Genomic DNA, 71,223 nt, shown 5'->3' with positions numbered 1-71,223 from the left:
CGGGACTGGGTCATAATAGTTGGGATTTGGTCCACCGATCACGGGCTCTAAGGTCAATGTTTCTCTAAAAATTTGTAGGGTAAGTACATTGTTACACATCACCGGTCCTATAGATTGTCTCATACAAGTCTATGTAGAATTTTTGATCAGGTGGCGAAGAGAGAGAGGGAGGAGAGAGAATAAGATGGTTGTTTCGCGAGACAACCGCCTCGTAAGCTAAAATTTAGAACTATAAGATCACTTTGTCACCATTATATAAGTTGTTGTTGCCATGCAACTCACAATATTTCTTTTTGCTATGCACAAATTATGGAATTATATATTTACTATGAGACAACTTATAAGACAACCTCTATTATATGTATTGTCTGTTACATCGTCTCAAGATAACGTGGCGATGCATGAGACCGCAGACTAGAACAATATGCCTTTATGGATGACCGTTACCTAAAATTATATTCCCTCTGTTTTAAATTGTAAGTCGTTTTGATAAATTTAGATATATATAGTTTTTGCCATGCATCTCGATATAGTATTTATTTAGATGCATAGCTAAAAGTTATATATCTAGATTTGCTAAAATAATTTACAATTTGAAACGGAGTGAGTAACCAGCAATAAGCACACAACTATAAATTGGTCCTTAAAACTCAATCCGTCAGACTTTAACTTTGAAATATTGTGCGACTTTGAATGTTGATTCATATATTACTGTTCTCTCCAATAATGCGGATTTTCTTGCAAATGCAACAGACAACTCCTCCCAACAGTGGTACGTGGGCATTCGGTACAACCAAATCTCAACGCGCGACATCGTGTGGGTTGCAAACAGAGATGCCCCAATCACCGACCTCGAGTCTTCACAGCTTTCCATATCAAGGGACGGAAACATGGTCCTTCAAGACCATCGCAACTCCCCAATCTGGTCGACAAACGTCACCAACATGGCCTCCTCCGCCGTCCCGATGGTCGGCATCATCCTCGACACCGGCAACCTTGTCCTGGCAGAAGCTTCCAACACCTCCGCCGTGCTGTGGCAGAGCTTCGACCACTTCTCCGACACCTGGCTCCCCGGCGGGAAGCTCGGCCGCAACAAGCTCACCGGCGAGGTGGACCGCCTGGTCGCGTGGAGAGGCTACAAGGACCCGTCGCCGAGCATGTTCTCCCTGGAGCTCGACCCGCGCGGTACAAGCCAATACCTGCTCAACTGGAACAGCAGCAAGCAGTACTGGACCAGCGGCAACTGGAGCACCGCCGACCACATCTTCACCGACGTGCCGGAGATGACGGCTGCCAACCCCTCCCACGGGTTCCCCTACACCTTCGGCTACGTCGACGCCGGGAACGAGAGCTACTTCACCTACCACGTCGAGGACGACGCCGTGGTGGCGCACTTCCGGATGGACGTGGCGGGGCAGGTCAAGTTCCTCATGTGGGTGGAGGGCGCAGGCGAGTGGCAGCAGTTCTGGTCGCAGCCCAAGGCGCAGTGCGACGTCTACGCGCTGTGCGGGCCGTCCGGCGTGTGCGCCGAGAACGCTCTGCAGTCCTGCAGCTGCCCCCGAGGCTTCCGCCGCCGGCGGCCGCTCGAGTGGGCGCAGGGCGACTACACGTCGGGCTGCGCCAGGGACGCCGGCCTGCGATGCGGCTCTCGGGACGTGAACGGCGGCGAGGACAGGTTCTACGCCATGGCCAACGTGAGACTGCCGATCGACGCGCAGAACGTGGTGGCTGCGAGCGCCGGCGACTGCGAGCGCGCGTGCATCGACAGCTGCTCCTGCACGGCGTACTCCTACAACGGGAGCTGCTCGGTGTGGCACGGAGACCTCATCAACCTCCGAGACACGAGCGGCATCGGCACAGCCACCGGAGGCGGCGGCGGCACCATCTCGATCCGCCTGGCCGCGTCCGAGTTCTCTAGCGCGGGCGACCGTACCCGGAGGCTAGTCGTCGGACTCGTCGTCGCGGGGTTCGTCGCTGCAGCTACCATCATCGCTGTGGTTTCGATCGTCGTCATCCGGAGAAGAAGCCGGAGGGCGTTCAAGGCGTCGAGGAGGGTGGCCGAAGGATCCTTGGTGGCGTTCACGTACCGCGATCTGCAACTCGCGACCAAGAACTTCTCGGAGAAGCTCGGCGCCGGTGCCTTCGGCTCGGTGTTCAAAGGGTCGCTGGCCGACGACGCAGCTCAGCCGGTCGCTGTGAAGAAGCTTGAGGGCCGTCTCCAGGGGGAGAAGCAGTTCCGCGCGGAGGTGAGCACGATCGGCACGGTCCAGCACGTCAACCTCATCAGGCTGCTCGGCTTCTGCTCCGAGGGCACGAGGAGGCTGCTCGTCTACGAGCACATGCCCAACGGCTCTCTGGACAGGCACCTGTTCGGGGCCACCAGCAGCCACCTGAGCTGGGAGGCACGGTACCAGGTGGCCCTGGGGATCGCGAGAGGGCTCGACTACCTGCACGGGAAATGCAGGGACTGCATCATCCACTGCGACATCAAGCCCGAGAACATCCTCCTCGACGACGCGCTCGCGCCCAAGGTCGCCGACTTCGGGCTCGCCAAGCTCATGGGCCGCGACTCCAGCCGCGTGCTCACCACCATGAGGGGCACGGCCGGGTACCTCGCGCCGGAATGGGTCGCCGGCACGGCTGTCACGGCCAAGGCCGACGTGTTCAGCTACGGCATGGTGCTGTTCGAGGTCGTGTCGGGCCGGAGGAATGCGAGGCAGCGGCAGGACGGCACGGTGGACTTCTTCCCGTCGACGGCCGCGAGCCTGCTCGTCGGTGGAGGTGATCTGATGGGAGCGGTGGACGGCCGGATCCGCGGCGACGCCGACATGGCCGAGGTGGAGAGGGCGTGCAAGATCGCGTGCTGGTGCGTCCAGGATGACGAGAGGGCGAGGCCGAGCATGGGGACGGTGGTGCAGGTACTTGAGGGGCTACTGGAGATCAGTGTCCCGCCCATCCCGACGTCGTTCAAAATGCTCGCCAATCCATCCAAGAAATACGTTGACTTCTTTACATGTTTGCCGTCAACCTGATCGAGATTTTTCGGTTATCTATACTAGAGTCATGCACCTATGCATTTGCATGAACTATTTAGTGAAAAGGCCCTGTTTGGTTGCCCCATAGATTATAAAATCTAGCTTAAATAATTCTAAGTGATCAACAAGAAGGCTTAAAATTGAGAATATCTTGTACTGTATTTTAAACCTAGCAATTTATGACAATCCAATGCATACAAACATGACATTTATCAGGTGTGTTAAAAAGATTTAGCCAACAAATCATGTGACAAATGAATCGCAAAACTCTTAAAAATATGAACACAATAATAGCAAGACCCAGCGATGATAATACTATTAAAAGCTTAAGCTCATCGCGTTTGCAGAACTGACGAAAGACAGCCAAATAAATTTGCTTTTTTAATGTACTTCACTAGGAATACATAAATCTTGATTCAGGACACGCAACTAGCAAGCCAAGCACAAGATAGTGAGAATGTGAGATACAAATGGAGCGAGATCATCACTTTTGATGACATCCTAAAAGTACTCAAAATCAACATGCGACGAATCAGTGTGACGCGAGCTGGTCTTCCGGCCGGCGCTCTTGGGCGTGCCGCCCGGCGCCGCCGCCGCCGTGCCCACGATGTCGCTGGTGAGCTGGGAGCAGTGGTCGACGGCGGAGTCGGGGATGTAGGGCGGCTGGGCGCTCCTGACGAGCGCCCAGTTGACGCCGTCGAAGAAGGGGTGCTGCTTCACCTCGGCCGCGCCGCGCCGGTACGCGAGCCTGTTCTGCGGCTCCTTGGCCAGCAGGCCGCGGATGAGGTCCCTGGCGGCGGCGCTAACCGCCGGCGCGTCGGGGAACCGCAGCGGCTGCGCGACGACGTTGAAGAGAGTGGCGCGGTTGCCGGAGCCCTTGAACGGCGTGGCGCCGTGCAGGAGCTCGTACAGGAACACGCCGAAGGTCCACCAGTCGACGGCGCTGCCGTGGCCCTCGCCGCGGATGATCTCGGGCGCCAGATACTCGTGCGTGCCCACGAACGACATCGACCGCGCGCCCGTCGGCTCGGCCGTGAACTCCAGCGACGTCGGCGGCGGAGGCTTCTTCTTCCCGTGGCCGCCGCCGCTAGCCACCGGCGGCTCGTCCAGCTTGGCCTTGTCCTTGTCCCCCTTGTTCTTCTTCTTCTTGCTCTTCTTGGCCGGCAGGATGCGCGGGAGCATGCAGACGTGGGCGAGGCCGCCGCCGGTGCCGACACGGCCGGACGGGGAGCGGACGAGCGCCGGGCTGACGGAGCACCGCAGGGAGAGGTCGAAGTCGGAGAGCATGATGTGGCCTTCCTCCCTGACCAGCACGTTTTCGGGTTTCAGGTCCCGGTACACCACGCCCAGCATGTGCAGGTACTCCAGCGCAAGCAGCACTTCGGACGCGTAGAACCTGCACCAAATTTTATATTTTTTAAAAAATGTGGTTATAATTCATCAAATTTTCATCTCTTTCCGAAGATTTCATTGTTTAAAATGTGTAAAAAAATCCATCAAATTCCATTAAAATTACCTGGCCGCGTCCTCTGTGAATCTCTTGTTGGGCTGCTTCTGCCTGAGCGAGTGGAGGTTGCCGCCGCAGCAGTACTCCATGAGGAGGCAGCAGAACTTGTCGGTCTCGAAGTGGGAATAGAGCGTGGGGAGGAAGGGGTGGTTGAGCAGGGCGAGGATCTCGCGCTCCGTCTGCGCGCGGGCCAGCTTGTTCCGGCCGGCGAGGGAGCCCTTGTCCATGACCTTCATGGCGAAGAGCGCGCCGCGGCCGGCGCCCGCGCGGAGCTCGACGAGGTACACGCTGCCGATGTCGCCGTAGCCGAGGCGCCGGAGGAGGCGGAAGTGGCCCAGGCTCAGCGGCGGCTCTGCGGCGCGGACGGCCTCCCACCGGCCGTCCCCGCCGCCGGTGTGCCGCCGCGCGGGCACCGTCGTCGTCGGCACGGCCGGCGCCGCGGCGGCGTGCGCGTCGTCCTCGTCGTGGTTCGCGGCGGCTGACGACGACGAGTTCGATGTCGCCGTAGTCGTGGTGGAAGAAGAGCCGCTTGCCGCCGTGGCGTCGTGGGCGTCGGCGTAGATCGGGTTGAGGCTCTTCCGGAACCCCGACGGCGGCTCGCGCCGGGGAGAGTGGAGCTCCCGCTCGGCGGCCAGCATCCTCGGGCTCGGCAGCTTCGTCGGGTACGCGCCGGCGGCGTCGAAGGTGCCGATCCTGGCGTCCTCCATGATGTTGCCGCTGATGGTGGCAGTAGTCATGCCCTCATTGTACACTATGATCACAAGCAACATCGTTCAGAAAATATACGTCGATCTTCCCTTGGTTAAATATACGTTGATCAGACATCCAGTTTCACCAACAAAGTAAAAGATGTACCTATGACATGCTGAAGAAAAAGATTGAGGTGAGCGAACAAGTGAACAAACGCGGATGCATACAGGCGTCAGGCAGGTGATCGAGCTGCAGAGCGTCACAAATTCACTCGCCGCGCCTTGCAGGAACGAAGAAGGCAACCTGCACAAGGTCTTCGGAGAACCCCAGCTATGGCTCTCAAGTTAAGGACGAGAGGAGCAATCTGACCGGCGTGGCTTGGCGTTCGTGGCAGCCACGCAGCGAGACGCCCATCCGAGACAGATCAGGACGGACGGGACGACGTGCCGGGGGGTGAGGTGAGCCGTTGGTTGTTTGTCGTGCCGGGATGGACATGGGAGATAAGGATCCGAGGAATGTCAACCGCCTGCCGGTCGCTGCCGGGTCGTTGGTGATCGTTCAGTTCCTAACGATGTGCGTACTAGTGTGGGCACTTTCAGTTGTGCCCTGCCGCCTGTCTGGGAACGCCATTGACGCCGCTTTTCCATCGGCAGCTTGAGTTGCTAGGTTTGGCTTCCAAACCTGTTTTGCTTTAAAAAAGTCAAAAGCCAACAAAAAAGCAATTTTCCCACTAAGTTCTAGTAAAAAAGCAGTTTTTGTGTAGTTCAACTTTCACAGAAACTTCATCTCTACATTTTTTGGCTGCAGGAGGTATATTTTGCTCATATTATCTATCTGCCACTGGTAATGAACATATCCCTTCGATTTTTTCTTTCCTCCGCTGATGGGGTATTTAACTATTTACCATCTTTACGGATGACATCTCTTCAAAAACAATTTTTATTTTGGATTCTACATATTTGCCATCCCTTTAAACCGGAGACTACATATTTACCAATTTTAATGACGCGTGTGGTTCGCCACCTCCTCGTGCCAGCGTGTACCGGCAATGTAAAATGACCATGGTACCTACTTACTTTTCTTACTCACACCGATCCTACCGTGCTCTCTCCCTCTATATCCCTATGATTGGTGGGACCCGCTCATCTTCTTCACCTACAGCCTCCTGCTTGAGATCATCCTCCTCGCTCTCCTCACAGCCGCCGCGTCGCCCCCTCTTCGCGCCTGCTCCTCCTCCTCTCCCCCAGCCGCCTCTCCCCCTCTCCGCGCCCTCAGCCGCCGCCTCGCACCCTCGCCGCGAACTCGGCCACCACCTCGCCTCCTCTCCGTGCCCTGCTCCTCTCCCTCTCTATCACACCGCCGGCCTCCCGTGCGGCCCCGACGTGTTCCCCTGCCTCGAGGAGATTGGCCTCTGCAGCGTCGTAATCGACGCCAGGGGCATCGACCACCTGCTCGCATGCTTCTTCGTCCCCAGTCGGCCAGCCACATCCAGATCCGCAGCCGCAGCCTGCAGTGCCTGGTCCTGTGGAGGTCTCTGACGAATGAGCTTGCTGTGGTCGTCACACTGCGCCTCCAGCGCTTGCCGCTTAATCCTGTGGCAGGAGTACCCGTGCATGCCGAACTCTTTCTTCAGCACTAGGGTCAGGATTAGCTACACCACCATGCTCAAGGTGCTCGGCTACCTTGAACTAGCCATCCACCAGCTCCAGATCGGCGGCACGGTAATTGAGGTATCTCTTTCTCCTTTGTTTCTTCCTCCAATGCGTAGTTGCATAACATATCACTCTCCATATGTGACATCAATTTAATTGTTAGCTTGAAATTTAATCCATGGCATCGCGTTCTCAATTGTGTACCCGCGGCGACACCGACGCAGTCCAGGTGGTGGCCCGACTTGTCGGCGGGGAAGTCCACCCGCAACTCGACGCGCAACGTGGCGGTCCGCGCCGCGAGCCAACGCGGGAGCGGGAGCCCAGGTGCCGGCGGCGGCAAGCCTAGGAAGCGAGCGCCGCTCTGGCCTAGGCGGCCGAGGCTCCGTCGACGGGCAAGCCGGCGGTGATGGCGTTTCTCTCCTGCTGCCGTATTCCCCAGCTTGCTTGTCCGTTCTTGCTCATGCTCGTTGATGCAATAAATAAGAGTTTCAGTTTTGAATTAATCCGAAGATAAATCATGACCATGACAAAAATTGTGTACAGAAAATGAACATATCTAAACATGCTGATCAAGTAATTTAAAATAAAATATTGCAGCAGCAAGATCAACCCTAACCAGATCATATTAGGTATGAAAGACACAGTTAGGGATAAAAAACAGTACGTCTCTAGGCTGACCGGAATAACCGGGCAAAGAACATGACGGCAACGATCAACACCTCCGCGTGCTTGACAACGCCGAGTCGCGCCCCACTAACGAGGGGGAAGACGAGCCATGGCGACGAGGGCGTAGAGGACGGCGATGTGGACGCATTTGAGCAGTCACGCAGAGCGCTTCCAAAAAACCTTATTCGCCCTCTCCCAGTGCAGGATCGCTGAGGATGAAGTTCCGGAGACCTGCTCTCCCGATCACCGGTGCACGCCGACGAACGGGATGAAGTAGCATACGCGGCGGCGCATCAGGCAGGTCGAGGCGTATTGTGCATCTTTTGTTGTGTTCTGTTTCTAGCCGGCACCCGAGCGTATTTATAGGAAGGAACCGGTAGGGTTTTTGGCGTCCCAAAAATCAAGTCGGTTACGAATCCTAAAAATTCCGCATGTGAAATCAGTAACAGATTCAAAGTGGCAAAACAAATCTGGAAAAAGGAAGCCACGTTCCTGCAAGGATTGGACCGGATTTTGGCGGACCATTCACGCGCACGTCGCGTGCACGCGCCATTCGCCCGTGCCCGAGCCCGGCGAGGTGAGGCGAGCGAGCGCGCACGTGTGTTCTTCCTTCTTCCTCTCACCCATACTTGCAAGAGCATGGAGAGCATCCAACTATTTAAGTTGGATTTCCTCCACCTCTACTAGCAAGGTGGGACTAACTTGTTGCCATACACCTTTGCACTAATAGGCCTTTGAGATTTTATTGGAATTATTTGGATTTATATGGTGGGCCTTTGCACTATTGGGCCCAAATATTTCAATAATCCCCCACCAGATCTCAAAGTCTTATTATGATTTTGTCTCAACCTACTATTGTTTGATATACCAGTGTTTTAATGGAGGCTGTTAAGTTGAACTTCCATCTGAAACAGCAAGTTACACTCATTTACAACTTGAACAATGGACTAAGCCTTGAATTGCAAGTTTTGTGCAAATGAGTTTCACTTACAGTCAAACTGATACTTGACCTTCAGTAGGCTACTTCGTGGTTGGAGCATATAGGTCATACTCCCTGGTCTCTTCATGAGTTTAATAGAGATCACCCGAATCTCACAGACTGCGACCGTCCAACGGTCGGGCTCACATAGGTGTATCCTTTCACGAACGTTCTGTAGGATAACGTCTTTGCTAATTAAAGCTAACAGAATACATTAAGGTCAATGCCAACCTGCCATGCAGTAATCGAAAGTATTGCATCCTTCTCGAGTGAGTATAAAAGGTTACTCTCATGCTAACCTCTAGCTTGTTCTTCCTAGATCCTAATTTACGGAATCTCCGACCACATAGGTTGGGTTACCACTAGGGAATAGCTTATACAGGTCTCAAACCCATCTCCTTGGATGCATTGTGTATCACATTACGTGACAGCCCTTTGCTGAACGGATCAGCCAGATTTTTCTCAGTGTGGACATAACCCACAGTGATAACTCTGAAGTTTCTCATTTTTCTAACTAATTTTAACCGTCTCTTGATATGTCTTGAAGACTTCATATTGTCCTTTGAACTGTCTACTTTGGCAATCACCGTTTGATTATCACAGTTCATCATTATTGCCGGCAATGGTTTCTCGACAATAGGCAAGTCCATCAAGGGCTCAAGAAGCCAATCGGCTTCCACTGTAGCTGTATCCAGTGCTGTGAGTTCTGCCTCCATAGTAGACCTCGTCAGGATCGTCTGTTTGCATAATCTCCATGAAACAGCAGCACCGCCAAGAGTTTAAACGTATCCACTAGTGGCATATAGCTCATCTAGATCCGATATCCAATTAGCATCACTGTATCCTTCCAGTACTGCAGGAAAACCGGAATAGTAAAACCGGTATTCCATAGTACCCACCAAGTAGTGCATTATGCGCTCAAGCGCACGCCAATGATCATCTCCCGGATTACTAGTAAACTGGCTTAACTTGCTAACAGCAAAAGAGATGTCAGGCCTCGTTGCACTCACAAGATACATGAGTGAGCCAATCATCTATGAATATCTCAATTGGTCTCTGCCAATTCTTCTGTTCTTTTGAAGGATCAAGCTCGGATCATAGGGAGTTGGACTAGATTTGCTATTCTTATAGCCAAACCGTTTCAACATTTTCTCCACATAATGGGATTGTGAAAGAGTAATCCCATTCTATCCCTTGAGCAGCTTGATGTTGAGAATAACATCAGCCTCACCAAGATTTTTCATATCAAAGTTTTGACACAAGAATATCTTGACCTTGTTGATTACATCAAGACTAGTCCCAAAGATCAGTATGTCATCGACATACAAACACAATATAACTCCTTGACCCCCACCATAGCGGTAATACACATATCGATCAGCCTCATTTACACTAAAGCCTGCTGATATTAGTGTCAAGTTGAATTTCTCATGCCATTGTTTAGGTGCTTGCTTCAGGCCATACAAAGATTTATACAACTTGTTCTCATGACCCTCTACTACAAACCCATCAGGCTGTGTCATGTAGATTTCCTCTTCCAGCTCTCCGTTGAGGAAAGCTGTCTTAACATCCATTTGATGGATGAGAAGACCATGCGAGGTAGCTAGGGAGAGTAGAACACGAATAGTGGTCAATCTCGCAACATGTGAGTAAGTATCAAAGAAATCTTCACTTTCTTTCTGGGTGTAACCCTTAGCCACAAGACAAGCCTTGTACTTGTCAATAGTACCATCAGGCTTAAGCTTCTTCTTGAACACCCACTTGCAACCCACATGTTTGCAACCATACGGTCTTTCGACCAACTCCCAAGTTCCATTGAAGACAATGGAGTCTATCTCGCTACGGACAACTTCTTTCCAATCATCCGCATCAGGAGATGAGAATGCCTCAGAGATTATTTTAGGAGAATCATCTATGAGATAAACAGTGAAATCATCACCAAAAGACTTTGCAGTCTTTTGCCTCTTGCTCCTCCTAGGTGCATCACTGTGAATCTCCTCATGATTTGAATCAAGTGTATGTTCATCATGCTCAGAAAATTTAACAGATTCAGGAGTTGTATTCACTGGTTCATTCAGAGGTAATGAAGATATAACATGCGAGTCTTTCATAGGAAAAATATTCTCAAAGAAAGTAGGACTCGAACAGTGAATTTACATATATATCAGGCACTTCAGATTTAACTACTAGAAATCTATAAGCAATGCTATGATGTGCATAACCCAAAAAGATACAATCCACAGTTTTAGGTCCCAACATACGCTTCTTATTGATTGGCACATTCACCTTGGCCAAACAACCCCATGTGCGCAAGTAAGAGAGTGAAGGTTTTCTCCCAATCCACTCCTCGTAAAGAGTCTTTTCCTTATTCTTCATAGGAACTCTATTCAGGACATGCCATGCAATCAATACTGCCTCCCCCCACCATGCCATAGATAATCTAGCAATGTCTAACATGGCGTTAACCAAGTCAGACAACGTGCAATTCTTCCTTTCGGCAACCCCGTTTGATTCGGGTAAATAGGGAGGCGTCCTCTCATGAATGATGCCGTGTTCCGCACAGAATAAGTCAAAATCGTTAGAGAAATATTCACCTCCTCGATCGGACCTAAGTCGTTTGATCTTTTTCTCAAGTTGGGTTTCTACTTCATCCTTATAGATTTTAAAGTGGTTAACAGCCTCATCTTTCGTTTTCAACAAGTACACATAGCAAAATCTAATTGCATCGTCAATCAAGGTCATGAAATATCTTTTTCCACCTTCTGTTAACACGCCATTCATCTCACAGATATTTGAATGGATGAGTTCTAGAGGTGCCAAATGTCTCTCCTCTGCCACCTTGTGAGGTTTTCAAGGTTGCTTAGATTGCACACAACTATGGCACTTAGAACATTTGACTATGGAAAAATTCGGAATTAAACTCATGGTGGAAAGTCGAAACATAGAGCCAAAATTCAGATGACATAAACGCGAGTGCCAAACAGATGCATTGCTCTCATTTATACCGTTAGAAATTAAGTTCACGGACTTATTACAATAATCTGAAACTAAAAAACGGAACAAGACTGCATACTCATAGCCTTTACCGATAAATTATCCATACTTAGACATGACAAATTTATTGGACTCAATCACTACTTTAAAACCATCCCTACACAAAAGGGAGCTATTAACAAGATTCTTGCTGATAGTAGGGACATGCTGCACGTTCTTCAGCTACACGATCTTTCCCGAAGTAAGCTTCAGATCGACCATGCCAACACCATAAACAGTAGCATGCAACCCATTGCCCATCATCACGGTAGAATCCCGAGCGGTCTGGTAAGAAGAAAACAAAATAGCATCAGAACACACATGAACATTTGCACCAGTATCAAGCCACCAACTAGTAGATTGAAATACTAAAACAACCGAAGGTAAAGAATTATACCCACTGGTTTCCACTCCAGCCATGGTGACCGTGTTCACAGTCTTCTGCTCAGATGAAGGCTTGCTTCCTTTGCGGTGTGGGCACTTCTTTGCCCAATAATCGGTAGATCCACATACAAAACAGCCTTAACCTTCCTTGAATTTCTTTTTCTTGAAAGTAGTGGTAGGCTGCGGCTTGGTCTTCTTTCCCTTGCCCTTGCCTTTGCCGTGAGACTTTTGCACCATGTTGGCACTAGTATGGCCCTCAGTAGCCTTAGATCGCCCATCCTTGGCCCGAGCTTTTTCCTCAACATCAAGGGATGCTATCAGATCAGACACTGATATCTCCATCCTCTTATATTTGAGAGTAGTGGCGAAATCCCTCCATGAAGGAGGAAATTTGGCAATGATGCCACCAGCCACAAACTTATCGGGTAGGTTGATCTTGAGGTGCTCAAGCTCCTTGGCCATCCACTGTATCTCATGAGCCTGCTCGACTACAGATTTTCCATCGGTCATCTTGTAGTCATGGTACTGCTCCATGATGTACAACTCAGCGCCAGCATCTGTGCCGCCATAGTCGGCCTCCAGGGCATCTCATAACTTTTTAGCGTCTGCGTGATGGAGGTACACATCCTGTAGACGATCTACAAGTGTACCGATCACAGCGCCCACAAAAAGTGTGTTGGCCTCGATAAAAGCCTTCTCCTGCTCAGGGGTAAGAGGCTCCTCAGGTTTGCCCTTTGACACCCACAGCACGTTCATGGCAGAGAGCCACAGAATCACTCTCGTTTGTCATCTCTTAAAGTGCTCACCAGAGAACTTCTCGGGCCTCAGAGCATCAACAAATCCAGCCATGAAACTGAAATTCCAATAATAAGGTTTTTGGATTGATGGAATAAATAAGAGTTTCAGTTTTAAATTAATCCGAAGATAAATCATGACCATGACAAAAATTGCGTACAAAAAATGAACATATGTAAATATGCTGATCAAGTGATTTAAAATAAAATATTGCAGCAGCCAGATCAACCCTAACCAGATCATACTAGGTATAAAAGGTATAGTTAGGGATAGAAAACCGTACGTCTCTAGGCTGACAGGAATAACCGGGTAAAGAAGATGACGGCGACGATCAGCACCTCCGCGCGCTTGACAACGCCAAGTCGTGCCCCACTACAAAGGAGGAAGATGAGCTGTGGCGACGAGGACGTAGAGGATGGCGATGTGGAAGCGTTCGAGCAGTCGTGCAGATCGCTTCCAAAAAACCTTATTCGTCCTCTCCCAGTGCAGGATCGCTGAGGACGAGATTCTGAAGACCTGCTCTCCCGATCACCGGTGCACGCCGACGAACGGGATGAAGTAGCGTACGCGGCGGCGCATCAGGCAGGTCGAGGCATGTTGTGCATCTTCTGTTGTATTCTGTTTCTAGCCGGCACCCGTGCGTATTTATAGGAAGGAACCGCTAGGGTTTTTGACGTCCCAAAAACCAAGTCGGTTCCGAGTCCTAAAAATTCCGCGCGTAACAGATTCAAAGTGGCAAAAAAAATCTGCAAAAAGAAACCGCGTTCCCGTAAGGATTGGACCGGATTTTGGCGGACCATTCGCACGCACGTCGCGTGCGCGCGCCCTTTGCCCGTGCCCAGCGAGGCGTGGCGAGCGAGCGAGCGAGCGCGTGTGTTCTTCCTTCTTCCTCTCACCCACACTTGCAAGAGCATGGAGAGCATCCAACTATTTAAGTTGGATTTTCTCCACCTCCACTAGCAAGGTGGGACTAACTTGTTGCCATACACCTTTGCACTAATGGACCTTTGAGATTTTATTGGAATTATTTGGATTTACATGGTGGACCTTTGCACTATTTGGCCAAAATATTTCAACACTCGTGTGGTGGGGAGGTGGCGGCGGGTGGTGCGGCGGGAGCGGGGGTCGGGCAAGTGACAGGAAGAAGACGAGGGAGGCGGAAGAAGATGACTGGGTCCCACGAGTTAGAGATAGAAGGAGAGGAGCAATATATACTGTGATAAGGTAGGAGCAGTTGGTGTTTTCACATGCACCTCCACGCTGGCCAGCTGATGTGGCATGCTATATCGACAATTTTAATAAATAATTAGCTTTATATTTAAAGTAGTGGTAAATACGTATAAGTTAAAATAAAAAAATCCCCTTCCTCTCTCTGCGTGGGTGTTTCACGCAAAAAAAATTCGTGACTCTTGGAGTTGCATGGCAGGACTCGGGGTGACAGCGCTAGGATTTACGCTACCCCAGCGCTCCAGCGGCCGCGCCCCTCACCCCACACCGCGTTCCTCGCCTACGTACGTCCGGCGACCTGCCCCTTCTCCAACACCCGGCGCACCCCCTCCTCCTGCCCGTCCCTCTTCGACACCCCTGCGTAGGTGTCCCTCTTCGACACCCCTGCCCGCTCCCTCTCGTTCCGTGCCTCGTCTGTGCCTCTTTTGGTTCCCGGCTCCTGTGCGCCTCCTCTCCGCGGCCCGCAGCGCACCTATCCGGTATGACACGGCGTGCAAGCTCCTCATGCCAGCACCGTTGCAGGGCTGCCACGTCCTTGTTGGCGAGGGGGACCAGAGCGTGTTCCTCGTGTCCACATGCGCGCTCGGCGCTGCCACGGCCGTGTCGCTGGTGTGCGTGAGGGCCAACGGCGCCGTGACGGCAGGGGCGGCCCAGTTCAAATGCAAGCTCTAGATGGAGCTCCTGAGCAACAAGGACAGGTTGGTTCTGATCATGCCGGCTGTGCGCAGCAGTGACATGTCCGGCGGGTTCCCGGCGGCCAACAAGAATCTGCACGACGCGTCTGGCGAGACGCCTGATGTCATGGTAAGGCTGAGTCCAGTGGCGAGGGGAGATATCTCCCCGCCACGTCAGCTCTCACCCTCACTCTCACCCCACTCTCACCCCACCCCTCCAATGCACAAGCTATAGTGGCAGCTCTCACTTCTCTCTCCTCCACGTCAGCTTTTCTTTTCCAGATTTAATTATTTCACTCTCTTTTATTCGCGTACGCAAAATAATTCAATAAACTAATTTTATTCAACTAAAAAAATTACCGATTACATCATAATTAAAAAATAAAATTACATCGCAATTAAAAATAGCAAAAATACATAATAATTAAAAGAAAATTCTAATCCTCCTCCGAATCCTCGTCTAGTCCAAGCTCGTTTTCCACCATCTTGATGGCCTTGAAATGAGTATGTTTTTCTGCTTCGTCCATATCCGCGGTTGATCAGGACTTCATTATGTTCCATTGCTTGAATAGTTTAGCCTTCACTAAGCCACCCCACATGTTCTTCATTGCAAATGCTTTACTTCCTACCGCACTGCTTGATGAGAATTCCTTCCCCTTCTCCTTCCCCTTAGCCTTCTCCTTCCGCTTAGCCGCCTTGGCCCTATCACAGCCTATTGGATGAGTCTCATTGTCTTGCTCGGTGTCTTCTGTTCCGCCGGAGCTGTACTCACCCGAAACTCCGAGGCGGGTTCTCTTGCTACTCACATCGGATCGACTACCAGGACCATGTTTTGCTACCCACTTGGGTTCGTGGCGAACAGCTCTCCACCAATGATGGCGCTTGAATGCTGTCGTCACTTTCGGGTCGTTCTCGTACCTCGGCATTGCCCCCTCCATGACCATTGCATCGTCTGCTCCACTCTGATGTACTCTTTCTTCTTGGATATAGTATCCATTAGCAGGGCCACCTCGCGGTTACACACATTCCAATGATCCTTCAGTTGCTTCGCGGTGCGATGACGGGACGGCTCCGCGGTAGAGTTGAAGGTCTCCGCTATTTGGCCCCAAAAACTCGAACCGGTCTGGTTGTTGCCGGTGATAGAGTCATTCGAGTGATAAACCCAAGCATATACCTAGCCCGAACATATTGTTAGTTATTTGAAAAAAATACGATATTTAAATACATTAACACTAATTAAATTACCAGTTTTTCCTCCTCCGCAATCGTCCAGTCAAGTCTCTTTGGACACTTTGGTTCGGTCGCTCCCACTCCTTCATTTTGAGACTCAACGGGGACGGAGCTTGGAACCGTGGGTGCCGCGTGTGGAGGTGGTGGGTATGGACCATATGGAGGTGGAGCGTATGGAGGTGGAGCATATAGAGGTGGAGCGTACGAAGGTAGTGGGTACGGACCTTCAGTCCCGCTCCTTGTGCCTGGAGGTGGAGCATATGGAGGGGGGGCATATGGAGGTGGTGGGTATGAGTACGGACCGTACGGATAATGATATGGCGGTGGAGGTGCCCCCGGAGCCGGAGGTGCAGCAGGGGGGAATAATGCCCGGGGTAGCGGCGAAGAATTGACATCGGAACGATGATGCATCGCAGAAGGGTCATCTTGGGGAGATGCTTGTGAACCGTCGGACTACAAGAGATCGGTGAAGGTATGAAAATCTAGAGACCAACCGATCATGGTGGAAGAGATTTTGGATTGTAGAGGAGAGAATTGAGCTCAAATGGGGTGTCGAAGGAGTGAAAACCGGGTGGGGTATTTATAGGAGGTTGGAGATGAAATTTGAATTTTTTTGCAATTTTTTTCGAATTTTTTGAAGTTCAAACGGTCAAATAATGGCTAGTTCAACGGATAGTCCGCGTGGACCAATCAAAACGCGCCACGTCACGTCCTCTCGCCCGCGCACGCCGACGCCAGCGCATCGCCTCACTACCCCCGCCTACCGCCCCCGTGCGCCTGCCAACGCGGGGGAGAGCAAGGCGATAGCGCCTGCTCCCGCCTTCTCTCTCCCTCTCGCCCGCCTCTCGCCTCGCTCTCGCCTGGGCCGGGCCGACAGGAGGGCGGTACCGCCCCCCATTGGCACCAGCCTAAGCATTGACAAAGCCTGCGTATTTGGCCAGTTGCCATATATCTTTTATTCTACTATCGTTGTATCTATGTGGACCTATATTAACGGTGGATAAAATTTAAAAATAATTAAATGTTGATTTCAAATATAGTTATTTACATGTGAATAGGTGAATAGCACTAAGTTTTACGATCAATTTACATATAAACAATCTCTGTATTTAGGAGCATTATAGATATTTCATACCAAATCTATAGTTTCACCAAACGATTTTCAACTTTCTTACCGCTCACGGCAGCTTAAATTGGGCAGCACGCGTGATCGCACTAAAGGGGTGCAGACAATCCTACGGGCAAAAGATGTGGTTGATGTCAGATTCGGTGTACGTGACAGAGTAAATATTATTGTTTCATTATTAAACTTTTAATCATCAAAATAGTATCGTGAAAATTGCCTTTGCTCTTGTCCAGCGGATTCCTACAATGAGCAAACGCATATATCATGCCAGTCGTGGCCAAATGTTTGTTTTGCATGGTTTCAACATAGCTATAATGTAGGGCATCATAGCGTTTTTACGATAGATTAAAAAGATAAAAAAATAATGCATGTACTTTTATTTAATATTTTGTTTGGTCATTATTTTGCTGATTTTATGGCCGGCTGCTTTCCAAAACACCCTACGATACCTTATATTTGATACAAATTTTGAACACTCCAGTACCCTATATTTCAAAATGGAGAGAGTAGCTTCTAATCTTCATTAAGCCATTGCTTCTATTCAAGTTATAACTTGTTTACTCACGAGAAATGCATCGCATTGCTGCTTTTCTGTTTTTTGTCTACTCATTAAGCCATTTGCGGTTTTTAATTTTTTCTAATCATTTTTATTTTTTAGAAAATAATTTATACGAGCGGGTGATCCCCTCGCCCATCCCTACAAATACCAGAGGCGGGTTAGGGCATGACCCATTCCAACCCGCTCCTTCAAACAGCTATTTTTAGCTACGAGAAGAAGGAGCGGGTACCACACTTGCTCTTAGAAATATATTTTTACCGACCTCTAAAAATCCTTTTGGTAGTAGTACAGGGATTTTATTTTCTTTAATGTAAAACGTTTACATCCATGAATACAGGAGGGGAGCCAAGCCACACATGTCGACCCCGCTCCAAATAGATAAGCATGTTTAGCAAGATAATGAGCCTCTCTATTAAAATCCCTACCTTCATGTGTGGCTTGGCTCCAGTCCTTTGTTTTTTGTTCATGCAGTTTCTTATGATGATTCCAAAAGATAGCATTGTGCATGAGACTTCTATCTTGCACGGCTCCACGTAGGACCGCAGCTCATGAGTTATACTAGATCGACCCAAACGGTTTGGGCCAGTATGAGCTGAGCTGCACAGCAAAATTTTGCATGGGCCAAATTCGGTCGGCGGAATTCCACAGCTCTTTTGCAGCAGTTTGGACGAAGGCCCACTTCAAAGCCCAAGCTTCTTCGTGAAATTTGTTTTGTGATTTTGGATTATCTTGGGCTAATCAAAGCCATTGCAACCGGCTTTTAAATTTTAGCCTAAATAATCTAAGAATCGGATTTTTATCTTATACAATTTTACTAAGTTGGATTGTGAAGAAGCACTAGGATCATGATCTGTTACCACCCCTACGTGCATACATCCCCTCCAGGAGCGTCTATTCATCGCACGTGCAACTAGTCGTTGTATCATCGCACATGTCCGCTGGTGATAATAATATTCTAGTATAAAATAAAATATTTCAAAATAAGATGAAATTATTTGGGAATATTGTTATCTCCAATCTTTTATTTTATTTTAGAATATTTTATTTTATTCTCAAATATTATTATCTCCAGCGGATATATACGATGTATAAATAGACATCCCGTCCCCTCCCCCCAACCATCACCACCAGTCCCCGTATTGGAGCTCAAAATCAGGGCACATGTGGTCTGAATAAAAACATCCAACCCAATCGCTACAGAGATGGTGAATTCAAACAAATGCGTAAAATCGTGGGAGATGTTCAGTCTACCTTAGAGAAGGAAGCGGGTTAAAACTCGGTGAATAATGATTTAACAGAGTGGATTTTTTGCAACCGGCGGCACGTGCACCCCCGGTGCTTATCCGTCCGATGAATACTACATGGTGGGGATTCTTCTGCAAAAGCTAACGGCGATGCCGCTCGTGGACAACCCTGACTCACGGTATGGTTGTTGGTGCTGCCCTATGTGATTAATTGGGACCCACACTGGGGCCAACCACGACTAAGGTTGGATGAAAAACTTGTAGTTCGCTCGGCTCGGCTCGTTAAAAAATACTACCGAGCCGAGCCAAGGTTTTAGCTCAGGTTTTTAACAAGCCAGCTCCAGCGAGCGGCTCACGAGCCGAAACGAGCCAATGGCTAAAACCAAAAATAGCCGGCTCAGCCCCATATCTCCCAACCCATCTGCTAAAACCCTAACTCCTAGTCCTGATTCCCCGTCTCCCTGAGAGGCCGAGACCCTGACTCCCTCCGTCCGTTCATCGCCCCCTCGCCTGTCCCTGCTCCCTGGCCACCGCCGCGCACCGCCCCTCCGCCCCCCGCCGGTCCTCCGCGGCTCCGCCCCTCCAACTAGGTATACGAGCGACGGCCGACGGCAGCTGCGCTGCGGCCTTGCGCAGCCCCTCGGCCCTCGCCAAGATCTGCTCGGCGCCGTGCTCCTGCTGCACCATGGAGGAGGACCCTGGACACCTTGCTCTTGCTGAGCCACGACCGCCGCGAAGCTCTGAATCAAGATGCAAGCGCATGAGAACCCCGGCTCAACGTCGGAGGGTGATTCCGGGCAACCTCGACCAGCCATCCTCTGCTGCAACTCCTTCTGGTGTTGCTTCTGGTGCTGCCTCCGTATCTGTAGATAAGGAGGTAATGACCTTTTGCCCTTTTCTGTAGCTTCTAGTGCTAGTTTTAGTACGTATTGCAGTAGTGCAATAGGAAATTGGGATGCACTGCTAGTGTTAACTCTGATGTATTGTTATTTTGAAAGAATTTATTGATTTCTATGTGTTATTGCTATTGATGCCTTGTGTAATTCTGTTGTGCAGGTATTGGATATTTTGTCTGAGGGGGAGGCAGAGGAGGAGGATGAGGAAGAGAATAGCTTTGACCATGATGATGAATTATCTGTTGGCATACCTTCAGCTGACGGTGCATCTGAAGAGGGGGATGGAGATGAGGTGTCAAAAGCTAATAAGGGAAAGAGAGGAGGAAAGAGATCAAAGCCTAGTGCTCAACTGTCTCCTTCCAAGAGCAAGGCAAATAGAGTAAAGCGGGCTGATTGCTGGAAGTATTTTAAGGTGATCAATGTTGCATCAAAAAAGAGTTTGGGGTTACAATAACAAAGGCCAAGTGCAAGTTCTGTCCTAAAAGCTATGTGTACCATAAAGGGGGAGCTACGTCACAGTTGAATCGTCACCTAGACAAGTGCACACAATATTTGAACAAGTTGGCTAAGGTGAAGGCTAATCTTGCTCAAGGTACACTAACATTCTCTCCGGATGGTAGTTATGTTGTTGTTAATCCTACTGAATATGATCATGAACACACTAGACTTTTGATTGCCAAGATGATAATTGTCCATGAGTATTCATTTAGGATGGTAGAGCATAAATGGTTCAATATCTTGATGAAATGGATGAACAACAGCTATGAATCCATTGGTAGGAAGACCATTAAGAATGAATGCATGAAGGTTTATGAGTTTGAGAAAGAACTGCTCAAAAAAAGAGTCTTAGAGAGGCTGAATCGATAAGTTTAACTACTAATTTGTGGACATCTAATCAAAATATTCAGTATATATGTTTGGTGGCACATTACATTGATGCTAATTAGGTCTTGCAATGCCATGTCCTGAATTTTATGGAGTTGGATCCTCCCCACTTTGGGATTGTAATAGCTCAAGCTGTTTTTGAGTGTACGGTGGAATGGAAAATAGAGGATAAGGTGATGACAATAACTCTTGATAATGCTTCAAACAATGATACTGCCATCACAAATTTGAAGGCAAAGCTTCTTTCTAGAAGGAACACAAACTTTGATTCCATTTATTTTCATGTTCGTTGTGCTGCCCATATAGTCAATTTGGTTGTTAATGATGGGCTGTAGCCACTAGAATCTTTGATAAGTGATCTTAGAAATACAGTGAAGTTCTTTAAGAGGTCTCCAGCCCGTATGTACAAATTTGTGCAAGTTTGCAACCAATATGCTATTAAAGTAGGACAAGGGTTGTCCATTGATGTGAAAACAAGGTGGAGTTCAACATACAAAATGCTAGATTGTTGCAATGAGTATAAGGATGCATTTGGTTACTATTGTGAAGTAGATAATACATATGTGTGGAAACCTTCACAATCTCAATGGCAATTGTATGACAAAATTAGGCCAATATTGGGAACAATGGCAGGAGCAACAACCGCATTTTCAGCATCTACTTATCCCACTGCCAATGTATTTTATCCATATATAGTTCAAGTAAAGATTGCATTGAAAGAGGCACAAAGGTCAGGTGATGGATATGTGATGAGTATGGCTGATGTTGGAAAATTTTGATAAGTATTGGGAGGAAAGAAATAATGTCATGATTATTGCTACAATCCTTGATCCTAGGTTCAAAATGAGGTACATTAGATGGTGCTTTGCTCAGATTTATAACACCTCAAGGTTTCAAAGAGAGATAGAGGACATTGATTTGGAGTTGGAAAGGTTGTACAAGAAATATGAGATCATAAATCACCGCAAGATGGGTGGAACTAACCCAAACAATGCTCAACCATCCTATTCTACAAAAGATACTGGCAGCTCATTGGCATCTATTGTTCCTAGTGGATTTCAAACCTTTTTAGAATCTAGTGCTATAGAAAGTTCAAAATCTGAGTTACTTATCTATCTAGATGAAGCAAATGTCTCCATTGATGAGAAGAACTTCAACTTACTGAATTATTGGAAGGTCAACACTCATAGATTTCCCATGGTGGCTAGTATGGCAAAGAGGTTCTTGGATGTCCCTGCTAGCAGTGTGTCATCAGAGTCTACTTTCAGCACAGGAGGAAGAATTATTGATGATTATAGGAGCTCTTTGAAGCCATCAACAGTTCAAGCATTAGTTTTTGCTTCTAGTTGGATACGGGGTTCTCAGAGTTCTCCTATTATTTTGGTATGCGAACATGCGCTGCTCATCTCGAACTAATTTTATTTATTGTTAATTTGTGCTATGTGATACTAACATTGGACTGTTTTTTTAAGGGAGAAGGTGATGATGGTGACATTGAGTCCGTGGAGTTTCCAAAATGCGTGGTCGCAAGCAACTAGTAACTTAGTATTGCCATGTTTGTGTACTGTGTACACGTATGCTGCCATGATATTTCCATTATGTGCTACTCATTACCTTCCACTTGGAATTGTACATTTCTATAATTGCTGAACTCTTCTCATGTTAATTGCAGACTACTTTTGGCCAATGGAGATGGGGCCATGGAGAGATGGAGTCAAGGAGAGATGGAGAGGAGAGTACACCTTAACAAGAAGTTGTCGTTGGCTGCTAACTTTTAGCTTGGAATGTATTGGATTGCATGTACTTTTGTTTGTGTGAACTCCAAAACTCCTGTACTCTTTCTTGAACTTGAACTCTTATGATGGCTGCTTGGAATTGGATGGACCTGGAAGACTTGGCACTTGCTGTTATGGATTTATGCTCACAACTCATTATGCATATGTTGTATTGCTCTGTGTTTGGATTGTTGCATATTTGAATTGTTGCCATTGCTGCATGCCTGCATTGCAAGGCGCTGGTGGCTCGTGGCTGGCTGGCTGCTGTCATTTTTTCGAGCTGGCTCACGAGCTAAACGAGCCAGCTCGAGCTGGCAAACGAGCTGAGCCGAGCCAAGGTTTTAGCTTGCTCTGATATTGAGCTGAGCCGGCTCGATATCCAGCCTTAACCACGACTAGCTTCCCCTCTCCTCCTTCCTCCCTTGCCTCCTGCTGCGTCGTGGGGTCCTCGAGCAGAGCACGTCGTGGAGCACGCGGCGTCATCCTCGCCGAAGAGCGTGGCTGGCTGCCGCAGCACGCGCAGACGCCGGATGACCTCGTCCCTCGAGAGCGGCTCCGCCTGACCGCTAGAGCCATTCTCCGCCGGTGACGTGTCGGCTGCGGCAGAGGTGGGCGAGGAGCCGGGTGAGGATCGGAACGGCCAGGAGGCTCCTGGGTGGGAATCCTGGAGCTTCTTCTGGAGGAGGCGCTAGCGCTCGGCCTCGCACACCCGTTCGAGCTCGCGTGCCTCGATCTCGGCGCGCCGGAGGATCTTGCGGCCGCCGAAGTCGGCGTCTAGGAGCTGGCGCTTCCGCTGCAACTCGCATTTTAGCACGTCCATTGCCGGCAATTAGTAGCAGCACACGCTCTCTTGCAGCGGGAGCTGCGGTGCTGATCCGCGCCAGCACAAGCGCCACAAGAGGGCCGTGCATCCGAATGTGCACCATCTAAATTTCTTATCCTCTCCTTCAATTTTTTTGTTGATGCATATTTTGGTCTCATAAGCATTGTGAATAGCCACAGAATTATTGTCCTTCTGTCATTGTTTCTTATCAGATTCAGAACTTCAAGTTTCAACTTGTGTTTTTATTGTCAGATAATCTGTTTTCATTCTTGTTTCTTCTTGATTCTTGGTTAGAATGATTCATGCTCCGAACACAAAATGAAATTTTTCTACAAAATGTATGTCATGTCTTATTCAATTGTCATCAATCACAAGTGATGTTTTCTGAACACTTTTTCCTATTGACAAATGATGTTTTCTGAATCCTTTTTCTTATTATTATCAATCACAAATGATGTTTTCTGAACACTTTTCTTATCGACAAGTTATGTTTTTGTCAGATAGATGCAAAGATGCATGGAAATTTTTCTTTGTTATTGTCAGTTTTTTTTGACAAAGATTTCATCAACAAGAATGGAATGGAAAGAGGACGACCGGAAATTCTATCTAAAATGATTTGATATTTGGATTGATTTTCTCCTGTAACATGTTGCCATGGATAAAAAGAAGTTTTCAATCAATCTCGACATTTGTTGTTTCAGTTTGATTCTGCTGATTCCAAATTGTATTGGAGTGAAGAATCACATCTACGATTAATGTACCAGAGGTCAAAGTTCTGGGAATCATGAGGAACTTTTGTTGCTGCTTCTTTTTTTTTGTCTCCTGTTCAAAAGTCTAAGAATAGATCTAGCTTATGTATAGGGATAAATTATGAGCCAAATGTGCAAAAATGTTTTGCAAAAGTACTATGTTGGTTTTTTCAGATTGTTTGTTATCAGATTGTGCTGATTCTTTTCTTCTTAGTGTTGAATGGTAGATTTAGTCATTTATTTTTCCTTTTGGATTCATGTTGGTGATAAGAGAGAGAGAGAGAGAGAGCAGAAGATGGAGATGGACAGGCAACTGGATAGAAAGATTTTTATTAGTACTGACATCCACACGCACTCTTTTCCGTTAACAGATGCTAGTGGCGTCAGGCTGGGCACCTGCCGCCGTGTGCACCAAATGATTTTCGATGATTTAAAGCTTTTGCAGAGACTTTATTTAATTTTTCTGGTGCACAATCGGATTTCGACTAAATTCTTCCGGCAAGTACTGGCGGGTATAAAATTTAAAAAAATGTTCGGAATGTACTCTATTTGACCATACGAAAGTACTAGTGGGTATAAAATATGAAAGGCATTGCGAGAGCAGGATGGGGCGTATCACGTATGCACATTACAGTACCAAATCTCTACCCCCAGCCAAGCTCGGATCTGGGACTAAATTCTTTTGGCAAGATTTTTTTTAATCGGCAACTTTGTATTAAGAAGAGAAACAATGTTTGGAATACAACGCGAGCTTGGGCTAAGGGTTCGAAATGTACTCTATTTGGCCCCTCTGTTTTTATTTATATATCGTATTAGGTTTGTTCTAAGTTAAATTTGAACAACTTTAACCAAATTTATAGAAAAAAATAATAACATTTACAATATCAAATTTGTTTCATTGAATCCGCCATGAAGTATACGTTAATAGTGCATATGTTAGGTAGTATAGATACTGTTATATTTTTCTATAGACTTTGTCAACGTTTGCTAACTTTAGTTTATGACAAACCTAATACGACATGTAAATAATAACGGAGGTGGGGTACAAAATATGAAAGACATGGCTACAGCAGGATGCGGCGTATCACGTATGCACATTACAGTACCGAATCTCTGCCCAAGCACGGAATATTCGTTCGCAGCATGGCTTGCAGAATCCAGACTAACGAGCATTGGTCTCGGTCCAGCCAAGGGCAAGTCTGCGAATGCGCCAAAGACAGTTGAGGTTGGGGTAGCTCATAGCTGGCTGGCTCAGCTCTCTCCTGCGTGCATGCAGAAGCAGAGTCCAATGATCCAAGCTGCTGCTCACGCAGATGCCAACTGTCGTCTGTGCGTACGGGAGTTGATAACAATAATACAACATCATTGCCGATTCGCCGACCAGCCAAAAACATATACTACTATACGGTGGGTAGGAGAACATACAGAGCGAGGTGTGGAGCTGGATTAGGACTAATGATGCCGCTAACCCACTCATTATATACTAGTAGTATAAGCTAACGCCTCATGATTAGCCTGGGCGTGCGTTGGTAACCGCCACCAGCTTAGAGCTGGCTAAGCATGCAGCGAATCCCTCTCCCGTCTACCAGCTTGAGTAACAATGCAAACACATCAGAGGGTAACGATGTCATGGGACTCTCATGCAACAAGATCAGCACGAACATGCATGGATAGCTAGCCTTTCGTTATGTTAGGTTGTAATAGCAGGAGTAAACAACTCGTTTTTGGCCACGAACAAGAGACACTTCAGATCAGTATCTCCCGAGCTTTTTAGCCCGTCTGATCCTCCCAGTTTCGGCCGGAACTTATGCCAAGATCACGGCGACGAGCATCTGGAAATGCCCAATCCCAAATTCAGAAACATCAGATCACGGGTTCAGAGCAGAGAACCGGGACTCCCATTAAACAGTTCCGAATCACTCGAGCCGAGGATCCTGAGCCGTGCACGGAAGCGGGGGGAGGGGACACGGCAGCTGAGCGCCACGCTGGCGGCGCCAGCGAGGCCACGTCGCCGGCGGTCTTCTCCCCTCCTCCCGGCGCGGGCCCCACCGGCCGGTCCGCACGACCGTTGCCGCCTCTACCTGATGGCCCCGCGCTCCGTCCGGCGCCCCGTCGCCCGTCGCTGCCGCGTGGGTCCGAAGTAAGCCCGGGCCCTGTCCGTCAGTTCTTAAAAGGAAAAAAAACAGCTCGCCGTTGCAGGCGGCTCGCCTCGCGCGTATCCCGCGTAAATCTTGGGGACACCGTGGCGTGGGGTCCGGCTCCGGGACCTGCCAACGGGCGACTGGCAGCGCGGCGCCAGCGAAGCGGTGCCTGCCACTGGGCCGCGGTCCTGCCCCTGGGTTTGCCCCTTTTCACGGCCCTGCCACCGTCGATCGTCCGCTGAGCTCTCCAGAGAGGTACCAGCCAGGTAGGAAAACAGCTACCGGATCCCCGTGCTCAAGACAGCACCGTGACGTGCCTGTCAATCTACTTCTGTGTTTATTTTCGAAGAAAAAAAAAGAATCTACTTCTGTGTACTTTCTAGTCGTTTCATCGGAGAGTACGCTGCCCGTATGAAGCTGAAAGAAAGGTTTTAGGATGACAAGAGAACTGACGGGTTGTTGGGTGGGCAGAGAACTGACGACTGACGAGTCCCGTCTCTGAAAACGCTTATTACACTTATTCATCAAAGCTGGGTGAAAATAATTTTTCCTAACATTCAGCCAGATTGCCATTTGGATAGCCATCATTTGCTTATTCTACCACTCGCCACATCGTTCACCAGTGACAAGAATCTCGCCCTTTGCTTGCTGATTCAGCCCTAGCTAGCCTTGAGTCCTAACATTTGGTGGCATTGGAAGCAATGCAGGCTGACCGCAACAGTCACAAACACAAACTTTTATCGCCGAAATATATATAGAAAACAAATGATGTCACAAAAAAGAAAGGAAGAGCTCTTGGATCATTCCTGATCCAGCCTATCATTTGATCAGAGCCCATCCGTGGACAATTTGGTAATCTCAGGCACCCTCAGAATTCCTCATCATCACGCGCCAATCACGCTAACCCCTGCTCTCCTCTGCCCTGCTGGCCGTGTCGTTCCGCCCCCCGCCCAATAATTTGGCGCGGGCAGTGGCATTCCCGCAAATCCCTCGCAGCGCCGGAGCCCTTGTGGCGGCGGCGAGCCCTATAAACCGGGGGCGGCGTACCCTGGCCGCCATTAACACTGCCACAGCAGCCGCGTCCACCCCACGTATGATCTGTAGCCACTCATAGACGCCAGCTGCTAGCCTGTGCTGCTGCTGCTGCTGCTCCCTGCCGTAGCTGTCGTGTCCTTTCCTCTGCCTGATTGCCTCTCGCGTGTGAGCGGCCGCCATGGATATCTGGAAGTCCAAGGTGCTGCCCAAGATCAAGGTCGTCTTCGCCAAGTCCGGCGGCAAGAAGGCAGCCGCCGCCGCCGAGCTCGTCAAGTCCTTCGACGAGTCCAAGGTCAGTCGTCGTCGATTTTTGTCGTCTTCGCCACCATCATTCCTGCCGCACACCTGCCTGCAACGCGAGGTGGAGGGATGATGCATGATGACATTGACATTGTTTGTGGCTACCTGTGCAGGAGGGGATCAATGGCGAGTTCGAGGAGAAGAAGGCGGATCTCCAGCCTAAGGTCGTCGAGATCTACGAGTCTGTTCCTGCGCCGCTCAAGGTGCATACTCATCATGTTGTCTCTTTGAAAATATTTTGATTTTTTTTCCCCGTGAAATCTTTGCAACGTGCATACGCATTCCGGCCGTACGTTGCCAGAGTAAGCCAAGGTGATATATGTAGCACTGAATCTAAGGGACTGAAACTTGTTCTGTACGTGTCTGAACAATCGCAGGTTCTGATCAAGGAGAGGAGCAAGGTGTCTGGGATCAAGAAGAACTCGGCCGCCATCACCAAGTTCTTCGAGGATCTGGCCAAGATCGGTGAGTAGTAGGCCAGCCAGCCATACGGCCATACAGCCACGACACACATCAATGAACTGTTGGTTGCATGATACACCTGCACTGTACTCAATTACTGATGAGCTGCTGCTACACGCGCGTGATGATGATCAGAGTTCCCTGGCGCCAAGCAAGTGAGCGAGGGCATCTCCAAGGTCGGCCCCGCCCTGCTGTCCGGCCCCATCTTCGCCACGTTCGAGAAGGTCTCCTCCCTGCTACCTGCCGCCGTCGAGGAGGCGCCCAAGGAGGCCCCGGCCGTCGCCGCCGCCGAGGACGCAGCCGAGAAGAAGGACGCCGCCGCCGCTGCCGAGGAGAAGAAAGAGGAAGCGCCGGCCGGTGAGAAGAAGGAAGAGGTTCCGGCAGCCGTTGAGGAGAAGAAAGAGGAGGCGGCTGCGCCCGCCGCCGCAGCCGAGACTGCGCCCCCTGCTGCCGATGCACCTGCCGCAGATCCCGCTGCGGAGGCGGCGCTGGCCGAGGCAGCGGCGGAAGCCGCGGCCCCAGCCGAGCCCGCGGCGAAGGCCGAGGAGGAGACGCCCAAGGCCTAGCTAGCTAGGGTTCAGGTTCATCTTGCATCCCACAGCTAGCTAGGTAGAGAGATCCTGCCCCGCGTACAACCATGCTCTGTCATCACCATTCGTTGTTCTTGGATATATGCACAATGTTTCTGTTGCTCGCTCGATTGACCTGTTCCTATGCAGGCCGGTTAGACATGTATGTATATGTAAGCCTATAAATTTTTGCATGTACTTATTATTATTATTCATTTGCAGTGTGAGGACATGTATATTATTCGCAGTTTTGGTTCAATTCAATCGTTAATTCTTTGTTGTTTCATGGTCGATCAATAGACCAGGTAATTTCAGCAACATTTATTCATCACAATCAGCGGTTGTTCCAATTCACACATCAAACCATTCGTGCATGTATGTAAATTGTTTTTGAGATAAATGCGCAAAAAAAAGATTTTTTTTTAGTGAATGGAACTACTATTAGTTCAGAAGTAAGTTTTCTTTTTGAAACATAAACTTCAGAAGTAAGTTTCGATAGCAACTTGTATGTACGTACCTCTGCCATGGGAGTGGGGCCAGGTGCTCCGTGTGGTGTTGTTTTCGGGCCCTAACTGGTTTGTGCTCTTCCGCGGTACTGGGCCCCCGCGTGCCAGTTTTAGCTAGGCCCACTGCTGCAGTGCATCTGCATGTGGTGCTGCTGCATTGGATTCCTTTTCACCAGCCATGCAGCGAATGGATCTCGCTGTCCGGCCCAAAGTCGGAAGCGAAAACGTACCAAAAGAAAGTTTGAAAAGACACAACAGATGGGATCTGCGAACTGGTGGGCCCGATCACCGCACGTACGGTGACGTCACGTTCGTTCTTCGTCGATTTTGCAGCTGCGACTGCGATGCCACCATGCATGCATGGCCAGCTCAGCCTGAGCGTCTTCCTTGACCGGCCGGCCTCTTGGCCAGCTCGGCTCGGCTGGCCAGCTGTGGCCACCGCCGTTTCGGATCGACGGCCGGTGGGCACGCAACGGATACATCATCAGCGACAGTTGGCAACGATCTCCATGAGCTGCAGGACGTCTCGTCCGGCCACTGGTTTGACCAACATCGATCACTGGGAGCTCGTGGTGGACCACGTCCGATCCGGACCACCTCCGTCCTCCGCGCCAAGAAATGCAGACGGAGTTGCATCCACAATATTGATATGGACTTCAGCTGGATTCGAGTTACCTAAACTATTACAGTAATAAGGAACTTGATTAAGCTAAGTGTTGGCACCAAAAAATCGATTGGACGATGATTTCTCGCACGCAACACTGCGGTCTAGGAAAAAAACTCCAGTGCAGGTTCTAAATCTTGAGATTCGCGGCGTATTAGTCAATTTGATTATGCAATTGATAACATAGATAAAAAGAGTCGATAGGCCGATGAGCCGATGTCGATAGGATTTTAAATAATCGGCTATATATCTGATGAACCAATAGGCTGATATTGAATTCAGGCTCGATGTTTAAAGCGTATATCGGTTGGAAATCCGATGTAAAAATAACTTATCGGCTAGTACCTAATAAAAACCATCGACTAACAGTAGTGGTTACTGAACATCTATCTTGTCGCAAAAGAACCACCAAGCCAATAAAAATTAATCTACCATCACCACCAATCAGATCGGACCTAACCGAGATAGCGTTGGCGGCAGGACGATAAACTAAAGGCTATAGGCCGACGAATCTAGCTACGACAAGATACACGTGCAAAAAACGCTCAAATAAGATCAAGATAACAAACTATCAGGCTAATAAGAACTAACTCAGTTGAAGGAAATTAATTTTCAGCTAGCAGCTTATCAACCGATTCAAAAGATATAAGTCGGTAGACCTAAACAAGACCAAGATAAGATAACCGTGGTTCTATCAGATCTGACAAGAGGTCAAACGATGCATTCTTACGGATAGATAGGGATCGATAACTGGTAGGCAAATATACCAATCGAACCAGAGCAATCCAAAAGATCGAAATGATGTAGGCTTAAATAACACTAATATAGTCAATACAATTGCCAGGGCCAGCGGAATGTAGGACTTACCCCAATCACCGGAGATCGAAGCGACGTAGCCCCGCGTTAGGTGCCAAGTTCCACCGATGATGAAAACTTCTAAAATGAGGGTGGCGATGCGATGAAAGTTGTGTTGTATTGATCGAAAGATAGAGTACAATGATCCCGGGTGTACATATTTATTTATACCCGTAGGTGAATACTAGTCCTGGTTGGACACGGTACAAACTCTCTTAAAGATAAAAGGAAACCTAATTAATCTAAACTGCTATGATGTGGTCTTCACGATTCCTTCTTCAACTTGGTCTGTTTTGGATAAACTTTTATTGGTTGATTGATTTTTTTGACTGAATTCTCTAAGAAGCTTACCAAATTTTGGTGTCTAACACTAAGTATACTCATTCAGAATGTTAGAGATTGTAGTAGGGATTCCGTAAACTTTAAACGGCCCAATTGATGCGCTACTAGATATATCGGCAGCATTACTAGATTGATGCACGGCCCAATACCAGTACCAGCCCAACCCAAGCCCGGAAGAAACAGACAAAAGAAAGGACCAGCTCGCCGGCCGGCATGGCGCAGTCGCGCGGATGGGCGAAGGCGGCGGGCGACCGAGCGCGAGAGGGCGAACCCTCCTTGCGTGTCTGGAAGCTTCCCTCAAGTTGCAGCCTCTCTCGCATCCGGCTTCATTAAAACCCGCTCCTAAACCCTAGCCGCCACCCCACCCCGCCCGCGCTGCATTCATTCCCCTCGATCCACAGCCCAGATGGCCATGCACCGCGCCGCCTCGCTCGCCATCCGCCGCCTCGCCGCCACAGCCGCGGTGGCGGCGGCCTCCCCGAGCCCGGCGCTCGTCCTCGCCCCTCTCTGGCAGCCGGCGACGGCGGCCGCCACCAGCTCCAGATTTCTCATGCAGCCCATTACTACGATGGCTGGGGCTCCGTGCGCCCGACGCGGGTACGCGGCAAGCGGCGGCGCGGGGCGGAAGGCGGCCAGGGCGGTGAGCGAGAGCGAGGAGGATGAAGACGAGGAATTCGAGGCCGTGGGCAGCGACGGGGAGTTCGACGGCGACTTTGACGACGAGGATCTTGACGAATTCGACGACGATGATGAGGACGACGACGATTACGACGCCGCGCCCAAGCGCGGGAGGCGCTAAGCGGCGGCGAAGCTCGGCTCGGTGCTCTGCTTGTTGTGCTTGTTTGGTTTCTTTGCCTGATATAGAGAAGGAAAAAACACATGAAAACAATAAGTTTAGAAGCCATTGCTTCAAAAAAAACTTTAGAAGTCAATGGATCGATCAATCGGCGTTGATGCGTTTGTTGTAATCTTTTTTTTTTGAGGGGATGTTTGTTGTAATCTTATTGCTTGATTGGGTTAAACAGATTTGGTCACTTTTGTCACATTGGATTGGAAAACTCTATCGAAGAACAGGAACTCAAATCTTTGGGAATGCTGTACTTGTTATCCCCAAAAAAAACTTGCTGTACTTCGTGATTGTTGCTTAACCTTGTGGTAATCCCTTATAAAAAAAAAGGAAAAACCTTGTGATAATCCGCAATGTGCTTGCTGCTTGGCTCGGTGATCTGCGCTGCAAACTTAGGGCGTGTTTAGATCCATGCCGTAAAGGCAAATTTTATTTTGCAAAAACGGCGTTTTTGTCTTTACGTATCTAAACGGACCGGCGTATTTTTTTTTGCATTCAGGTCCTGTAAACGTAAATTTTTTTTCGACGGAATCTTGCCAATTTGAAGTACTAAATGAAGTCTATTTACAAAACTTTTTGCACAGATGGGTTGTAAATCGCGAGACGAATCTAATGATGCTAATTAATCCATGATTAAGTAATAATTAGCGGATGGTTACTGTAGCATCACTGTTGCAAAACATGGATTAAGTAGGCTCATTAGATTCGTCTCGCGATTTACAGCCCATCCATGCAAAAAGTTTTGTAAATAGACTTTATTTAGTATTTTAAATTGGCAAGATTCCTTTGAAAATTCTGCGTTTACGGTTTTTTGCGTTTACGGGCCTGTAAAGTTTTACACCCCTATTTTGCATTTACACCATTTTGCATTTACAGATCATCTAAACAGGCCCTTAGTTCACCCTCGATTCAGTAACTCTGTTTGTTACAGTGACAGGGGAGGGCTTCAGGTAGTCACTTTCGTGTCAGGCTCAACGATGCGCAGAAGTTCAGACAAAGTTCAGAGTTAGGCGCCACACTGAAGCCATCACCTGCGGAGACTTCAGTTAATTGACTTCCCGGCCGTCTTCAGTTAACTGACAGCTCTGCAGACTGCAGACTGCTTTTTTTAATGGATTGGCTACCATTAGAAAGTGAGAAAAAATTTCTACTTGTCAAAACAGGAAACTATCCCAACATAGGAAAAGAGAAACAAATTTGACGGAAATAACATGACTATTTTGATGTTTTTAGTTGAATGTTCATTTTTTTAAAGTACTTTTGAGATCATAATGCATTTCTCTTGGAGGCCTCCAATGGTGACGCTTGCCTGGTGGGCTACAGGTGCTGAGCCGCGTGAGAAGTTTAATGGGCCTGTCTTCTTGGAGGAGGACGCTCCTGCAAACGAAACTAGCCAGTGACGGAGCCGGTGAATTTTCACGCCTAGAGCCAACTTTTAAGTGTATAAACCATCCGTACCAGACTACATACCGATTCATAACAAAATTAACACATAAAATACATAATTTTAGATGCTATTTCTGTTGTTAGAATTAAGTTTATTAGTGATCAATTAGTTTGTAACTCTTCGTAGAAAGATATCTCTTGATAGATAGATAGACTCTTTCACGGAAAGGTCTGAACCTTTCGCAAAGAGAGCTGAAGACATGTCTTTTGGACATACCCTTTCATGACGATGACGTTGTGTAACCACACTACCTTTCATAATGTATAAATATTCATGACGATGACGTTGTGTAACCACACTACCTTTCATAATGTATAAATATGTAACCACACTACCTTTCATAATGTATAAATATGTAATCACACTGTTCATTCAATCAATGGGCCGAAAAATTTAAAGGGAGTATAGGGAGTTTTTTTTGGCCACGCCTAGGGCTAGTGGCCCTAAGGTCTAGGCCCAAATCCACCCCTAAACCTGGCACTTTCTGCTCTGGGTACATATTTCTTCCCTACCATAGGAGCCAAGATTTCCCATCAAGATCTCAACGAGACGAGCTCGCACAGGCTCCTCATCAAGGACCTCAACAAATGTCACGAGACGAGCTCCGCACAAGCTCCATAAGGTCAGATCATTCCATGGGTATTTTAAAAGATGTTTTAATCCAAGTGCTAATATCCAAAAGTGCTAAACTTTATTACTAGTTCATCCAAATAAGGTAATAAGGTGAGCTAAACTTTAGCAAAAATTTAAAAACTTTAGCAAATATATAAGTGATAAAGTTTAGCACTCAACTTTAGCCCATCCAAAGAGACTATTCTCCCAATCAACTCTTTTATAGCCTACTGGCTCTGCTCATATCCAAGAGATTGTCGCATCCGATTATCGTCGTCGGTACTGCACACCCTCCAACTATCATTTTTTTTGCCAAGATATATACCATCAAAAGATCTCAGACATATACCATTAAAAGAAGACACTTCTTGGCAGCCTACCATTCTCGTTAACTCTAAGTTAACTGTGACCGTTGTACCCTTACTAAGAAAACGACTGTATGGCTACAATCAATCTTTGATTCCAGCAGTAATACAATGGCCCTTCAACCCCCATTTTAGCAATATTAAGACAGGATGTAAGAGAACATAAATTTCAGCGCGATGTAACACAAGATTCTGGCACATATAACACAACTTTGTTGTCATTTCAGTACCATAACTGCATCAAAAAACAAGTTATGACAAGATCACGATAGAAGTACCACAATCTGGCATAGTGTTGCATAGCGGCAAAATAGCTATACCACATAGAGTTGCACAAAAGCCCCCCACTTGCACGGCCATGCTCACTCACAAAATAGAGAATGACAGGTAATTCACTCACAAAATAGAGAATGGCAGCTAATAAATCTAGCTAATAATGAGCATTCGATTAATTCCTCCAGGGGAGATGGATGCCATCCTTCTTGTTGTAGGACCTGGGCTGGTTGGAGAAAGAGAAGACATGCTTCTTGTTGTTACACCTGGACTGGACATCACTTTTGGATCAGCGGCATTTTGGGATGGCTCAGCATTCAACTACTTCAACAACTTCAGACTTCAGATTTGGATTTTCTATGTGGCACACCATATGTTAGGCAGAGAAAATGTTGCATTACATATGAATGAGGCATCATGTATTACCTTTGCTTTTTTGTTTTTTTGGGACGCGGTGGCGGAAGCTCTTTTCAGCTTGAGTAGCATTGCAACCTTTTTCTATGTGTCCAAACTGAAAGCACTTTTTGCATTGATATGGGCCTCTTTTCCCTGCCTCTCCACTAGCCTTTATTCTTTTCTTCCTTGGTCTACCAGGAGGCCTTTCCAACTTTGGAGGAATCATTTTAAACCCCAGGTCAAATTTTGGCCAATGACTCTTGTCACCCATTGGAGTGACCACAAACTGATAAGCTGCTTTGAACCTCTCTACGGAATAGTAGTCATCTACAAAGTTCTCAATGTTAAGTTCTTTTAGTTTCCCAAACAGAGCTATTGCATGAGTGCATGGTTTACCAGAAATCTGTCATTCTCCACATCCACATGTTCTTTTCTCAATGTCAACAGGAACTCTCCAATTCTTCCCTTCTTTCGTTATTCTCTCAGCTGACATTGCACCAATCCTCAAGATTTCATAATGCAGCCCTCGGCTCTTCATGTTTAACTCATGTAACACACTCACCAGGATACGGCCTTCCATTCTATTAGCTGATCTCTTGCCTTGTGTAAATCTTCTCTGTGATCTTCTCCCTAATCTTATCCATCAGATCATCAACTGGAAGGTCCTTGTAATCTTTAATCCAATTGTTGAAGCATTCTGAAATGTTGTTGTTCACATAATCAACCTTTCATTCTTTAGAGAATTTAGATCTGCTCCATTTCAGCATAACCCAACAGTGATGAAGTGGTCCTTCTATTCCTCATCAACCATTGGTGGCCCTCCAGTTGTTTCCCCGTATTCAGGTACTTCTGCCCATGCAAATCCTACGTCTAGTACCTCCAAATTATTGTTCATTGCAGCAGGCATCACCTCGTCTCCCATGTTCATTGCAATAGGCATCTCCTCCTCTCCTATGCTCATTGCTGCAGGCATCTTCCCTCCTCCTATGTTGTTCATAGATGACTTGATGATGTTGTTCGTATTGCAGTTTGCAACTATTTAGACCTAGATTGCAGCCATCTCCACCATCTGGCGGCAGTAGGAACATCAAGTGGCTTCTCCAGGCGGCGCAGCCCAGATCCGGCAGAGGTGAGCAGCACGACCACCCTCGGAAATCTCGATCGATCGAGTCGTGGTCAAATGGCTGCAGCAGCAGTAGGCCGCGGCAGCGCCATGGAGGATCCTGGGTTGGTGGCGTTGCCGACGGGCTCCTCGTCGCGGACCCAGGCAACCGGGACAGAATTTTCATTGGTTTCCCATCAAGGATGCGTCGCATTCTGCATTTTGTGGCCTGGACAGAGAAGCAATCTTCTGGTAATCAGTGGAAAGAAAGTAACACAGATTGATTTTGCTGCATTCTTGATTGAAAAGCAAGGTTACGAATCTGCATGCATGGTGCTTCTATTTTTTTTGCATGATCTACCAATTGCCTTCTGGAGTATTTGACGGTGTTAATTTGTACCATCATGTACTTTTTTAATTTGTTAATATGGTTTGTACGTTTAGGTAGGTGGCGTGAGATCAGGTGCAAACTCCTGGTCCTGTGCAAACCGGTGCAAACTTGTCTACAGTCCAGCCGATCTGCATCGCACATGTACCGCTAGTCATTAGGCAATTTCGCAAATAACTCCCTCCACCAGCACTCCACATTGCATCCTGGTCCCAATTTGCAACGTGACCTACCGAGCCAGCGGCATTCACGATCTGGCCGCTGCCATGCAACCAAGCGATGTGGCTGCCGCCATGGACTTGCCGCCGGCCATTTCCGTGGATGCTCTACTGGACACCGCCAAGGCAGGATGAACAGGGAAGACTGATGCGAGTGTTTTGGGCTGATGTCATGAGCAGGAAAAATTATAGTATCTTTGGTGATGTGGTTTCTCTTGATGCAACATACACTATGAACCAATATAACATGAAGTTTGTGCCATTTACTGGAGTCAATCACCACTTGCAAAGTGTTTTTCTTGGAGCGGCATTCATTGCTGATGAAAAGATCGAGTCATATGTATGGTTGTTCAAGATCTTTCTTAAAGCCATGGGAGGAGCAGCACCTTATTTGATCGTAACTAATGAATGTGCAAGCATGAAGGCTGCTATCAATTAGATTTTGCCAAATACCACTCATAGGCTATGTATGTGGCATATCATGGAGAAGGTACCTGAGAGGGTCAGTCCATCTCTAGGGGAGGATCAAGAGTTTTGGGCCACACTAAACTCATGTGTATGGGGCTCTGAAACTATCGAGGAATTTGAGACACAATGATGTTCTCTCATCACTAAATTTCAGCTCACGGGTAATGAATGGTTCTCCACCAGGTTTCTCATTCGTGAATTGTGGATCCCAGCATACCTGATGGACATAACTCTCTCAGGCATCCTTAGGATACATCATGCTCAGAGAGTGCAAATTCCTTTTTCATTCGTTTCATTCACCGAAAATTGTCATTCGTTGAATTTTGGTTAAGGTTTGACACAGCTTTGGAATGCCAACATGAACAGAAGTTGAAACTGGACCACAAAAGCCTACATGGTACTTCTAAATTGAAGACAGAATGGGCCATGGAGAAGCAGTGTAGTTTGATATATACACATGAAATTTTTACTAAATTTCAGGAACAAATACTAGCCTCAAGAGATCATTGTTTTATTCGAGGTATAACAGATGGCGAGGAGCAAAAAATCTTCACCGTTGGCAGCCTATCTAGAAAGGAACGATTGGTTCAGTTCACGAAGTCAAATTTGATGGCGAGGTGCTCATGTAAATTATTTGAGCCGCACGGTGTCCCGTGTCATCACATCATACAAGTTCTTAGAGCCGAGAAACTAATTGAACTACCAGACCATTATATTATGACAAGATGGCAGGAACAACGTAAAAGGTTTGTCTTCTATATGCCACTATGCAATTGTGACATGTTCTATTCTAGTGATGTTCTAATTCCTTTTTTTTGCAGGGCTATATTCTTTGATGATGACGGTAACATACTAGAAGACGTACATGCAGATCCTGTTGAGGTGGCAATGCGGAAAAAAATTTCAGATGCGCGCAACATGTTTGAAGATCTTATCCATATGGCAAAGCAATCTAATGAAGGAATGGACTTTTTAACTTCCAGTTTGTCAAATCTACAAGGACGAGTACAAGGATTTTTGGTTGCTCGGGGGCTACGGGAAAAGAGGCAGGGAGATTTGGTTGGATTGGGGCTCTCCAAGAGAGTGAAGGCGGAATGCGGCTCTATTTTGGGGATTTGGAAAGTTGTTGGCGGATTGCAGATTGGAAGCACAGTTTTTACTTGGTGTTACCGCGGGGTTAAATAACCAGCGGCTGGATACAGTTTTACTGTTTCGAAGTTGAAGAGTCATTTCATGGAATATGCGGAAGATGAGGGGTCAGTTGGTGGATTGTTTAGATAAAATATTTGATTAATTATTTTTTTATGGTTAATTGTTCCCGAAAAAAGGAGTTTTTCGAATTCCAGAACTAAATTCCATCATTTGTACCATCACACCAGTTATTTATTATGGGGATATTTTTTCACTGCATGCCACGAGTTTTGGATCCTTATTTCCAAACCTGAGAGATTTGGATTTAAGGCTCGGGGGCTGCGAGATACGTGGCATCGACTACTTATTTTTTTCGAATTTATTTGAAAGGTAAGTAAGGAAGATTCAAGACTAATACGACCCTCAGCCTAATTCTCCGATTCAACCTAAGGCTCGGGGGCTACTCCATATGGAGTGCGATTTTTCAATCGCACACCATACCAAAGAAGTAATTCGGGGCATGAGCACCCCATAGTTTCGATGCAGCCAAGAAAATATTCGAAGAAGAATTTCAAGACGGAGCTTCAAAAGAAGCCGAAGACTGCTTCGAAAGTACTCGAGAAGTCTGCAGTACTCAGCTACGAAGAGATCGAGGGCTTGTCAGACCCGGGGCTACGGGGCTGTGTACATAACGTAGTTTAAACAGGATTAAGAGATAAAGCCTGTCTTATCTCTTATTTATGTTGTTTTCTGCTCGTTTGAGTAGGAGATAAAGCTAGTCGGTACAGAAGGAAACTACTCGAGTTATACCCGGGTACGATTCCTTGGCTAGTATTGGCTAGGATCCATGTAACCCTGACCTCCCGGATATATAAGGGGGGCAGGGACCCATTCAAAACACAACATCTACACCCAAGGGAATACAAACCACCATACAGGACGTAGGGTATTACGCATCTCGCGGCCCGAACCTGTCTAAATCTTGTGTTCCTTGCACATTCGAGTTCCTGATCTCGGCATCTCCTCATCTAAACTTACCACCTCGGATATGTCCCTCGATGGCCAGCCGGTAAAACACCGACAGTAGCTGTCAAAGACATGGTACTATCTGTTAGCAGTACCAAACAAGATGAAATTGAGTCTTTCATTGGTGCAAAAATTCCAAATGAAGTAGTCATTCACCCACCAAATGATCTCAGGTCAAAGGGGAGATGCAAAAGAATTAAGAAAAGTAAGGAGATAGGCAAGGGAAAAGGCACTCGTGCAGTAGCTGTAAGCAAATAGGGCACCATGATGCACGCAATTGCCCTAATAAATCAGTCCCTTAATATTGCTTTGTGTTGTATTATCTTGTTTGACTCACAACAATGTCAATGAGAACAACGTGATATGAGAAGTTTCAGTACTTTCATTCCAGATTTGCTTGCTTTACAATTTCAGTTTACAAAGCTCTGTCCAATCTCTAAATATCTGTGCTATACAATGTCTGATGTGCTGTGCTATACAATCTATAATTCTCATGGCTATACAATCTAATTCTCAGGCTATACAATCAAATTCTCTACTATACAATGTCTAATGTCCTGTGCTCTACAATATTATCAATCATAAAGAGAGGCAGTAAACCCAGGGCCTTTGGCAAAGAAGATGCAGTGCTACTATCGATGTTCAAACCTGCAATTAGCGCAATAGTCAGAAAGTACCAGAGGCACAACATTCAAATTCACGACGTTGCAATTAGCTGACAACCATCAATGTTGAAACCTGCAATTAGCGTAATACTCAGAAAGTAGATAGGGAAAGCTTCAGTACTACACGACGACGGCATGGGTCTGAGTGGAGTAGGAACAGTTGGACGCCGTGGTGGCAGAGGAGGATGAGGATGCCGTGGTGCCAAAGGAGGATGAGGAGGGCTCTTGGTGTTTGGGGGGGGGGTGGGGTGATGTTGCGGCGGCGCTGGTCGGAGGCTAGGGAGACGGCGGGTCCAGGTGGAGGCGCCGCCTGCGAGGTCGGGCCAGGTGGAGGCGCCGGTGGTGAGGCGCGGCGAGCTGGAGGCGCCGGTGGTGAGGCGGGGCCAGTGCGGCGCGACGACGAGGTGAGGGGTGGCGCCTGAAGAGCGAGCTTCTTCTCCGGATTTGGTTGGCCTGCCAGGACTCAGTAGCAATTTGGAAAGGAGCTGGGGGACTCATGTGTAAAAGTGCCGGAAACACTTGTGGTAATTTGGTTGCAACGTTGGATTCAGATCCTGTGGCCAAAGGTTCAGTTTGCACCAGTTTGCACCGTAATATCGGTTTGCACAGGATCCGGCGCCTAGGTAGAAAGACCTACTCATGTTTCCTACAGAAATTTGTATGTTTCCATTCCGTGACAGTTGCGGTTTCATTATGATGTTCGCTCCTGTTAGACCATTCTTTTGCTGTGCCATTCCTGCATCGTCGCCCAAGACAAGAATTATTATTCTTATGGTCTGATGCGAACAAGATCAATAGCTGGATCTGAGATCAAATACTTTCTTTTTCTATGAAACATGTTATGCAGCACTACATGAGTAATTCTTGGTTCATGGTTGGAGTATATTTTTTCAGTTCATGTGCTTGGAATATACGGGGTATAATTTTTAAGCTTGGTTTATGGTTCACTAGTACTAAAATTACTACCATCAAGTTAATGCGCTTGGAGTATATGGTACAAGTGCTGGGAAGTTTGAGCATGTTGCATGGAGCCTTTCAACATTAGAGGAGTAATATAGTAACAGAAATAGCTTCTCTGTTATAGGGTTGATGTCATAATTAATTTTACTTCTCGAATTTTGGAAAATTACTCCAAGAAATTACTTGTCTACGTCATTTTGTCTATTGCGTGGACCCGTACCATTGTAAGCTTAATTTCTCTTAGAAAATTACTTGTTAAGTTTATGAAATTACTTCTAAATTAATATTATTTGAAATAACTAGAAATCAAAATGGAGTGATTGGCTTAATCAAATACAGCAGACGCGTTCCCAACCTCTATAGTAACCAAACTGTTGCTGTTGATTTCTCGCACGTCGTAAAAAACAACTCCTAGCATTTTGAAAAATGCTCCAGTTTATCAGTTGGACAATAATGATGGAGTAAAAATATTCCTATTGTCAAATCAAAGTATCATTCAATTGAAAAATACTCGTGACAGTTGTGTTGATCGAAAAATGCTTTAGTCAGTTGCAAAACACTCAAGTCCTTTGAAAAATACTCCTGTACTCATCTGAAAATACACATGACGTTAGACAAAAAACAACTCCTCACATTTGGTAAAATAATACTCCTCTAGTCAGTTGAAAATACTCCTGCATTTAAAAAAATACCCATCTTGTCCATTCAAATATAGACCTGATATTTGAAGGATAAAAAATACTCCTGACAGTTGGAATATACTTTTGATATGTGGAACAAAATACCCCTATTGTCAATTAGAAATACTTGCAAAAGGTATTCACTACTAGTAATCTCAAGAAGTAATATTCGTTTTGACCTTGCACATAAAACAATTCCTACTTCTTGTGATCTTTGTGCACTCTTTTTTTCCAACTTGACCTTAGCCTAGTTTGTTGCCTTCGGTTAGCGGATCTGCATGTAGAGCTGTGTCGTTCAATGAACCTGGACGTTCCTTCCATGCATGCATATATTACTCTGAATCTCTCTCGCTGAAATCTCTCTCTCTCTCTCTCTCTCTCTCTCTCTCTCTCTCTCTCTCTCTCTCTCTCCCTCCCTCCCCCACACCGCATGCAAGTTTTATCTCCCTCTAAATTCTCTCATACTATAAATAGTATTGGTCAACGTTACGAATTAGGGATGCTCAAAAAGAAAAAAACGTCACAAATTAGGGATTAAATGCATCTCCTGCAATCACGTTTCAATTTTGCATGAATGCAATCTCTCTCTCTCTCTCAAACATGCATGCAAGCCAGCGTCCAAACGACTTTTACGGTCACAACATGAAAACGAGCGATTTTTACTGTCCCGAGTGCCCGCTGGAGTTCCGGCTAAAACTGTAGCTGCAGACACGCCGGAGCCGTAGACCTCCGGATGTAGAACTTGAGAGCATTAAAATGGACACGCAATTAGGACGCTTCCTGATTTTTACTACATGCTCTGAAAATGGAGTAAAAACTAGACCGCAAGAGCTCATCGGAGCTCCGATCAAAACGGGCGGCGTGTGTTGTTCCAACTGCTTCAGAAGTTGGTCTTGGCCGGACTCACAAATTTACTACTCATTATTTTCTGTGTCAGATCGTTCTGAAATAGAGAAAATAAATCAACATATGCACATGACCGGTGGTGGGAATCTCGCGGCTACAACCCACTCTAACGGAAGAATCGAGTAAGTGATCGTGGAGACCAACAGGCATTAAAAACGGGTTCGCAATAACACTGGGAGACGATGGGAAGGCTCGCCGGTGCTCGGCCGGATACGCCGTCGTGTGCGCTCAATACTATTCAGCTCGACCAGCCATATATATATATATATATATATATATATATATATATGAAAAATTGCTACTTCAATTCGATCCTACGTGTATATTTTATGATGTAGAGCTTAGCTGATCCAATGAATGAAAGGTACGTACGAGGTGTATGTGATCATACTCGACCATCTGTGATGGTATATACGTTTGGTATGTAATCACGTGGACATACTTATTTTTATATACTAATACTAAGGTATAATCATAATATATTTAAAAATTAGGGATGCTTTCAAAAGTTTTTGTACATATTCCTTTGAAGTATTTTAGAATTAGTATATGAACATAATCAAAGTGATAAACGAATATGTGGATATACGCACGGTGGAATAGCGATGGTGATAGTAGCTAATGCGGTGTAAATAAAACTCGTCATATATATACTAATTCTAAGATGTTTCGAAAGGATATATACCAAAAATTTCAAAAGCATCCATATTTTTTAAGTATACTATGATGATTATACCTTAGTACTCATATATAAAAATAATATGTCCATATACTTTAAGTATGATCACATACTACCATCATATATGGCCAAATATGATCAAGTACTCCATGTACATACTCTTTCTTAGGTTAGATATATCCTACATCATGAGATACACATGTAAGAGTAGCTACATTTGCGATGGAATTTTCATATATATATATAAGCATTATTTATTAAACCAAAATAATGAAAGATCATTTCATCTAATCATCTTGATCCGGAGAGCACAACGGGATTAGGCCAAAACTCGGACATCAGACTGCTGCCTTGTTAGCTTCCTTTCCTAGCTCCTCCGTCCGTGCTTGCTTGTTATAGTTAATAATCCACTGATGATCCTGATGAAGTGGCAGCAGGAACAGAGCAACCACTATCCACTGATACAGATTACCAGAGTTCTTGCCACTTGCCACTGAGCCCCGCACAGAGGTTTTCCGCCCCAGAAGGTACAAGTGACGTAGCAGGTTAGCGAACTCCCGATGCCCCTCATTCCAAAAGCTATACTGAGTGGGCTGCTTGTTGCTGCAGGGCAAGTTTTAAAGGTATAGAATAAGAGGCCATGCTGAGAAGAGCTTAATTAGCTACTACTCGCATTATATATCATGCCTAGGTGAGCTGCTTGTTGCTGCAGGGCAGCTTTTAAAGAGAGACTAAGGGAACGCACTGAGTACGCATGCATGCATATATTTACTTATAAATTCGGATCCTACTATTTATCTTTTGCTATCATTATTTAGTGAAACTTTAGAGTAACAAAATAAATAATCCTAAGGCCAGAATACCCTTAGCAGCCACAGTTCCTCCGTGCGTGACGAGCTCAAAATGTCATCCGTCGTCTTAGTTATTATGTCCACAATACCAGCAGCTTCCTGTCAACGCAGCCATATGTGATGAGCTAAGTAATAATTATCATAACATACCCAAGAAAAGTTCAGTCGTTTAATTAAACTGCATACAGAAACATAATTATAACCATGGTCCGTGCTTTGGAAGAATCAGATCGAAGTGGCAGAGTTAAGAATCTCAAGGAATCTCAACATAATAACAACTGTTGTTATTGGTCGATCTTTTATTCAATTCCAGATCAGAAGACATTGTTGGAGATTTAAAGTAGTTGAACAGTGTGACTCACATGGCCGTTGCAGGATGGCTATTTAAATGAATAAAATATAATTAAGGTTCGTTGTACACTATGAACCACCGATAATCCATGTATATTAATTAACAGTCCTGTCTTTGATATTGGTGACTTAGAGGTTGCAAGGTATAGCTCCACACGTCCCTTGATTTTCCTTAATATGCAACGAGTATGCTTCCAAAGTATGAATAAAAGATCATGTACGCCTAGCTGTCTTGCCAAACCACCTGTTAGGTTAAGTACTTATTAAAGCCACACCTAGCATTGGCGCTATGGCATATGGTGTCTGGTTGGGTGGTCTTCGCTACAGGGTAATTTAAAGAGACGGGCAAGTGGCCATCGTCTCTGTTATGGAGGAATGGAAGTGACAGAGTGGACAATCAGAGGGAACGGTGCTGGATGCTGGATGCATGTTTGCTTCTATCTTGAACAGAAGTTTTGCGAGATATCAGTTGTTTTGCAGCAGTTTAAAATCTCTCCATTTGTTTTCTAACCACTCCTTGATACCTCATGTCCTATTGAATTAAAAAGAAGTGGAGACTGATTCAAAATTTAAAACGAGGAGCACCTGGAAACGAATATGGCACATCAGAGTTCACTGATGAGCAAGTCTCCCGGACAATAGATGGCAGGAGCGAGCCAACAATCCTTCAGAACAATGGATGGGATACTGCAACAAAATCCTAGTACTATCATTTATGCAATCTTCGATTAACAGATCAGATGCCTTTGGGCTTAAAGCAGTTAGGATGACCCAAATTAAACATCCTTTGTAAGCTTTACAGCCTTGTAGGATTTGATTAAAATGTATTGTTGCGCGCTATGAATATCATCAATACCGCACTAACAGAGCTATACCCGTATGAAGTCTACACTCCTATATTGTCATATATAGTCCTATCATTGAGATATCAAAGTATCGCTGCAACCATATCATGTATCGGTGACACACTAGGCTGTACAATTGTTGTATGCCCCTGATTTCCTGAACGTAAAATTACTCAAAAGAAAAAAAAATGATGCCCCATCTTTTGCCAACTGCCTATGTAGTTGAGTTTGTTGGTGGTACAAAAGTGCAATAAATGGATGAATACCCAAATTATGAATGCATTCCTGATGGTAGTGGAAGCGGCACAGCTCACAAAGTTGTGTACCACTAACCCGGCCTTCGTAGCTGGTATTTCAGTATTATTCTTGATCAGGCAGCAAGAACAGGGCATATTACCCTCAAGGTTAATTAGTACTACTGTTGCAAAAGGTGATGGCTAGAAAGTAGTAGGATCGGAGCGACCGCGTGAGCAAGATGCGGAAAACAAGATCTCAGGCATTATGAAAAATAGAAGAACACCACGCAGACCATGGAGTTGTTCGCGACTGTTCATTAGTAGTTAATCTTTTTCTGTTTTGTCTAGGGCTGAACTGGAACGAAAGTTACAGGCTACAAATGGAAGGAAAAAAATTCAGTGTGCACTATCGCAGACTCGCTCTGGTGCGGACCTGCTTCCGATGCTACCCGTGTCTGTCCAGGCAGAGGATAGGACGGATGCTCTTTCAGCTTGGCTTTCTACTTTCCAAAGCGAATCGGCGCTCGCTATGGAAGAGCTTCAGCTTGTGCTAGCTTCTCGGCTCCCAGGCATACTGGAGCCCTCTCCCATGCACACTAGATCTCGTTCACGGCCACATCCGATCGACAGCCACTGTCGTCTCCCTCACCACAGCTGCCGACACCCTTCGTCATCCAACATCATCACCTCCGTCGTCCGCGCCCTCCTAGCCATAAAGATTCCATAACAGAGGGGCAGCGCGCTCGCCGCTTCTCATGGATTTCCTCATAAAATTTACTAGTGCCATACTGCAGTGCCAGGAGACTCCCCAATTCTAGTTCATCTCAGGAGACTCATCGCTACTGAGCGCGGCGACGTCGTTTTCGGCTCCAGAGGATATAGTTGTAGCTATCAATGGTAACGGCTAAAATCCGCACGGATACTAACTTTGTAAACCCGTACCCGCGTACTAAAATCCGTGCCCGCACCCGCGCCCGCAACCCGCCACGGGCACAAAACGACGCCCGTAACCGCTATCCGCGGATATCCGCATACCCGCGGGCATACCCGTGTACCCGCAAGCTTTAGGAAATTAAGCACACATTACATTTCAACAGCAAATAAACACTATTTATTTAAGGAAATAAATAAATATGAGCATATAAATGAACTAGTCTCATACATGAATACATGATATATCACGCATTAACATAAACTATTAACATAAACCCTAAATGAAGTTGGTTTTGGACCCCACATGTCAGCCGCTAAATCGGGTTTGGCGGGTTTGCGGATGCGGATATTATTTTTTCAAATCCGTTAGCGGATATCCATCGGGTTTAAGGTTGTACCCGCGCCCGCGTCCGCGGGCATAAATGCAAACCCGTATCCGCACCCGTCGGATTTACTATCCGTGGATACACGAATATTTTGTACCTGTTGCCATTTTTAGACGTAGCTGTTAGCTAGCTACCACTAGGACTATAGCATGTATATATGATTTATGGGTCAGTGCTTGTTGCCGCCGGATAATCTCAAGAGTAAATTGCATCCACTGTATAACAACTTGACAGATGGTTGCAGATTGATCCAACAACTTATAAACTGCTCAATTTAGTGCAACAACTTGAGAAATTGGTACATCTATAATCCAAATGTATTCAGCTTAGCAAAACACGTCTTGGCCTGTTAAGCTCTAGGGTAAATGGCTGGTTTGTGGCATATGCGTTGCGCATGAGGTTCGTGGTAGCCAATTAATTTAATGCTACAAATACGTGTTTCAGGCGAGTATATAATTCATGAGTAGCCATTTACTTGAGCAGTTTATAATGTTCAATTTATTATTCAATTTCCTATTATATTAAAATAATTATAAAAAATATTTTTTTTATTTTTAAACATATATAATGATGTCCGCTTTCAACATGCAAAATTTTAACTTACAACTCTACAACTGTGAGCTCAACCAAACGCTATCAAACACCTTCACGCTTCTGTATCCACGCTTACTCCTCTGATAATGCCGCCGCGAGACCAAGCAAGATTAGTGTTATAGGAAGTAGACTGAGGCAAAATCTACATGTTCATATTTTTGTCCAATGCCCCTCTTACCCCAGGTGAATACCAATCCTATACCTCCTCTTTAACAGCTCACCGCCTATCGTGGTCACATAAATCGTGCCAGCAATGTTTGAACCGTAGACGTACCCATTTTTCAAGTTGTTGTACCAAAGTGACACTACAGGAAAATAGCCTATTTTCATCAAAAATATCTATTTTCGTCGGCCGACCGACGAAATTAGGCCGACGGAATAAAATAGACGAAAATAAGAGGTTTTTCGTCCATTGCCGATGAAAATATGTTCACGTTTTTGTCGGTCTAAGAGGCCGACGAAAACAATGAAAATATTTTCGTCAGTCTGAGAGGCCGATGAAAATACTGGAGTGTGTCCAGTATTTTCATCGGCCACCTGGCCGACGAAAATACTGGGATCCTGCTAAAAAAAGCTGCATATAATAGCAGTTATGAAACACAATCATCCACAAGCAGTTATACATATCCATAAGCATAATTATGAAATACATCATCACACAATCATCAAATACATCCAATAAGTACAATCATGAAATCCATAGTCTAAATGACATATATATGTCAACGAAACGCGAAAATACAAATCAAGAAGGGGTAATATTTTGTCCGGTGCCGCAATCACCTCCAGAAATATTACGCGCTGTCGATGGTGGCGTGGACGGGCTGCCAGAAACTCCTTGAGGATGAGTACTCGTCGAACCCTGATTATAGATAAAGTTAAATCTATTTAGTATGTGTATATAAGAAAATTTGAGCATTGCTAATACGATATAATTACCACTTGTGGAGACGTTAGACGCACATATGGTACAAAAGTCGGTGGTGGAGGAGGAGGCGAAGGAAGAGGTGGCAAATTAAATTATGAGCCAAGGGTAGCCGCTAGCATTTCCTAAAAACCGGTAGTAGATCAAGTATCTTATAGCAATGAAAAGTGCACAAGAACTTAAAAAAATATCAAACTTGCATAGTACCTGAATCTGTCGTTACCGAGCGAAAAAATCTTGTATGTACTCGTGTTGTTGCCTTACCTACTCCTCTTGCCTCTGCATCACCTCTCTATGCTGTCTTATCTCATCCTGCAGTTGACTTTCCCTTTCACTTTCCCGTTGGTAGCCCCGAGAATTCTGAGAGGACTGAGAACACCTTGCCTCACTCAAAGCATCACTTGTATCAATAACGCCATTCAACATGCTGAACCTGCCATGTTTCTTCCCTCCCCCGCTTGAGTATAAGGCACCGACATCCACATCACTCCTCCTCCAATTGTACTCCTCCCCATGCCGTGCCACCATTTCATCACCATATCTCGCCTACAATTCAGGCAACCAATAATAAGATTATATTCGAATCATCGCTTAATTGAAATCAAATTATTTTACTAACCAGAGTCTGTGTGGTATTCTCACTGCAAAGCAACTCTGGCTGTGTAGGATCTGCGCCGTGGTGGCCTCGAATGTATGTCTCAATATAGCTTGGGGCGACCCCACTTTGTGCCTCCTGCCAAAAAAAATTGTAATATTGGAAATAAGTACATGATTGAAGTAATAAACAGCTACCATTCGACAAGTCAAACGAAGATGTCCATCGGCCCCATATCTTTATGTAACCCGTGGTCCTGCTTGCCGATTAGCTCTCTTCGTTCTGGATGTTTCCACAAAACTGGGTGAAGCCCAATAAGCATGAAGTGCTCGCCAAGCATCTGGACACTTTCTTAGCCAAGGCAAACCGCTAATATCAACTTGAAGATACTCATTCTCTCGGAGATATGTCTCAAAAGAGCCCGATTTCTTGTTCATGTCTTGCAGCTTTATCTTCTTGTAGTATAAGCAAACACACTGTATACGAGCATTGGACATCATGTCCCTAACCACCTTCGTCACTGCCTTGTCAAACACAGAACGAGCCCTAGCTTGTAGGGCCTGCTCCTCCCCCTCCAGTAAATGATACCTCTCCTAAAAATAAAAATAAATTAGTTAGAGAACTTATAAATGAATCAAATAGAATATAGTTATACCAGTTATACAAGTAATGACAAAAATTACCCAGAACTCATTCCAAACCCTCGCTGCAGTCGTGATGCCCTGATCATCTGATTGCAGCTTATAGTGCTCCCACTTCAATGCAGGCTGAAGCACACCTCGAAAAGTGACCATTCCTGGGTAGTGAAACCGACAAAGTGTTCCCAATGTTGCATTCACCGGCCTTAACCTATTTCTTCCCTCCAAACAAATGTCATCCCACTGCCTACAATCAGAACATCATACCCATCTTGTTTCTTACTTAAACTATATAAAATATTGAATGAAACAATCACAATAATAAAGTAGATTACTTATCAATTCCCATGTGGTCTAATCTGTCGACGGTTTGCCGGATTTGTAGTTGCAGGAGTCATCACATTGTTGCCTCTAAATCTAAATACATTGTATTAGTTAGCTAGCGCATATAAAATTTTTATTGAATTGATCATAAGTACCTGAACACAGGTTGAGCAACAGTATCCTCATCTTCCTCCTCCTCCTCCTCCTCCTCCTCCTCTGCATCTCCATCTCTCTCCTCGCATCCTTCTCTGTACTCGCACCCATCTCCCTCTCCACCTCCATCTCCATCGCCGTCCACATTCGCAACATGTTCTTCCTCCTCCGCACTCCTTCCTACCTTTTCTTGCTGTTCAAGGATAAGTAGATATGTAGTGTGATTAAAGAAATTAAATTACACATGCAATTAGTAAATATCACTTACTTGTTGAGCCTCATCTAGACATCGCTGAAGTGCACTTCTTCAACTGAGGTGTGAACTGCTGCCTGTAAACAGAGAAGACCTAACCGAAGACGTGGAGCCATCATTCTTATTTCCTTGACTCCTTGAAGATAAGGAGACACCCTTCTTTCCCTTCAAAGAGTGCACAAATGACCTCATCTTGAAAGAAGTAGATTATGGATAGTAAATATCATATAAAGCAATTGTAAATAGAAGATAACAATTTTCATAACATCAATTAGCAAATACTACACTACTAAGAAAAACTAGTTTTTACATCGCATTACATGTCAAAATTCGTCAGGGTCATCTTCATCAGCTATGGTGTCTCCATGGCTAGTACCATGCCTCGTTTCATATGTTGTCAACTTTACTTTGGTTGCACGACGTGGTCGTTGTGACAATTCAAGTACTGGTAAGCTAGGCACATTATTTAGTGTGAAGTATGTGCTTGTTAGTGTAAAACTTGTGTGTGTTTATGTGAAGCTTTTAAAAACTTAAATACAAGTGAAAGGGGTATTTTTATAATTACGGAAAAAACTAGGGTTGTTTATGCAAAATATAATTGGATAGGAGGTAACTTCAAAATAAGTGAAGGGTGGTTTTGCAAACACGTTTTTCTTACTTTACCCCCTGTTAAAAATGTGTATTTACCCAAAAGTTGCATTTGAAATGTATGTGTTGATTTGTGTGAAGTTGAGTGAAGTTTGTGAAAATAAGGACCTAGGTGTAAATATTCAAAAGTATGAGCTCTTTTATGCAAGCAGTTGAATTATAAAAGTAACTTTCAAAGTTACTAAGGGCTAAAGTATAAAAAGGTGTAAGTCATCATGACATGTCATAAATACTTGCAATTAGGTCCAAAGTTATAAGAAATTTACCTTAATAAGGGCAAAACTTTATTAAGTTGGAATTGAGTGCAAAGTTGTAAAATAAAGCTGAGTACTTTAGGTTTATAAACTTAAGCCCTAAAGCAAAGTTGTAGGATTTGAAAAGCTCTACAACTTCTATTTTGATCATCTCCTCATTAGAGCTCTGGATCAGTGGGAAATTTTACTTCTCAGTGGAGTCCCTGAGATTTTTGAAAATATCAACGAGGTCCCTCGGACCCCTTCCCTCTCTCTTCTTCCTCTGGCACTCCTCTGTTCCTTTGCTCCGCCGCTCACCACAGTTTTCGGCCGCCCTCGCCACCTCCTGCTGCACTTCACTCCACGCGTCGCCCCCAACTCTAGCGCCGCCCTAGCCCCCTCTCTTTTGGCACTTCCCGCGCGCGCCACGCCGCTCTGCTCTTGTCCAAGCGCTGCCCGGCGGCTCTGCCGCCGCCACCTCGCCGCCACCGTGCCCGTGCCCGCGTCTGCTCTTACTCCCTTCCTTTTCTGCCCAGTAGCTTGAAGCGTCCCCCCCCACCAGGGAAGACTTAAAAGTGTCACTTTATCAGTCCCAGGAGGCTGATAACACTTTTATTACATCAGATGGTACATCACCGTACAATTCTTCGCGGTAATGGGCAGTGAAGCGCCACTATCGCGAGGATTACAACAAAAACCCATATTACTACGAACAGGGGATCATCAGAGTCTTGCGCCATGCGGAGCTCCAACGGTGACCTCACCCACAGGCAAGACTGGGTGCAGGACGGGACCCTACTCGTCGTTCTCGGGGATGTAGTCGGGATCCTCCACTGAAAAGTAAGAACGGGGTGAGTACAAACGTACTCAGCAAGTCCAATCACACCCACGGAGGGGTTATAACAGAATTACATGCACAGGATAATCCAAGGATAAGGTTATGGTTCATTTGCGGAAAACTTGACTTTATGCAAAGGTTCGTTTCAAAACATTTTTCGAAAACAAGTCGTTAAGCATCGAGGGGCACACGGTGTTGATCCACACAGGATCTAGTTTAAAACTGCTACCGGACTCCCCGTCCGCCGTAGCACACGGCACCACTGCCGGATACTTTCCAAACAACCCACACTGGATCAACCATTCCCAGAGAGGAACACTAGTTATGTGACCACACCGTAACTTGCCCAATACCGTGGGCACGGCTATTCGAATAGATTTTAACTCTGCAGAGGTGTGCAACTTTACCCACAGGCGGGGTACCACAACACGAACACCTTAGCGCCGGTGCAGATCCCATCGAAGCCCTTACCCACCTTAGCTAGACCTGACTAGCCACCACGGGATCTATCAAGGGGTCATTCGACCTATCACCGAGGTTTAACCGGGGCATAAGTCACACAGAGCTTATCCCGTCTCCTTGATCACCCGTTGCTCCCAGCTCTCCTGATGGCTATCAGACTAACTAGTGGGGTTAGGCCAAGCCGTTGCCCATACAACGGTCAAGTGGTTTGCACGACAGGAAGCTAGGTGAGATGTCACAACAACTCGGTCCTTAGGGGTGACAGGACGGACATCTCCCTCCCTTGCCCTACCACACAGGTACGAGCACACCAGCGGCAATCCACACAGAAATGCCGTCCATCCCGTCTGACTCACTTTTCAAAACCACATTTTATCCCTTCCCACACACGCATTTCCTTTATAAAATCAGGTGTTCAAGGTATGGTTATCACAGCAAGGGTGGCTATCCTACCATGTTTACGGCTCGCAAAACCATGCAATTTCATAAAACAGGCCATTGGGTTGTATTTATAAAAACTAGGACAAAAATATGCATCAAAGGGCGGAATTGAACTTGCCATCGTCAAACCCTTGCGGGAAGTCCTGATCGGAGCACTGTCCTTCGGGTTCGGGGTCGCAGTACTGGTCCTCAGTTGCTTGGTCGCGGTCGGGAACCTCGTCGTTCACTCCGTGTCCTACGACGCAAACAAACAGACACACAATCAAGCGAAAGAACTAAAAGCTTTTACCGATAGGCTTGAATCGGAAATAATTTAGTTACGGAGTTAGGGGCAATATCTCTGGGTGGTTTCTTAATGGCATGGCTAAAACTATACTAGAAAGGGCGTGGTAAAGTTTCGGGTCAATCGGAGGTCGTTTCGCACATAAAATGATGCGCTAAAGGTGGTTTCAGGGCTCAAACGGGGGTTCGAGGGCTTGTTCGTAAATATCCGGAAAGAGTGCGGACCTATTTGTAAATCCTAGAAATACCCTAAGCATGCTAAAAGGTGTCGATTATGTTTAGGTTTATGTTCCGAGGGGTTTGATTTGAATTAACGGAAAGGGTAGGGCTATTTTTGCAAAAGAGAATGGATAAAGGGGTTTCTTTGGAACAAACAGGGGAGGCCAGGGGGTTTTTCGCAAAAGGGCCTCCTTCTTCTTCCTCCCCTCACAGGAAACAGAGGAGAGTGGGGGGGAGAAGCGCCGGCGGCCAAATCCGGCCACCTAGGGCCCGGGCGGCTCGGGTGAGAGGGGGAAAAGAGGGAGGGGACCACGGGGAACTCGTTCCCGGCCTCACCTCGGGCCGGGGTAGCGCGCGGAGGCGGGGCGACGGCGGGCTGCGGCGGCGGGTACTGGAGCTCGGCGTGGCGGCGCTAGGGCGGTGGAGGCGAGGGGTCAGGTGGCGGGGCAGGTTGTGGGGGGTGCCGGGGTGCGGCCGGGCCTATTTATAGGCGGCCGGCGGTAGGGGGAGGCGGCGGCCGGCGGGTGGCTCCACGGGCGGCCATTAATGGCGCCCGTGGCTTGCGACGGGGCTCAGCCGTGCATGTGGGGGGGGGGGCCGGTGTCACACCCGATTTATAAGAACATAAATCGAGCAATCATATATGCGCCAGGATCAAGTCACGCATATATACAACAGACTATCAAGATATCACAACACATGTCACGAATAAAGCGTATAAATTATAAAATGAATATCTTTATTACAACTGAATCAAGAATCAGTTCAAGGAATGCGGAAGCGTAAAATGAATACATGAAGAACTGGGCACCACAGGGACGTCGACTGGGAGACAAACGCCTAGAAGTCGTCGAAGCCGCTGACGTAGTCCTCCACGTTGCCGGGCACTGAGCAGCAGTCGAAGATATCCAAAATAGAACAGAAGAGTGGAGAGGCAAGTGTGAGTACAAACTCGTACTCAACAAGTATAACACGAGCATGAGGCTCTAAGGTTAGCTGACTCAACTGCATTAGCTTTTAGTCTTGGCATATTTTATTAAAGCTAATTACTACAAGTGGATGAATTACACCCAATTGCATAATAAATTAATCAATATTAATTAAGAACTACTGAGAACCATCCAAACCAAACCACCCGGGGAATCGCCCTCGTCAAAGGTTGATAACCCCACTAATCAGACGGAGGATCTGGGCCGCTCGTGACTGTGAGCACAGCTGATATATCAGTTTTACACTCTCGAGAGGTTGCACAACTTTACCCACAAGTCGTGAGCTACGCTAGTTGTTCATCACACTTCCTTAGGTGAGATGGCTAGCAAGCACACTACGAGACCGTTACAAAGAATCACGTTGGTAAAGTGTAACCGCTAAGGATTCTGGATCGGCGACGATGGGGCCCACCTCCGGGGGTACAAGACACACAGCACAGACCAAGCCGGAGGAGCAGGGACCATTGAAGCTTACCACCCCTCTTGCCCACGCAGGTAAGTTACTCCCGAACCAAAATGACCTAATTAGTAAGTCAAGACCGTCCCATACCAGTCTTGTGGTTGCGCGGTTGTCCCAGGTTGTCGCTCTATGAACCGGTCCTTATGGAGAGTAGCCAACCAAGCACTAAGCACCGTGCTGGCCCCCTAAACCATGTTTCTAACAAAAACATCTTTTAAGGACGCACAAACCACTCAAGCACACAGCACAGAGGGTTGGCTCCAGAATTAAGTTGCATAAGACCATTAGTCAAATTAATTAAAAAGGACCAAGATTTGTTATAGCGCAGCAACCTAGCACAACTAACCAAAATGCAACCCAAAGGATATTTATAAGGATATAAAAGTGGCTAGGAAGTCCTTATAGGTATACAGAATTAAAATGCAGTATGAAATTGTATTTAAAAGTGATAGGAGATTCATGTTATACTTGCCTTCCTCGTACTCTCCCGGCTGCTGCTCGAACTGCTCGGAAGACGGCTGCTCCTGGTACTGGTCCAAAGGCTCCGCGTCTACTCACGATCGTCAAACATAGTCCACACATACACACATGCAATACAAGAACAAACTATAAGAAAACAGTACACCAATACAATAGAACAGCACATGAAACTAGCCTAGAACTAATCTACGCGTTACAACGATCGCGTGGATATAAAGAACACCCTAAACGGAGCTAAAACGCGAAAACTACGCTTAAAACAGGATCCAGGGACCTATTTGTAAGAAAAACAGAGAAACCAGGGGCTTCTGGACAAAACTCGGGGACTAAAACGTAAATAAAGCCTAGACTCAGGGGCTAGCTGGTTAGAAACCTCAGGCTGGACGGCGGGTTGGATTTCCAGAGAAGCCAGGGGCCTAAACGCATAAAACAGGACCTATCCGTAATTATTTTTGACTCACGGGTGGACGGCGGGTTGATTCCTAGAAAACCCGGGGGTTCTTTAGCAAAAGAGGCGGGCTGAAGCGGTACCTTCTGTTCTGAATCGCTGGATCAAGATCGGACGGCTCAAATTAGATTCGTCCCGCGAAAGGGTATCTGCGGATCTGGACGCTCGGATCAAGATCGGACGGTTGAAGGAAGATCTAGGGCTAGCATTCACGCGGTCCACCGGATCTAAATCGGGCGGCTGGGGTTTAATGCGGGTCTGGATCTAATCCAGATCGTTGCCTTGAGATCTAACGGCTCGGGGGAAGTACCGGTCTGGATCTAATCCAGACCGTAGGCCCAGATCGAACGGCGGAAAGGGGCTCGGGTCGGCGCCGGCGGCGGGGAGGCGCGGGGCGGCGGAGGCTCGCCGGAGTACCTGCAATCGGGCGCTTCCGGCCTTAATTCGGAACACGGCTAGCACGGGGAGGAAGAGGGAACGACGACGAACCCATCTAGGCGGTCAGCATGGCGGATTGGAGCTCGGGGCGGTGCTCCTCGCGGCGGAGGCGGCTCGGGGCTACGGTGGCAAGGGGAAAGCGCACGGGCAGAGGGGGAGAAGGGACAGGGACGGGCGTGGCGTGCTTCTTACCACTCCTGGGTGCTGCGACGGTGGTTACGGGCCGGAGATGGGTGGTGCCGGCGTGGTGCCGCGGTGGCGCAGAAGCTCCGCTGACGGCGGCGGCCCTAATCCGGAAGTGGTGCAGCGGTGCAAGGCCAGGGGAGAAGGAAAGTGGGAGGGGTGGATGCGGCTGAGGAGGAGCGCGAGTGAGCTGCGGCTAAGAGGGGCGGAGCGGTCCTCGGCGTGCGGGTCAACCGGGCAACCGAGCGGCCGCCTTTCACGGGCCGTTGCGGCGTCGCCCAAATCCGTGCGCGGGGCGCCCTTCCAGAAGTTCCCAGGCGCGGACGAGGTCAAGGTGCGGCTCGGGGGAGGGCCCAGGGGCGCAGCGGGGCGGGCCACGGCCAGTGGCCGAGCGGCCGGCCGGCGGGGAAAAGCAGAGGAGGAGGATCGGGCGCCGGGTAGAAGGGGCGTCTGACCGGTGGGACCGGCCTGGCAGAGAGAAGAGGAGGGAAGGGCGCTCGGGCTGGGAAAGAAAGGGGATGGGCCGGCTGCTGGGCCGTGCGGGGAGGGGAGAGAGGGAAGGCGCTGGCCAAGCGTGGCCCACGCGGGGGAAAGGAAGGGGAAGGGGGTGCTGGGCCTCGGGTGGCTTGGGCCAAGGGAGGGTTGGGCTGGCTCTTTCTTTTCCCTTCTTTTTCCTATTTCTTTCCTACACTCAAACATTCAAACCATGCCAATTGAATTCAAATAAGTTTGAATTCAAACCCAACACAATTAAAATAATGCACCAGCATGAATGCACAATCAAGTTGATCTTATGATTAATTTTATTTTCCCGTGTTATAAAATTACGTTAAATGCGATATAAATTAAGGAAAAGCATGGAAAATTTATTTAAGCCCAAATAAATTCATTAAAATTAGGAAAAAAATACCTTAGGGTGTTACAAACCTACCCCCCTTACAGGAATCTCGTCCCGAGATTCGGATAGGCTAGCTAGCAAAGAGATCGGGATATGTCTCCCTCAGCTCATCTTCTCGCTCCCAAGTAGCCTCATCCTCCGTATGATGACTCCACTGAACACGGCACATCTTGATCTTCTTGTTTCTAGTAATCCTCTCAGATGTCTCCAGAATCTTTACCGGATGCTCAACATAGGTCAGATCCTCCTGCACATCCAACCCTTCTATCGGTGCTTGCTCTTCTGGCACTCTCAAGCACTTCTTCAGCTGAGACACGTGAAACACATCATGCACTCCTGAGAGATTGAGTGGCAACTCCAGACGATATGCCACCTCGCCTTTCCGTTCCAACACCTTGAACGGACCAATGTACCGAGGAGCTAGCTTCCCTCGTACATTAAACCTGCGGATTCCTCTCATCGGCGAGACCTTCAGATATACATGATCACCCACTGCAAAGGTCAAATCTCGGCGACGAACATCCGCATAGCTCTTCTGACGAGTCTGTGCGACCCTCAGGTTCTCTCGCACCTGCTGTACCAACTGTTCTGCCTCTTCAACAATATCCGGACCAAACACCTGCCTCTCGCCAATCTGATCCCAATACAGAGGAGTCCTGCACTTCCGACCATACAGGGCCTCGAAAGGAGACTTCTTCAGACTGGCCTGATAACTGTTGTTATACGAAAACTCCGCATACGGCAGGCATTTATCCCAGCTGGTACCATACTGAATAGCACAGGCTCGGAGCATATCCTCCAACACTTGGTTGGTTCTTTCTGTCTGCCCATCTGTCTGGGGATGATAAGCGGTACTGAAGCGCAGCTTCGTATCCAACGAATCATGCAACTGCTCCCAGAACCGTGAAGTGAACTGAGATCCTCGATCAGATATGATCTTCTTAGGAACACCATGCAGACATACAATCCTGGAGATGTACAACTCTGCGAGTCTAGCACCGGAGTAAGTAGTGTTCACCGGGATGAAGTGAGCAACCTTCGTCAACCGGTCCACTACTACCCATATGGAGTTGTACCCTTTCTGAGTACGAGGCAAGCCAACGATGAAGTCCATGGTGATTTCCTCCCATTTCCACTCTGGAATCTTCAACGGCTGCAATAACCCTGCTGGCCTCTGATGCTCTGCCTTGACACGCTGACAAGTGTCGCAGATAGCCACGTACTCCGCAACGGAACGCTTCATTCCAGACCACCAGAATCGTTCCTTCAGGTCATAATACATCTTCGTGCTGCCAGGATGGATAGAATATGCTGTATCATGAGCCTCACTCAGAATCAGCTTCCTAAGATCTGCCACATCCGGCACACATATACGACCCTTGTACCACAAGGTACCCTGATCATCCTCCCTGAAATGTGGAGCCTTGCCAATCTTGAGCAACTCATGAATCTCCTGCAGCTTCTGATCTTCCTTCTGATGCTGCCTGATCTCAGCCTCTAGAGTGGGTTCCGCCTCGAACGACGTACCCGAGGTGTGATGCAAGAAACCCAGACTCAACTGCTCGAACTCCTCGCATAACTCTTGAGGCATCTGAAAAGCCACGGCCATGTTAACATAGCTCTTCCTGCTCAGAGCATCTGCTACAACATTGGTCTTGCCCGGATGATAGTGAATCTCCAGGTCGTAATCCTTGACCAACTCTAGCCATCTTCTCTGTCGCATATTCAACTCACTCTGAGTGAAAATATACTTGAGGCTCTTGTGATCGGTGTAAATATCACACCTCTGCCCGAACAAGTAATGCCTCCATATCTTCAGAGCATGCACAACTGCAGCTAACTCCAGATCATGAGTGGGATAATTCAGCTCGTGCCGGCGTAACTGCCGTGAGGCATAAGCTATCACTCTGCCTTCCTGCATCAGAACACAACCAAGACCATCCCTCGAAGCATCACAATACACGGTGAACCTCTTGCTCTGGTCTGGCAGAGTAAGGACTGGCGCCGTAGTCAACTTCTTCTTCAACTCCTCGAAGGCACTCTGACGCTCATCAGTCCAAGAAAAACCCACGTCCTTCTCCAGCAAGGAAGTCAAAGGCTTCGCAATCCTGGAGAAATTCTCGATGAATCTCCGATAATAACCTGCTAAGCCCAGAAAAGAGCGGACTTCCTTCACTGTCTGCGGTACAACCCAGTCAAGCACATCCTTCACCTTTCCGGGGTCCACAGCAATACCTCCCTTGGAGATGACATGACCGAGGAATGGAACCTCGTCAATCCAGAACTCGCACTTGCTGAGCTTGGCATACAGCTTGTGCTCTCTGAGCCTCTGCAACACAAGCCTCAGATGTTTCTCATGCTCTGCTTCTGACTTGGAATATATCAGGATATCATCAATAAATATCACCACAAAGGTGTCCAGATAATCCATGAAAACCTTGTTCATCAGATGCATAAAGAAAGCCGGAGCATTAGTCAAGCCAAAAGACATGACCGTATACTCGTATAACCCATACTTGCAAGTGAACGCCGTCTTCGGGATATCCTCAGGACGAATCTTCAGCTGATGATAACCCGAACGCAGATCGATCTTCGAGAATACACAAGCACCCTGAAGCTGATCGAAAAGATCCTCAATACGGGGCAATGGATGCTTGTTCTTGATAGTGACTGCATTCAGATCCCGATAATCGACGCACATTCTCTTCGCGCCATCCTTCTTCTCTACAAGCAATACAGGAAAAGCCCAAGGAGAGAAACTGCGACGAATATAGCCCTTGGCTAGCAACTCATCAATAGTCTTCTTAACTTCCTCATGCTCAACAGGTGCCATACGATAGGGCCTCTTAGCAATAGGAGCTGTGCCAGGCAAGAGATCAATAGAAAACTCAATGTCGCGATTAGGCGGCATACCTGGCAAATCATCCGGAAAAAACATCCGGGAATTCAGACACCACGCGAATACCATCCGTGGGTCTAGCCTCCATCTGATGAAGAAATCCAGAAGGCTCTGTAGCTCCAACAGTGATCTCCTGACCATCCGGTGCTGACAGAAGAACAGTCCTCTGAGCACAATCTATCCGGACTCCCCACTTAGCAAGAGTCTCCATCCCGAGGATCACATCAATGCCCTTGGTGTCTAGCACCATCAGATTCGCACTGAAATCTACCCCCCTTATGGCCACACTGACTCTGGGACAGAAGATATGAGACCTCAACTGTCCTCCCGGTGAAGATACTAACATGCACCTCTTTAATGTGCTAGTAGGAATACCATGATGCTCAACAAAAGACTGGGTGATGAAAGAATGCGTAGCACCAGTATCAAAAAGCACTGTAGCAGGATGGGTGTTGACCATGAACGTACCAATAACCACGTTAGGAGCTTCGGCTGCTGACTCGGCCGTCACGTGGTTCACCCTGCCCTGAGCTGGGGCCTTGGGCGGTGCTGCACGTCCCTGCTGTCCCGCCTGCGCCTTCCGAGGGCAGACGTTGGCGTAGTGCCCTGGCTCGCCGCAGTGGAAGCACACTCGAGGAAGTGCAGCGGCCTGCTGCCCAGGAGGAGGAGTGGGCGCTCCCTGCCTCTGAGCTGGTGGAGCCGGAGGCGCTGGAAGCCTCTGACCCTGTCCCGCCTGCTGCTGCTGAGAACGAGGCGGAAACTGCTGCCGCTGCTGGTACTGCTGGGGCGGCCTCTGCTGCTGCTGTGGTGGATGCTGATAGCGGGGACGAGTGTTGCTGCCCGAAGAGGATGGAGCCATCTTCCTCTTCTTATCCTCAATCTCCCGGCGCTTGCGCTCGGTGTTGAGTGCAGCATCAACCAGCTGGTTGAAGTTGTCGAAGCGGTGGTTCAGCAACGCATACTGGATGTGATCATCCAGTCCTTCCTTGAAATACTCCTGCTTATCGCTGTCACGGGCGACGTCAGCAGGGGCATAGCGAGCCAGCTGAAGGAAACGGTCACGGTACTCCGTCACCGTCATAGATCCCTGAAACAACGAACACAGATAACAAGGATGGAATCGCTCAATGTGTTAGGATTTTATGGAAGAGGTCAAGGATAGATCAAAAGCTCAAAAGAAATTGCAGATAATTTTATTCAGAATTACCTGCTTAAGGGCACGAAACTCCTTCTGCTTCATCTTCATGATGCCCTCAGGAATGTGATGGTTCCTGAAATGCTCACGGAACTGGTCCCACGTGAGAGCATCACGATCCCGAGCTGGGTAGGACTCCCACCAGTCAAGAGCGGAGCCTCGCAGCTGCCCTGCTGCGTAAAGGACTCGCTCCCGGTCGTCGCACTGTGCAACAACCAACTGGCGCTCCACCGAACGAAGCCAGTCGTCCGCCTGGAGTGGGTCCGTGGCGTGAGAGAAGGTCGGAGGGTGACCTCTCAGGAAGTCCGCACGCCTGTCGCGGGGCTGAGGCGGCGGAGGAGGCGGTGGCTGAGCATGGATCTGCTGCAGAGCCTGAACGGTGTTGTTCAGGGTAGCCATCATCTGCATCTGGAGCTGGAAGAACTGCTCCGGGGTCAGTGGTGGCGGCATCGGCAGCGGCTGACCAGTACCCTGGTTGTTCTGCTCCTGCTGGTCAGAACCGGAACCGGTGCGCCTGGTGTTCACCATCTGATTGCAACAAGCGAAATTTATGAGAATAAGATATGGTGCCGCTGAGGAGATGAAACTTCGATAGGATATAACAGAGAGAAAGGATTATAGGTTTTACCCCCAACGTTCTAACTCAATTTATTATTTAGTTCAAGTTGGGTTAGGTCGATTTGCATGAACAAGTTTAACTACTAGCCTATGCAATCAACCAAAAATCCAAATCAAGCATGTGCACAATAACAAACATTCAATATTCACAAATTAGTCGAGTTTTCCACACTACTCGACCAACACACTCGTTCTAGCGTATTTTATCGGGACAACCTAAACTTATAACTTGTAAGATTAGGCGACTCAGGCCCACGTCTACGGAAAACTCAAGCTACTTCTCGGAAAAGACGGGGAAGACGGCCAATCTAGGGCTTAAGACTCAAGGAATAGAAGCAGAAAAACGATGGCTGAAGATTTGCGGAGGCAAGCAAGCGAACAGAAGTCCTAAACTCGGCCAATTCTACCTAGGCTTCGTCCTACAGTCGACACGGCTCTGATACCAATCTGTCACACCCGATTTATAAGAACATAAATCGAGCAATCATATATGCGCCAGGATCAAGTCACGCATATATACAACAGACTATCAAGATATCACAACACATGTCACGAATAAAGCGTATAAATTATAAAATGAATATCTTTATTACAACTGAATCAAGAATCAGTTCAAGGAATGCGGAAGCGTAAAATGAATACATGAAGACCTGGGCACCACAGGGACGTCGACTGGGAGACAAACGCCTAGAAGTCGTCGAAGCCGCTGACGTAGTCCTCCACGTTGCCGGGCACTGAGCAGCAGTCGAAGATATCCAAAATAGAACAGAAGAGTGGAGAGGCAAGTGTGAGTACAAACTCGTACTCAACAAGTATAACACGAGCATGAGGCTCTAAGGTTAGCTGACTCAACTGCATTAGCTTTTAGTCTTGGCATATTTTATTAAAGCTAATTACTACAAGTGGATGAATTACACCCAATTGCATAATAAATTAATCAATATTAATTAAGAACTACTGAGAACCATCCAAACCAAACCACCCGGGGAATCGCCCTCGTCAAAGGTTGATAACCCCACTAATCAGACGGAGGATCTGGGCCGCTCGTGACTGTGAGCACAGCTGATATATCAGTTTTACACTCTCGAGAGGTTGCACAACTTTACCCACAAGTCGTGAGCTACGCTAGTTGTTCATCACACTTCCTTAGGTGAGATGGCTAGCAAGCACACTACGAGACCGTTACAAAGAATCACGTTGGTAAAGTGTAACCGCTAAGGATTCTGGATCGGCGACGATGGGGCCCACCTCCGGGGGTACAAGACACACAGCACAGACCAAGCCGGAGGAGCAGGGACCATTGAAGCTTACCACCCCTCTTGCCCACGCAGGTAAGTTACTCCCGAACCAAAATGACCTAATTAGTAAGTCAAGACCGTCCCATACCAGTCTTGTGGTTGCGCGGTTGTCCCAGGTTGTCGCTCTATGAACCGGTCCTTATGGAGAGTAGCCAACCAAGCACTAAGCACCGTGCTGGCCCCCTAAACCATGTTTCTAACAAAAACATCTTTTAAGGACGCACAAACCACTCAAGCACACAGCACAGAGGGTTGGCTCCAGAATTAAGTTGCATAAGACCATTAGTCAAATTAATTAAAAAGGACCAAGATTTGTTATAGCGCAGCAACCTAGCACAACTAACCAAAATGCAACCCAAAGGATATTTATAAGGATATAAAAGTGGCTAGGAAGTCCTTATAGGTATACAGAATTAAAATGCAGTATGAAATTGTATTTAAAAGTGATAGGAGATTCATGTTATACTTGCCTTCCTCGTACTCTCCCGGCTGCTGCTCGAACTGCTCGGAAGACGGCTGCTCCTGGTACTGGTCCAAAGGCTCCGCGTCTACTCACGATCGTCAAACATAGTCCACACATACACACATGCAATACAAGAACAAACTATAAGAAAACAGTACACCAATACAACAGAACAGCACATGAAACTAGCCTAGAACTAATCTACGCGTTACAACGATCGCGTGGATATAAAGAACACCCTAAACGGAGCTAAAACGCGAAAACTACGCTTAAAACAGGATCCAGGGACCTATTTGTAAGAAAAACAGAGAAACCAGGGGCTTCTGGACAAAACTCGGGGACTAAAATGTAAATAAAGCCTAGACTCAGGGGCTAGCTGGTTAGAAACCTCAGGCTGGACGGCGGGTTGGATTTCCAGAGAAGCCAGGGGCCTAAACGCATAAAACAGGACCTATCCGTAATTATTTTTGACTCACGGGTGGACGGCGGGTTGATTCCTAGAAAACCCGGGGGTTCTTTAGCAAAAGAGGCGGGCTGAAGCGGTACCTTCTGTTCTGAATCGCTGGATCAAGATCGGACGGCTCAAATTAGATTCGTCCCGCGAAAGGGTATCTGCGGATCTGGACGCTCGGATCAAGATCGGACGGTTGAAGGAAGATCTAGGGCTAGCATTCACGCGGTCCACCGGATCTAAATCGGGCGGCTGGGGTTTAATGCGGGTCTGGATCTAATCCAGATCGTTGCCTTGAGATCTAACGGCTCGGGGGAAGTACCGGTCTGGATCTAATCCAGACCGTAGGCCCAGATCGAACGGCGGAAAGGGGCTCGGGTCGGCGCCGGCGGCGGGGAGGCGCGGGGCGGCGGAGGCTCGCCGGAGTACCTGCAATCGGGCGCTTCCGGCCTTAATTCGGAACACGGCTAGCACGGGGAGGAAGAGGGAACGACGACGAACCCATCTAGGCGGTCAGCATGGCGGATTGGAGCTCGGGGCGGTGCTCCTCGCGGCGGAGGCGGCTCGGGGCTACGGTGGCAAGGGGAAAGCGCACGGGCAGAGGGGGAGAAGGGACAGGGACGGGCGTGGCGTGCTTCTTACCACTCCTGGGTGCTGCGACGGTGGTTACGGGCCGGAGATGGGTGGTGCCGGCATGGTGCCGCGGTGGCGCAGAAGCTCCGCTGACGGCGGCGGCCCTAATCCGGGAGTGGTGCAGCGGTGCAAGGCCAGGGGAGAAGGAAAGTGGGAGGGGTGGATGCGGCTGAGGAGGAGCGCGAGTGAGCTGCGGCTAAGAGGGGCGGAGCGGTCCTCGGCGTGCGGGTCAACCGGGCAACCGAGCGGCCGCCTTTCACGGGCCGTTGCGGCGTCGCCCAAATCCGTGCGCGGGGCGCCCTTCCAGAAGTTCCCAGGCGCGGACGAGGTCAAGGTGCGGCTCGGGGGAGGGCCCAGGGGCGCAGCGGGGCGGGCCACGGCCAGTGGCCGAGCGGCCGGCCGGCGGGGAAAAGCAGAGGAGGAGGATCGGGCGCCGGGTAGAAGGGGCGTCTGACCGGTGGGACCGGCCTGGCAGAGAGAAGAGGAGGGAAGGGCGCTCGGGCTGGGAAAGAAAGGGGATGGGCCGGCTGCTGGGCCGTGCGGGGAGGGGAGAGAGGGAAGGCGCTGGCCAAGCGTGGCCCACGCGGGGGAAAGGAAGGGGAAGGGGGTGCTGGGCCTCGGGTGGCTTGGGCCAAGGGAGGGTTGGGCTGGCTCTTTCTTTTCCCTTCTTTTTCCTATTTCTTTCCTACACTCAAACATTCAAACCATGCCAATTGAATTCAAATAAGTTTGAATTCAAACCCAACACAATTAAAATAATGCACCAGCATGAATGCACAATCAAGTTGATCTTATGATTAATTTTATTTTCCCGTGTTATAAAATTACGTTAAATGCGATATAAATTAAGGAAAAGCATGGAAAATTTATTTAAGCCCAAATAAATTCATTAAAATTAGGAAAAAATACCTTAGGGTGTTACAGCCGGGCGGCGGTGTGCGGCACAGAGGGGGGCGCGGGCGGCGAGGCGGCACAGGGGAGGCGCGGGCGGCGAGGCGGCACAGCGGGCGGCGGCGTGTGCGCCACGGCGGCCGTGCGGCCGCGCGCGTGCGCCAGCGACGGGCGGCACGGCGGGCGGCGCGGCACGTGGTGCACGCGCGGGTACGGGCGGCCGGGCACAGGCGCGCGCGAGGGGAAGGGGGGGGGGGCCGGTGGCCGGCGCGGCTGGTGCGGCCGGGCACGCGCGCGGGAGCAGTGGGGGAAAGGGGAAAAAAAACAGGAAGGAAGGGAGGAGGAAGAAAAGGGAGGGGAGGGAGAAAAGAAAGAAAGGAAAAGGAGAGAAAAGGAAAAAGGGAAAAAGAAATAAAGGGAAAGAAAGAAAAGAAAAAGAGGGAGGGAGAAGGGCCGGCGCCGGTCGCGGCGGTGACCGCGGCCGGTCGGCCACGCGGGGAAACGCGCGGCGCGAGGGGAACGGCGAGGGGAAAAGAAAACGCGTCGGCGCCAATCGCGGCCGCAGCCGCGACCGATCGGCCACGCGCGCGCGGGATTCGTGCGCTGCGCGAGAAATGACTTGCGCCGGCGCTATTCGTGGCGGTGACCGCGCGCGAGCGGCAGGCTTCCGAGCGACGCGGGATGGGATGGCGATACGGTCGGGGTTAGGGCTATGGTCTGGCGACGAGTGGTTTTTAATCGAAACGTCCTAACGCGTGATTTGATTTTGGTAAGTTTTTAGGGCGTCACATAGCTCCAGCTGATCGAACTCAATCCATTTCCTTTCTTTTCCTTTGCCATGCGCACCCCGAGCACCGAACGCCACCGCCGCCCTCTTCCTCCACTCCGGTGAATCACTGTCCACCGTGGGCTGTTGCCTCTAGCTACACTTTGCCCACAACAACACCTTGTTAAGCTGCTCTATTGCCTACTCGAGCTTTTCCGCCCCTCCCCGCTGTCAAACCCCCACCGGAACCACCTTGCCACAGTCACTACCTCCGCCGCCGCCTCTGTCAACGTTGGCCTCCCCTTTTCCTTGGCTTCTAGTCTCAATTAACCCTCACACTTCCTTTCTTGCATCTTGCTGATGTTTGTGCAGAGGAGCTTCACCCTCGTCGACCATCGGAGCACCGCCGCTGTCGATCTCCTCTCCGCCGCTGCCTCGGCCGCCGTGGGGAACCCCTCTCCGGCCCTTCCCTTTCCTCCCCAAGGCTACCCCTAAGTCCGCCTCGGCCTCCTGAAGCTACTCCACCCCTTGGACCTCGCCGCCGGTGAGTCGTTGCGCCAGAACGCCGCCGTCCTTCTCCCTGTTCCTTGTTCCCCTCCGGCCAAGGACTACATTGCTTTGATTCAAAAAGTTCTACGGTCCTTTCTGCAAAATAGTCTGAGCCTTTAAAATCTTTTTTAGTGAACTTTGAAAATTCCTAGAAATTTGTAGAAAAATGCTAAATTAGCAAACTCAATTGTTCTGAGTTATACTAGTCAATATCTACAAGTTTTCTGTTATGCACTTAAGTTAGTTCTGTTTATTTTGTACTCTAGATTAATTGTTAGAAAACGAGTGATTTAATTGTATCTCATGATCTATGCTTGTGCTGCCTGTGATTTTTGGAACATAAGATGTACATACCATGTGTAGATCTATGTAAAATTTGTAGACCTAGTATTGATCTTTAACCAAAGATTTTAAGTACCTTTGTACTATGTTGATTGAATCTTTAGAATTTATTCGGGGATGATTCTGTTGATGTGTATAGCTGAATCTATTCCCATAGCTTCTACTTAGCATATGTAATCCATGATAAAAATCTTAGGAACAGAAGCACTGTGTGACTCAAGCTATGAAATTGGGATTGAGTTTGAAGTTATTTCATGTATAAAAGTTTTGGTTCATGAAAAATTAGGAAAATATTCTAAAGTGATGTTTCTGAGTATTATAACTTATCCACAAAGTTGCAGCACGTGATCTTGTCTGAAACTCTTGATATAAATAGATCTTAATGAAATAGTGTTGTTTGTGTTTATTTTATCAGCCCTATTTCTTTAGGGATAAAATTCTGATAAATTTGCAGAAGCTATGTTTATACTTGACCAATGCTGAGTTAAATTTATAGCTCCAGCACTATAGGTAGTTTGCTCTGTAAAAACAATTCATGTTCTAGGTGTTGTTTGTGTGAAATGATTATTCTGATCCATATAATATAGAAAATGTTTTAAAATTTTTAGGGTAGATTAGTCTCTGTTAGATCTGTTTAGCATAACGGTTGTTCAACCGATGCCCTTCCTTAGATATGCCCCTACGTCGGCTAGTTCGCCGATACTTTATTCTTTGTATCGGCTACTGCCGATGCAGCCTTCTATTATGTTTTACATCAGCTGCCACATAGCCAATCAATCTGAGGTGCACACACAATCTTAGGGTTCTTGCTATCGGCCGATCCAAGCCGATTCTAGTTGTTTTCCATATCGGTCAAGTATGGCCGATCAATCCTTAGTTTTTCCATCCTTATCCGCACACTTCTATCGGCCAATTTATCGGCTAGGAAATCGGCTATATACCTATCGGTCACATACCCTCAACCACACTCCAATCGGCTGCACATCTACAAAACATATCCTCATCGGCACAAGCCCATCAGCCACATCCTCTTCAGTCTAATTCCGCACTTGTGGTCTCATCAGCCTAGTACGATATTAGTGTTCTGTTCCACCTGGTTCTTGTAGCAGGTCTGATTTAGATGAACCCATCGGCTGTACGTCAATTGATTGTTGTACTGACGTAATCAAGTCGATGCAACCACACCTAATTACCTAGGATAACACTTAAGCACATCTCAGTTAGGCACAGTCAGTGCAGTGTAAGACAATCAGCTACACGGCTGATATGCCCCAACAGATATAGGAAGACATTAAGGATAAAGACCGACTACGCGGCCGACCCACCAATCGGCTGAATACGCCGAGACACAGACCGTACGGATACATAGTTCGACTAGTCTACCACTGCACCATCGGCTAGTTACTCGCACTAATCAACTAGCTATGCCGATACATCACTCAACTAGTTCTAACCGATTTGTAAATCGGCTAATGTGCCGATGCACTAAATCTGCTAGTAGGCCGATTCACCGATCGACTAGTACACGTACACAAATTGGCTCAGCCGATGTTCACTAATCAACTAGTTTTGCAAGTGCACTGATCGGCTACTTGTGCCGATTCACAAATCTAGCACATGCGCACATATCAGCTCGGCCGATGTTCACACTCCCGACTAGTTTACCAATGCGCAATCAAATAGTTACATGCTACACGAGTCGAGTAGTTGTTGCACAATCGGCTACTTCCAATATTGAATAGTTACGTACCCTGATCGGCTAGCGTGCCGATGTTCACAGATCGATTAGTTTGCTAAAAACACAAATCGGCTATGCCGATGCGCGCAGTGATCAGCTAGACATCCGATTTAGATGACATATCGGCTGCACCTGCCGAAACACACCACCACAGATCGGCAAGTTAGCACAGTAAGAGTCTCTGTTAGGCACGGCCGATACAGCTTTGGCCAATCGGCTAGCACCAGTAGAGATCCAATCGGCTAGACCTGATGCACATGAATCCGCTAAGGCCAAGGCCAATGCACCTACCAATCGGATAGACCAAAAACATGCTGAGAATCCAATCGGCAAGATCCTTCCTTTTTTTGTCCTTAAAGTACTGTACCTTTAACTGTACCTTTAACGTTCCTATCCATATCAAGCAATTTGACCACAGGTGAAATCAAATCGGCCAATCTCTTCTGCTCATATACAGAGATCGCTCCTGCCGATTTCTCTTCCAAACCGAAATCAGCAGATTTCCTAAAACTGTATAGATAGCTCCCTCCTATACAAATTCTATCGGCTGAACCCCTGTTGTTTCCAATCGGCTTTGTTGTAATCTTCAACAAATAGCCGATCTTAATTAGTTGTCCACCTAAAGCTCTATCTAAGTTTAGTTTCAGATCTTTTTGGTTGTTATATAAGTAATATGTTAAATGAGTGTTGGATTGCAACTTTATCGTGAATTAAGATAGTTTTATGTGCACACTTTGAATGTAATGTTGCATTGCATGTAGATACGACTACTTCCGCAAACGGTACCTACAAGATCTCCCAGGAGTCTGCAGAGGATGTTTCTGAAAACCAAAGGAACGTCACCAAGGGATTATCTGAAGCCCCGAACCAAAGTTCGAAAGATAATAATACTAACATCCCTGACTCCAGCCCCACCAGCAAAGGCATGCCCCGGACATAAACCGCTATTTTATTACCACACTGCAATTATATCTATTTATATATGTCTATTTGTGCATTACGTTTCCAGGAATTACTTTGAAACCATAGTTGCATATTCCTAGTAACCTATGTATTGAATACTAGAACCTGAGTCCGACTAGTTGCTAAGCTAATAGGACCGGTAGAAGTCGAGTGATTGCCTGTCACTCGCAAACTTTATAGGAGTTGCAATGTTACATTTCTGCAACCACAATAAGGATAACGGACAGGGTTATGATTATGATTCATGACCTTGGTAAGAAACCCCGTCTGTGTTGATGAGAACTTGATAAGGTCGCAGTGTGTGGTAGCGGTGGTTAAGCGTTTGAAAGTACTAGCCACATGCCGCGAAATATGGTAAGCGGTAAGCCTAGTAACCAATCGGCCCGAGGAGTGGACATACTCCCCACCACTCGTAATTTGGTTTTTCTCATGCACCGACGTGCGGAAGTACGTTTCGCACAGCGGACAGAAGTACGATCATGTAGTCGCGCTACAGACGTACGTCCTGCACATTGGATGTGCGTATGGTCCTACAGCCGTTTGTGGTGGCACTGATCCACGAGTCGGAATGAAAGGCAAACGGTTGCGTTGGAACAATTATTGGATGTTCCAAGCGTGTGAGTTAGGTTTGCCTTGCAAGGTTTTGAAATTTGATTCAGAATCATCCGTTTCTCGCGGAGATTGAGACTGCTTGATCCCTTTGCCACATAGAGTAACAAGAGCAACTTTATGGTTATTACAAATGATATTTGTCTAAAGATTCTACCATGCTTGAGTAGTTATAGTTGCTTACTTAGAATGGATAATCAACTAGAACTTGAAAGCTAAAATATGAAATTAAGGATCTACTCTTTGTTGCTTTTCCGCTGAAAACTATACCCAGAACCATTAAAGCCTTCATAAGTCTAGTTACATGGCTAAGTATACCATGAACCGGGTAAGCCTTGTTGAGTATTAGTATACTCAGCCTTGCATTGTGACTTTTGTTCCAGGTAGGCTCCCTGAGAACTCTACTCTGCCTGTGCCATGGCCTTATGCTCTTCCCGATGGTTGGTCCGTGGAGTGGGATCCGTCCCCGGCCAACACAGGTCCCTCCGAGCGATAATGAGCTTGGGCTTAGCTCAACATCCATTGCGCAACGTTCGGTAGTGTCGCATTTTACTTTCCGTTGTAGCTACTTAAAACTTAACGGTTTTGTATAAATTCATACTAGTTAGGCTAGCTAATACTCAGTTGGAATACTAATGTAATCGTATGCCTGTGATGTAAAAATGGTCGGTGTTTGTATCTCTGGACTCGCCTTCGTGCGAGGTACCTTGTTTGATCCTGCATCGGTGGTTTATCAGGA

At 47.4% G+C, this 71,223-nt stretch overlaps 5 protein-coding genes across 5 annotated transcripts in view; 3 read left to right on the top strand and 2 right to left on the bottom strand.

The window, feature by feature from the left end:
* The window catches only part of LOC112900355 (G-type lectin S-receptor-like serine/threonine-protein kinase At2g19130), a 5,652-nt gene extending 2,489 nt beyond the window's left edge, over positions 1-3,163 (top strand). Inside the window, exon 2 of the mRNA XM_025969184.1 lies at positions 754-3,163. Within this exon, the coding sequence (XP_025824969.1) occupies positions 754-3,032 (2,279 nt within the window). The 3' untranslated portion in view covers positions 3,033-3,163. The remainder of the gene's footprint in view (positions 1-753) is intronic.
* A 212-nt stretch (positions 3,164-3,375) lies between these two features.
* Positions 3,376-5,266, bottom strand: LOC112900646 (serine/threonine-protein kinase AGC1-5-like). Its single transcript, XM_025969483.1, has 4 exons — positions 5,030-5,266; positions 4,552-4,948; positions 4,131-4,431; positions 3,376-4,073 (listed from the first exon to the last, which is right to left on the bottom strand). Exons 1-4 carry the CDS (start codon positions 5,247-5,249, stop codon positions 3,537-3,539), a joined length of 1,455 nt encoding a protein of 484 aa, XP_025825268.1. The 5' UTR covers positions 5,250-5,266; the 3' UTR covers positions 3,376-3,536.
* Positions 5,267-27,035: 21,769 nt separating this feature from the next.
* On the top strand, positions 27,036-28,722 carry LOC112903719 (plasma membrane-associated cation-binding protein 1-like). The gene is made up of 4 exons (XM_025972945.1): positions 27,036-27,397; positions 27,519-27,608; positions 27,783-27,870; positions 28,003-28,722. Exons 1-4 carry the CDS (start codon positions 27,284-27,286, stop codon positions 28,431-28,433), a joined length of 723 nt encoding a protein of 240 aa, XP_025828730.1. The 5' UTR covers positions 27,036-27,283; the 3' UTR covers positions 28,434-28,722.
* A 2,299-nt stretch (positions 28,723-31,021) lies between these two features.
* LOC112875065 (phosphopantothenoylcysteine decarboxylase subunit VHS3-like) lies at positions 31,022-31,853 on the top strand. Its single transcript, XM_025938758.1, has one exon. The coding sequence runs from the start codon at positions 31,210-31,212 to the stop codon at positions 31,600-31,602; it is 393 nt and encodes a 130-aa protein (XP_025794543.1). The 5' UTR covers positions 31,022-31,209; the 3' UTR covers positions 31,603-31,853.
* A 2,455-nt stretch (positions 31,854-34,308) lies between these two features.
* Positions 34,309-35,138, bottom strand: LOC112895810. The gene is made up of 2 exons (XM_025963804.1): positions 34,799-35,138; positions 34,309-34,668 (listed from the first exon to the last, which is right to left on the bottom strand). Exons 1-2 carry the CDS (start codon positions 35,012-35,014, stop codon positions 34,501-34,503), a joined length of 384 nt encoding a protein of 127 aa, XP_025819589.1. The 5' UTR covers positions 35,015-35,138; the 3' UTR covers positions 34,309-34,500.
* Positions 35,139-71,223: the final 36,085 nt, after the last annotated feature.

The sequence above is a fragment of the Panicum hallii genome, chromosome 1, assembly GCF_002211085.1.
Source record: "Panicum hallii strain FIL2 chromosome 1, PHallii_v3.1, whole genome shotgun sequence".
In the NCBI taxonomy this organism is placed as follows: Eukaryota; Viridiplantae; Streptophyta; class Magnoliopsida; order Poales; family Poaceae; genus Panicum; species Panicum hallii.
The sequence above is the reverse complement of the archived record's forward strand: the minus strand, read 5'-3'. Positions and strand labels throughout refer to the sequence as shown.

Bases quoted from the DNA above. Each gene is read 5' to 3' on its own strand.
- LOC112903719 (XM_025972945.1), top strand. From the start codon at position 27,284: ATGGATATCTGGAAGTCCAAGGTGCTGCCCAAGATCAAGGTCGTCTTC. The intron at 27,398-27,518 runs GTCAGTCGTCGT...CTACCTGTGCAG, and splicing joins AGTCCTTCGACGAGTCCAAG to GAGGGGATCAATGGCGAGTT. The intron at 27,609-27,782 runs GTGCATACTCAT...GAACAATCGCAG, and splicing joins CTGTTCCTGCGCCGCTCAAG to GTTCTGATCAAGGAGAGGAG.
- LOC112895810 (XM_025963804.1), bottom strand. From the start codon at position 35,014: ATGGGTGACAAGAGTCATTGGCCAAAATTTGACCTGGGGTTTAAAATG. The intron at 34,669-34,798 runs GTCCCAAAAAAA...TTGTTGAAGTAG, and splicing joins AAAAGAGCTTCCGCCACCGC to TTGAATGCTGAGCCATCCCA.
- LOC112900646 (XM_025969483.1), bottom strand. From the start codon at position 5,249: ATGGAGGACGCCAGGATCGGCACCTTCGACGCCGCCGGCGCGTACCCG. The intron at 4,949-5,029 runs CGTCGTCAGCCG...CGACGGTGCCCG, and splicing joins TACGGCGACATCGAACTCGT to CGCGGCGGCACACCGGCGGC. The intron at 4,432-4,551 runs GTAATTTTAATG...AATTTGGTGCAG, and splicing joins TTCACAGAGGACGCGGCCAG to GTTCTACGCGTCCGAAGTGC.
- LOC112875065 (XM_025938758.1), top strand. From the start codon at position 31,210: ATGGCCATGCACCGCGCCGCCTCGCTCGCCATCCGCCGCCTCGCCGCC.